The sequence below is a fragment of the Lycorma delicatula genome, chromosome 2 (assembly GCF_047948215.1).
Source record: "Lycorma delicatula isolate Av1 chromosome 2, ASM4794821v1, whole genome shotgun sequence".
NCBI lineage: Eukaryota > Metazoa > Arthropoda > Insecta > Hemiptera > Fulgoridae > Lycorma > Lycorma delicatula.
In genome coordinates, this window is record NC_134456.1 from 121770849 (window position 1) to 121831796 (window position 60948).

The 60948-nt window shown below is 32.9% G+C and overlaps 1 protein-coding gene across 1 annotated transcript; it reads right to left on the reverse strand.

Moving 5' to 3' along the window:
- Positions 1-51685: 51685 nt before the first annotated feature.
- On the reverse strand, positions 51686-55909 carry LOC142319190 (uncharacterized). The gene is made up of 3 exons (XM_075356182.1): positions 55712-55909; positions 54466-54718; positions 51686-52192 (listed from the first exon to the last, which is right to left on the reverse strand). Exons 2-3 carry the CDS (start codon positions 54710-54712, stop codon positions 51969-51971), a joined length of 471 nt encoding a protein of 156 aa, XP_075212297.1. The 5' UTR covers positions 54713-54718; positions 55712-55909; the 3' UTR covers positions 51686-51968.
- Positions 55910-60948: the final 5039 nt, after the last annotated feature.

Sequence of the window (60948 nt, forward strand, 5' to 3'; positions counted from 1 at the left end):
TGTCTTTCAGCATTTATTCTTATTTTAAGTAACCCATAATCTCATTCTTTCTATTTCTATCTCTCTCTCTCTCTCTCTCTCTCTCTCTATATATATATATATATATATATATATGTATGTAATATTTGTACTTTACCTTTTGAAATTATTACCTGATCATCTGCGTATATTATCTCTTCTTCCCCTGATATCTCAGTAAATGATGAACGGAAACAAAAGAAAATATTCTACTGTTAATATCTCTATTCAGATATTGAAAATTAGGTAAGGCGATAAAATATTAGAAAAGAGGTCTTAAAACAATGTAAGGTGTATGATCTGTAGTAAGTCTTATAAAGAGATGGATTAGGTTATTATGTTATATAGTAAGACAAATAGGAAAAAAAAAAAAAATTGAAGGAAGATACACATTGGAATCTTTGAAACTGTTTAACTTGTACGGTGAAGTTATTATTATGTTAAAGTTAAAAAATTTACACAGAATACAAATGAATGAAGAATAGCATTAAACCAATAAAAAAAAAAAAAAAAAGGTAGCATTTATACTGCCATAAGTCACTCATTTTATCAGTACATGAATGCAAGATGCAGTTCTCTTAGATAGTTTATTTTTAGGTAAAATCTGCATTCTTACATTTGGAACAGCTCGATGTAATTGTTGCTTATAATTTTAGTAATTAAGGAAAATGTTTTTGGAGAAATTGTAATTCTCTTTTTTTATATGATTAATAAATAAATTTGTGTATTTTTACTCATGATTATTATTTGTACTAATTGATTATAATACTACATTGAGATTGGGGTGCAGATCTGTTCTTTTCATTAAACCATTAAAAAAAATTATTAAATGTATTATAAAAAATATATCTTAACACCATTCGTTTTTTCTTTTGTTACAGGTACGACACCGGTCATTTACTACATAGGTTAAAAAGTGTGGATCACTTGAACAGTGTTAACGTGACTTAAATAATTATTACTCTAGTAATGTAGTGATAATGATTGGAAGAAAAAGTACTTACTTTGTAACTCCTTTTTTTAGTGTATGTATTTTTTTACAGGTACATCAGCAGTTTTATTTACTTAGTTTTGTTAATATGTGCATGTTAGTTTTAAGAAAAATATCGCGTTCCTCCCAGTAGGCCCCTTTGTAGGTTTTGTTATGTCTAGTTGTATGTGTTTTTTAGGTTTTACATGTATTTTTTTTATTAGATTAAGTGTTAGTTTTAAGTCGCGATCGTGTCCACCCTCTTCACAGGGTACAAACATGATGTGTGATTTTTTCTGATTTGGGTACAAATTTTTTTTTAGTAGAATTAATTTAGTTTTAATGAATTTAAGTTGCGTTAACCTGTGGGGAAATTTATTGGGTATTTTTTTGTATGTATTTATATTTCAGGTTTAATTGATTCCATATTAATTATTTTATATTAATTTTGCTTCAGAATATTTTAAGTTTCAGATGTACAACTATGATATTTTAAATAATTGTCATGAGACAATTAAAAAAAGTATAGATAATAAATTAATAAATAAAATAATAAAGAAAAATGGAAAACTGGTTTCAAACGGAACAAAATTATAGAAATATTACCTATAAAACATGAAATGTTGAAGAAAACTTAATGATTTCAAGTAAGTATATAATTTAATTGTAACTTAATATTGATTATTCTGACATACCTCTTTCACAAAAGAAAAAAGGTTTTTTAAAAAAATAAGCATTAATTTTTATTTCTTATTGTTGAGAAGTTTTAACAACACAATAGTTTTGATTTGTAAAGTATTTTAGAAAATCAGTTATATTACTACCAAAATATCTATGCAACAGTATGTTTTTATTTTAAATTTAATTTTCACTCAATTTACTAGCATTTACGTACTGAGCTTTAGATTCATTCAAGGTATATGAAAAGGAATTTTATAAGAGACTATGTTTGTCTTTATACCTGCAGTTTATTTTTTTCAAATACTGTTAAAGAGGTGTTTTACCAAACTTGTAACATATGTTAGTGACTGACCAAATAAACTCTCTTTTTGTTGGCGTCACGACAACTTTAGTCCTCTTAAGAGTAAAATAAATAATGTGTTTCATGTATTAATGTGTTAATGAGTAAATAAATAATGTGTTTCATGAATAAAATCATGAAAAAGGAATGTTTTGGAGTAAATAAATTTCTAATGGTCAATGAACTGGTCCCTATAGATCATCCAGGTTAAAAATGTTGGATGCAATTCCCTTTATGCAGTGTCAATAATAGCATATGACATGATTTATAAATTGCACTACTTTATAGTCATAATTCTTTTTATATACTATTTTGTTCCACAGTCATTTGACAGGTAATGTGTGGGTATATTGTTGTATCTTTTGTAAGTCTTTTGAACACTATCAAATTTCTAAGGAAAGTGACTGGGAACTTTTCCTTTTTTTATTTTATTACTTTTTTAATATTTATTTTTTTTTAAATTAAAAATAAAATATAATTTTTTTTAATGATTTTTATATTTTTATTTTATATTAGTGGACCCGGCAATGTTTTGCTATTGCTGGAATCTATACCACAGTTCAAACCTCACCATCACTACTATATAAATCATAAGAAAAAATGTATAAATAAATAAAATAAAGTTTCTCTTACCAAATATCATTGTATATCATAAGTCTTATAAATAAATTGTGACTAAATAAATTTTGAGTTATTAAAGCACACATAAAACGAAGATTATATTTTATTTATATAGATGCAGTATTATTTTCCTTTTTGTTTTGTCTCTCTTTCACCCTCTGCCACTCTTTTCTTTTTTTTATCTGTTTCTCAAACTGACAGTTTACAATTAAACTCTAATATCTTCATTTTCTAGTATTTTTATTCCCCACTGGAAGTTTGTTAAATTTTTCTCTTTTGTATGATTTTTCAATAGTGTTTTTTACAATACTCACCTATCTTTTCTGTTATCTAACTAGATAATAATTTGTTTTCAATAACACAACAAATACTTCAGTTTGCAAAAATGTGATTATACTTTTATTAAGAAAAATGAATACAAAGGGATTAAGAAATTACACTTCCAATTGTGTTTTTAATTAATTATTAAACATAATTAATTATCTCCCCCCCGTAACATATTTAAAAGTGATATTATTGTTGATAAATTTTTAAATTACACTTATTAAAGAATTAAAGAAAAAACCCTGAATTTTCTTTATTCAACTTCGTAAATAAGGATGTACTCCAATAATTATTCATTAATGTCTTTGAATTGTCATTTATTTTGTATTGAGTTTTATGTTTAATATCTTCATTATTTTACCAGATGATCCATCCAGGTAAATGTTGGGAGAGTACTTTTATTCACCCATGAAGTAAAACATGTCCATCCATTCCTGATGTGATCTATATCATATATTATGCATGTATCAGAATGAAAAATTTATTTACTTAATTTATGTACTTGCCACAGTTGACCCAATTTCAGCAATCATTCTGCACTCATATAGATTTTTATTGTAAAATCTTGATATTTTAGTTGTTTTTTCAGTTTTATTTGTGACTAGTAATCAACATGACAAGTTACAAACGTGGTCTCTTTTATATGTTACTGTTTCTTTAAGCATAATTGCGTTATGCTTAAAGACACAATTCACCTGTTAGAAACATAACACAACAGTTAGAAATTATTGTTTGTTTGTTTGTTTTTTTTACAGAATCTTATTAATAATTTGTCTCACAATTCATGATCATCTACAGGATCATAATTTACTGGATGTGTGATACTTGCCTACTATAAAGAAGAGCTAAGATCACAGAAATAATTAAGAATAAAAGTAAGTTAAGAAACAAAGGATTTAGAATTTCCAATTCTTAATATTATAATAATTTATAATATCATGTCTCAGTTCATAATATTACATGAGAAATTATAAGAGCTGTTAATAATGGGGGAGTCTACTCAGAGAGGATAAATCCAACTAAAGAACTAATAAAATAATTTTGTTAAAGTTTGGTTTCTCTTTGGATGTACCTCATGCGTGGTGAAGACCAGAAGAGTAATTACGACTGATATTTATGTGATTTGAGGGAAAGGCTTTGCCCATTAATCCTATCCAGGGACTTTATTTTACTATTGTAAAATAAATTAATCAAAGTATTCTTTGATTAAATAAAGAGCTCTACCAGGTACTGATGAGCTCATCCAAATAAACCCATGTTTCCCATTCCTTCTGTACATACACTCCAAAAAATACTGAGCTTATATCACTAAATGAATATGGATATAGGTAACAGTTGAACTTAACTGAATTACATTACACTCTGTGCATCTTGAAAGCTTTCACATTATCATTATCTATCTGTAGGAAAACTGGTATTAATAGAGACTGGAGTTTACTAATTAGAAGGATATGTAGTTAAGAAAGGGAGGTTACTTAACATAACCTCTTCTTATGTTAAATAACCTCTTTCAATAGCCAAACTTTAGCTTATTTTTAAGTAAAAATATAACAATATTAATTTGGTCAGTCGATTAAGTGGTTAATACCATTTATTTAAATACTTAAAAAACTTTTAAAATGTTAACTAATGAAAAGTAACTATTTTTTTTTTGGCATGACTAATCCTTGGGATACAGTATCGCCATTTTTTAAACAAGTTGAAAAAAAAATTAAATAACTTCAGTTTGGTAAGGGTTGTCATAAAATGAAGTAAGGGTGCTTGAGAGGTGTGTTAGTCATTCTGAAAAAAATAGGTTATTTGAGAAAGGGGATTCGCTATTTTTTTTGTCTCTCTATTGGGCAGTTGTTTAACAGGTACTGTAGATCTGAAACTACATGTGAAAAAAATTAAATTTATAACATTTTGGTTACAGGTGTTAAACACAATTTGTTTTTTTTTTTATATAAAAAGAATGTTATTTCAATGCTCTTTAAAATGATTATAACCAATGTTACTCATTCCATTTAAAATTTTTGCAGGAGCACAGCTAGAAAATATGAATATTTTGAGTACCATTATATTATAAAAAAGGAGTAGTTATGAGAAAGCAAAACCGATGGAAAATCAAGAATTAACATTTTTCATCAACATGACTCAATGTCTAGCAGTGGTTGTGAAAGAACATTTTTCTAGTGCTCTATGTTGTGTGTGTGTACCTTACAACCAGTTCCAGTGTCATCACCAACATTCCGTTAGGACGCCCAGTCCAGCCAGCAACAGCATTTTATCTTTAGTTTGACTTTCCAGTTAAACCGGATAAGTTTTAGCATAGTTTACATTTATTCTATTTTAAAGAAGTTATTACTAGTGTTATAAACTTTTATTAAAAAACTATTCTTTAACATTCAAATAAGTATAAATAGGGTTATAAATTTTTATCTAAATACTACTTTAATTACCTAAATTTATTTTAAATACGGTTCTCTTTTTACCAGTGTTTATCCATTAGTTAAGAATGTAAATGTTATTTTTAGTCTTACGAAAGTAATATTACTTTAGAACTATTTTATAGATTAAGTAGTGATTATTGGTTTGCTTGGAATTTATCCCACCACCACCCCATTCAGTTGCCCTAAAGCATAAGATTGAATATTTGTGCCATAAACGACTACTGAGCTTCGAAACAGTTTAGCGACCAGTGTCCTAACTAGCTCCTAGAGCTAACCAAAAAGCACAAGCGAAATAAGGGTGATACAGTACAACACTCGCTTTCGTGTCCCACCACCCACTTGTCATACATCACAAAATGGGCAGGCACACCCCGTCACCTAGTAAAACATATGATATCAATAATTAAATTTATCTCATCGAAGACAGCAATTCGCTGCCACGCCTAGGCTGCTGAGTGACAGCAAGTATCTGTCCACCACTAAACCGCTTGGAGCCTTAACCTAGCTGGTATGCATCCATATCGCTTGGTTACCTTTCTACAGCAGTGCAGTAGGAGTCTTTTCCCTTAGGTAAACTACTGATGTCAGTTGAACAAAGCAACCGCATAAAAGAACTCCCACACAGTCCGACAATGCGGCTCTCGCCACGTTGACTAGCCGCTTGTGAGTGGCCAACTTTCCCCTTGACCTCTAAGCTCCAGGGTAGACTGAGTTCTGGCCCCCAAGAGCTGGGCAGTCGAACATCATGTATTCGTTCGACAGGACCTTCCCGCAGACGCACAGGTCATCAGCTACCAAGCGGAACCTAAACAAATATTGGTTTAAATTTACATGGTTGGAGAGCACTCGCGTTCCCCTTGCCCTTAAAAACAAAGAAGAAGTATACAGTCCCCCAGATTCTGCATAAATCTATACAAGGACCTTCCCTTAGTCGTGGCATGCCATTCTTGCTGCCATGCTTTCATCGCGAGGCTGTAAAGCCTCCTCCACAGGTGGGAGATGGGCAACTATTTGAAATTTAGAACCGGTGCATTGAGATCAATTTGCTCCGGTACTGGCCCGGCTCGAAACTGCATCCCAAATACCATGGCCTCCCTGCCTCTTCGCAATTTCCAAATGGCCTCCCGAACTTTCAGCACTACGATTGGGAGAGCCTTTCCCAATACAGTGGTAGCCTCGTAGGAGGTCCTTTTAAAAACACCAGTGCTACAATTAAGGCTCTGCGCTGGGTTCTCCTTAAATTTTGAATAAGTGCTCGATTTCTTTCCAACTTACGCGCCCTAACAAACGCCGCGGGGTCATAGGTCCGAAGACACCTCGATACACCATTTACAAATGACGGCCCGACAGCTCGTAATCCTTTCGAACAATCCTCCTAAGCTTGTGCATCACAGAGACGGCATTCGCCGCTACTTTCCTAATTTGGTTGCTAAACAGCAATATCTCATCAAACAAAACACGTAGGTACTTATGAACTCGGCTGATTACACAGCCTTTATACTTAATACGGGCGTTACGATTGTATGATAATTTGTCTGCATCCTTGAGAATCATAAACTTCGTATTGGGCACAGAAATTTAAATTTTGAATGTCTATCCAGCTCTCTGCGGTTAACAAAACCGCTTGCGCTCGGTCTTCTAGCTGCGATCGTGAGTTGACACGAACTAACAGGTGAGAGTCATCGGCGAAAGCCTGGGACGTGACCCCTTTTGCGAATCTTAGTCCCAAAAATCTATGGAATACCAGGTTCCACAGCAAGAGACCGAGAACGGAGCCCTGCGGGCTTCCCCTGGTGACTTTTCCACAACTAGGTGCGCATCCTTAAACAGAGTCGTGCGATTGGACAAGTAGTCACGTACGTCTTCACGGCTGTGGAAACATTGCGCCGTTCCAACTCGAAGAAGACAAAACTCCAACACAAGGAAGGAATGTCAATAAAAATTGCCAAAATATTTTTACATATGGCGCTTTCCACCTTGGAAAGACCATTTAAGATACAATCCTTGGTGCCAACCCCTTTCAAGAACCCATACTGGCCTAAATTTAGAAGCGAGTTCATATCGATGTTTTTCCAGAGCCGTTCCACAACCAGCCATTCTAGCAACTTGCCAATTACCGGCAAGATACTGATGGGTCGATAACTGTTGACATCACTCGGAGCCTTTCCTGATTTTAAGAGCACCCTCACCAAAGCCACCTTCCAACAAGTCGGAAAGCAACCCCAGCTTAGGCACCCGAGAACAGGCTGCTAGGCAGCTCTCTTGAGGCAGGCAGCAGATGATAGAAATTATCTGGGTCAAGTTGGTCAATCCCTGGTGTCCCCCGATGTTTAATATAGTGTAAAAATGTTAATCGATACTATTTTTTCTGAATTGAATAACAAATTCATGAAATACTATTTTTTTGTTTGTTAAACAGCAGGTAATAGTTTATTAGTGATGTTGAGATGCATTGTTAGCCTTGACCAAAAAATTGTAAATAAATAAAATATTTTTCTTATTTAAAAATTTATGAATATGTTGATGATGGAACGGAGCAGAACGCAAGGATAGCGGGAGCTGTTTTCTCCCTACTAATTGCAGAACTTGGATAAATGTCCCTTGCTGCTATGTCTTTCCATTTTATCTGGTGGGTTATTATTTGTTTAGTTGCCGTTATGTATTTTATTTGTAGACGGATTAGGTATTTGCGTTCCGATCCTTTATACCAATGAGAAATAATTGACAGGCTGATACGGGGAGACTAAACGTGTATGTGTTTGTATCCTAGCAATATTCCCCTTCAGGAATTTGTCTTCCGCGGGAGCCTTAGTGTTTAGAGGAAGCTTCCAGACACACGTGTGTCCGGGAATGGTATGGGAGGATCGCGTGGCCACTGTCATTGTGCTGGTTCACCTGAAACAGATATAAAAAGAATGTATATTCTATATATCAAGAAATATATATAAGATCACGTTAAGGACAAGACAAACCCGTCATGTTTCACCAGTCTTTAACAATTATGTATGTAAATTTAATTTTTAGGCTTACAACAAAGTAATTCTATTACTTTACAACTATTTAATAGATTAAGTAGTGATTAGTATTAATTATATAATTTTTACTTAAATTTTATTTAGTCATTCACTAATAAACTTTTGCAGGTTTAACCACCGCCTTTTATTAGTAATTTACCTTTTATTAGTAATCGTCAATTAATTTTTTTATCATTATTAAGTTAATTTATTCCTTTTGTGAATATAAACTTGAGCTAGTGTTAAAATAAAGACTTCATTTTTTAAAATTTAGGCTAATAGCGACTAATTGCCCAATCAGCCAGCTCCTTCACACTCCCGTAAATTTCCTGTAGAGGAGAGTTTCAAATCTTGGGAGCCCAGAAGAATGCCAAGCGCGAGGCGTTAGTAATCATGGACATCGAGTCCATGGAGCCAACCACAACCGAGGTCGGCTTCCTCACAACTTCCGGTCGAAAACCGGGGAAAATCCCGCTCATAATGATGAACTGCCCTAGGGAGTGGCCCACGTTGGCGAGAGCCATATCCGCCTTAGTCCGCGGGCGCCTGGCCGCAAAGAGCACTGGACTCTTAGTAAGTCTGCAGTTAGGCACCGAAGACGATTTCTGGCAAGTTCAGAACGTTCTGCACTTGAAGGTTATCGCCTTCCACACTTACCAGCTCACTAAGGGGTGGGAACTTAAATCCTTGTGGCACTTAAAAGAACGCCAGCCACCAGGGGGTATCTATAACCTGGACTACAAGTTTACTGTCGCAAAGAGCACTGGACTCTCAGTAAGTCTGCAGTTAGGCAGCGAAGACGATTTCTGGCAAGTTCAGAACGTTCTGCACTTGAAGGTTATCGCCTTCCACACTTACCAGCTCACTAATGGGTGGGGACTTAAATCCTTGTGGCACTTAAAACAACGCCAGCCACCAGGGGTATCTATAACCTGGACTACAAGTTTACTGTCGCAAAGAGCACTGGACTCTCGGTAAGTCTGCAGTTAGGCAGCGAAGACGATTTCTGGCAAGTTCAGAACGTTCTGCACTTGAAGGTTATCGCCTTCCACACTTACCAGCTCACTAAGGGGTGGGAACTTAAATCCTTGTGGCACTTAAAAGAACGCCAGCCACCAGGGGTATCTATAACCTGGACTACAAGTTTACTGTCGCAAAGAGCACTGGATCTCAGTAAGTCTGCAGTTAGGCAGCGAAGACGATTTCTGGCAAGTTCAGAACGTTCTGCACTTAAAGGTTATCGCCATCCACACTTACCAGCTCACTAAGGGGTGGGAACTTAAATCCTTGTGGCACTTAAAAGAACGCCAGCCACCAGGGGTATCTATAACCTGGACTACAAGTTTACTGTCGCAAAGAGCACTGGACTCTCAGTAGTCTGCAGTTAGGCAGCGAAGACGATTTCTGGCAAGTTCAGAACGTTCTGCACTTGAAGGTTATCGCCTTCCACACTTACCAGCTCACTAAGGGGTGGGAACTTAAATCCTTGTGGCACTTAAAAGAACGCCAGCCACCAGGGGTATCTATAACCTGGACTACAAGTTTACTGTCGCAAAGAGCACTGGACTCTCAGTAAGTCTGCAGTTAGGCAGCGAAGACGATTTCTGGCAAGTTCAGAACGTTCTGCACTTGAAGGTTATCGCCATCCACACTTACCAGCTCACTAAGGGGTGGGAACTTAAATCCTTGTGGCACTTAAAAGAACGCCAGCCACCAGGGGTATCTATAACCTGGACTACAAGTTTACTGTCGCAAAGAGCACTGGACTCTCAGTAGTCTGCAGTTAGGCAGCGAAGACGATTTCTGGCAAGTTCAGAACGTTCTGCACTTGAAGGTTATCGCCTTCCACACTTACCAGCTCACTAAGGGGTGGGAACTTAAATCCTTGTGGCACTTAAAAGAACGCCAGCCACCAGGGGTATCTATAACCTGGACTACAAGTTTACTGTCGCAAAGAGCACTGGACTCTCAGTAGTCTGCAGTTAGGCAGCGAAGACGATTTCTGGCAAGTTCAGAACGTTCTGCACTTGAAGGTTATCGCCTTCCACACTTACCAGCTCACTAAGGGGTGGGAACTTAAATCCTTGTGGCACTTAAAAGAACGCCAGCCACCAGGGATATATATAACCTGGATCACAAGTTTACTGTAAAATAAGTGGCTTTTAGCTACTGTAAAATAATGTAACTTACTGTAAGAAGCGGCGTCTTGTCGAGCGACTTTCTTTCGAGGATGGCAATAAAGGATGTCCTGCCCGAGATTTTGGCTGTATTACCCCGCCTGTTACAGGCGAAATCTATTAGGAATCTACTCCAGTCCTTGATTCAATTCCTCATGACCTTACTCACCCGATATGGCTAGGCAAACTTTGCGACTGTTGCAGTGGAACGCGCCTTCTGTAGCAGGCAGGACGGCAGAGTATTCTTCTGGTCGTTGCCGTCTGGCCGATGACCTACAAATTGATGTGATACTGTTAGCAGAATGTCATAAGTGGGATGTTAGATGACTGAGATGCTTGAACGAGAGTAACGACTGCGGTGTCAGCCATAATTCAAAACAACGCAGCAGTGGAGAGGGGCAGGCAGGCTCAGGTCAACTGCAGTTGATCTGAGGCTGAGCAACCGATGCCAGACGGCTGTGAGCGGCCAGCCTTATGGTCGTTCGTCGATGACCCTCCTGGGGACGTCACTCTGGCTATTCTATTCGGTGACAAGAGCGCCCGTGTGATTGTGCAGGAGCTGTGTACATATCATGTGGATTAGGTGTGTCCCCTGCGTGGCTAGAGGCGGAGGTATTTTAGCGGGTGAGAGCCCCACACTTGCCGTCAGAGCGGGCCTGGTGGCGGCTGGCAGAGCTTTTTCCTCCCCTACGGATAAAAAAGCCTTCCATAAAGTTTGGCACGACGGCCTACTAAGTAAATTTGCTCATAGGACGGTTCCTGGCCACCATGTCAAACTAATACGTTCTTACCTTCTGGGAACAGTTTGCAATATGGGTTAGGGCATCCTTATCAACCACCAGGGTGATAATCGCTGGGGTACCCCAGGGGGCAGTCCTTTCGCCGATTTTGTACACTGCTTATACAAACGATATGCCGTTGTGGGAAGGCGTCAACACCGCTTTATACGCCGATGATACGACATATTACTACACATCCCGAAATATGGATTACGCGGTCGAGAGACTCCAACGGCAACTGAATTTCGTGGAGCCGTGGCTTCATATATGGAGAATCAGGGTCAACGAGGAATGGTCCGTCGTCGTGCTATTCACACGCTTCGGCAAGACAGCTGCAAATCTCAGGGGAAAAACATAACCTTAAAACAAAAGTTAAGTTCTGGGAACTCAAGAAAAGTTAACATTCAACTTTTCTTGAAAACATCTGAATCTATAAGCCCATACCATCCTAATTAATATTTTTCAACATTATAAGGTTTTGATTTTTTTTGGCACGCGCGCGCGCGCGTACGGAAGGGTTAAGAGCGATTTTGCCGCGCTTCATAAAAATTAAATTTTATGATAATTTAATGTGTAGGTTGAAACATGATAGGTTTGTCATATTGTCTTTAACGAGGTCTGTTATATCTTTCTTGCAATATAGAACATGCCTTCTTTTTATACCTGTTTCAGGTGAACCAGCACTATGTGGAACCAGGCCACGCAATCCCCCCAAACCATACCCGAACACACGTGTGTCTAGTCCTCCAAACATTAGGGCCCCCAAGGAAGGCAAATTCCTGTTAGACCGAAAGGCTCTAGCAAAGGACTGAAGAGGACGGACCGAAGGGAAATATTGCCAGGATAGAAAGCACACGCTTAGTCTCCCTGTATCAGCCCTAATCAATTATTTCTCATTGGTGAAAAGGAACGGAACGCAAATACCAAATCCGTCTATAAATAAAATATATAACCGCCACTAAACAAATAATAACCCGCCAGATAAAATAGAAGATAAAGCAGCATGAGACATTTATCCAAGTTCTGCAATTAGTAGGGAGAAAACAACTCCCGCAATCCTTGCGTTCCATTCCGTTCCGTCCATCATCAACATATTTATAGATTTTTAAATAAGAAAGATATTTTATTTATTTACAGTGTTTAGGTCAAGGCTAACAATACATCTCAACTTAACATCACTAATAAACTATTACCTGCTGTTTAATAAACAAAAAAAAAAATAAAATAGCATCTCATGAATTCGTTATTCAATTCATAAACAATGCTAATGATCAGCATTTTTACAATACATTAAACACGGGGGGGGGGGGCACCAGGGATTGACCAACTTGACCCAGATATTTTCTATCATCTGCTGTCTGTCATAAGAGAGCCGCTTGGCAGACTGTTCTCGGGTGTCTAAGCTGGGATGCTTTTTGACTTATTGGAAGGTGGCTTTGGTGAGGGTGCTCTTAAAATCAGGAAAGGATCCGAGTGATGTCAGCAGTTTTCGACTCGTCAGCCTCTTGCCGGTAATTGTCAAGTTGCTAGAAAGGCTGGTTGTGTAACGGCTCTGGGAAAACATCGATATGAACTCGTTTTCAAAATCGAGGCCAGCATGGGTTCTTGAAAGGGGTTAGGCACCGAGGATTGCATCTTAAACGCTCTTACCGGGGTGGAAAGCGCCGACTGTAAATATGTTTTGGCAATTTTTATTGACATAGAGGCAGCATTTCCTTCGTTGTGTTGGAGTTTTGTCTTCTATGAATGGAGCAGCGCAATGTTCCCGTAGCCCTGAAGGTCATAGTATGTGACTATTTGTCTGATCGCACGGCTCTGTTTAAGCATGCGCACCTAGTTGTGGAAAAATCCGTCACCAGGGGAAGCCCGCACAGCTCCGTTCTTGGTCCCTTACTGTGGAACCTGGTACTCGACGGATTTTTGGGACTGACATTTGCAAAAGGAGTCACGTCCCAGGCCTTACTGTTTACTGCAAAAGGAGCCACTGTCTTCTCTTAGTTCACGGTAACACACGACCGCAGCTAGAAGACCGAGCGAAGCGTCTTTTTCAACCGCAGAAAGTTGGATGGACGTTCAAAATTTTAACATTTCTGTGCGCTACACGAAATTTTTGATTATCAAGGATGCAGTCAAATTACCATACAGTCGTAACCCCCGTATTAAGTACAAAGGATGAGTAATCACCCCAACTTCGTATGGGGAAGACACCTAAAATGTAATGTTACTGGTCGTCACACCACCCCCCTCCGTTCGAAGCCCTGAGGGGCTTTACCGGAGGTCGTCTTTGACCCTCTAACTATCCGACTGAGCCAGGCCTCGGTCGGGATTCCACGGATGTAAATGCCTCGGCAGACATTTGCATCAGTAAAATATATCTCAAATTTCGCCTTCACGTAGGATTCATTCGGACATCTTCACATGCAACATAACTTGATTCCCTCAAACTAACTGACCGAAATCGCGGAAGCGCGAACCCCTCGCCTAGTCCAGATTTGACAACACTTTCGTGACTGTGAATGCCTCAGAAAACAAACGAGTTAAAGTGAAATCAGTGCTACCCTCATACCAATCAAAATTATGTCTTATGCATAAATTGTCTGAATTTAGAAATTCAGACCTACACCCAAATAAGTCGGCCAATTTAGGGCACCTAACAAGGGGAACACAACCTCATTCCGGTCCGTGCAGGAGCCGGGTACAAACTCCGCTCCGCCTCCCGGTCAAAGCATGGTATTACCAAATCATGATGAGAACCGCCACCGTCGGAGGGACGCCACACCCCGGTCGCACGAGTTAACATACCCCGGCGGCGCGGCCACCACCAACCCTACCAGCGGGAGCCACAAATCGAATCACAAACAATACCAATATAACCGTGGCACGATGCCAATGCGCCTACTTCCAACAAATCCAATGCCTAAGCCGGAACACTAGCCACCCGGGATCCTACCACGATCGAGTACCTCGATTAAAGTCCATCTGAAGACCTACATACCGCTAGGGCGCGAAGAAAACCAGCCACTACAGACCACTCCTCGCGAATCATCCAGTTAATATGGAGTTCCAGAAAGGAATGTATTCTCTCAAGTTCCGTAACAAATCATGAACATTCGACTTCGTATCGGAGACAGTCGTAGAGGACGTCGTCCACTGTATCATCAGTCCCACAATCCGGGCATTGACTCGAAGCCACCAAACAAAACATAGTCAAACTCGCCCAAAAGGCACCATGCCCGGAGAGAAACTATGTGTGATATACCGATTGGGGGAGACCCATTCAATGGCACCTAAATCAGACACTATAGGAAATATACCATGCGAGTAGAGCGACCTGTGGGGAATTCGTCCCACCTGACCTGCCAAGATGCAAGGCCTCGGTGTTCAATCTCCTGCTTTCATTCTGACGTCAGTAGGTTATTTATATTGGAAATGAAGCGTTCCTTATGCTCATTAGCCAAGTTATCTATTGGTTTGACTCCCGCTGTAACCCAGACTGTCTCCCGCGAGATTGTTCTATAACCACCGCTTATAACAGCCAGCAAGAGGAGCCACTGGTCCCGCAGGTAAATGTGTGCGCAATACCTAAAGGTCATGCGGTGAGCCCAGACAGGCGCAGCATACAGCATAATAGCTTCGCTGACACCTTTGCAATACTTTGATACGCATGGTACGATAATTCAACCACCAATTGGGATGAATGACTACGAATTCCATAAAAGGCATCAGCGGCTTTCTTGCTACATACTGTAGATATTCCTTGAATCGAAAATTCTCATCAAAGATGAGACCCAGGTATTTTTGGGTCGTAATGTACCAAATGGGGAGACCAGCCATCTGAACCCGGATTCGTTAGGAAGTAGCCAATCGGCTCTTAAGCAACATCATTGTGGTTTTCTCTGGACTGAAAATCATCTTATGTTGGTAACTTCAAAGTAGGAGTGTCTCACAAGCACGAGCAGCTCGGGAACTCGACTTCGTAACACAAATCCCCTTCAATCAGTAGCAGCGCGTCGTCAGCATAAGCGACGGCACGACAACCACATAGCAACCTTAAACGCAACATCGAATCAAATTCTATGAACCAAAGAAATGGACTCAGAACACTGCCTTCAGGACATTCTTTAGTTAAGGTCTTACGAACCTCTGAGCCGCCATCACGCAGGGAGACTGTCCGATGTCTGAAATAACTTTAGAGCACTTCTAATTCATTTCGTGTTCACTTATGCTTCTGCATTTGAAACAGGGCAGAGGGCCATCATAAGTTGTTAATGCTTCGTATATGTTCAGAAAAATCCCTAATACATATTTACATGGACTAGAGGAAGCTATATCCATCACCTTTAGTATGGCATCTTCAGTGCTCTTGCCCAGTATATTAGTTGTCCATTAGCAAATCATCAGTGGCCAATCTAACATTAATACGCAAATATAGGGCCTTCTCAAAAGTCACAAGCGGTGAGTCAATGTGGCGAGAGCCGCATTGTTGGACCGTGTGGGAGTTCTTTGATGCGGTATCTTTGTTCAACTGACATCAGTAGTTTACGTAAGGGAAAAGACTCCTACCCCACTACTGTAGGAAGCTAACCGAGAGACATGGCTGGCTACTGGCCAGATTAAGGCTCCAAGCGCTTTAATGGTGGACAGGTACTTACTGGCATTCAGCAGCCAAGGCGTGGCAGCGAATTGATGTCGTTACAAGATAAATTTAATTATTGATAGTCATATATGTTTTAGTAGTTGATGGGGTGCGCCTACCCATTTTTGTGATATATGACAAGTGGGCGGTGAGACACACGAGTATTATATGGTACCATACTTTTAGGTTAGCTCTAGGAGCTAGTTAGGACACTGGTCGCTAAACTGTTAAAAGGCTCAGTAAATGTTTATGGTACAGACATTCGATTTTATGCTTTAGTGTGACCGAATGAGGTGGTGGTGGGTGTAATGCCAAGCAAACGAAATATATTAAACATGTTGCTTAATAATAATAATAGTAATTGTAGTCATAATAAAGGTAAGAAAATAAGAAAAAGAAAGAAATTTGCTCAGTGTAATTTCAACAACCTAATTACATTATCATGTATAACATTGTTCTTAAACTCAAAGTATAAATATCTGAAATCTATATAATTCTGGTAATTTGGGTCATTTTAAATGATAAATGTATTGTTTAAAGTTCAATTTATCAAGTAATCTATGTCAAGTCTTGATTTCAATGTATCTAGTGTACTTCAATATATCACATAAAAAAATAATGTTTAATGTTATCAGAAAAAATTAAATTGCTTATTTTTTTTGTTGTAGGATCATTATCATTAAATAAACACTAAAATATAAACATAAGAACAGGATTAAAATGTAGGAAAAAAACATACTTTACCACAAGCAAAAGAATTATAAACATCAGGATAGATTTAAAGTTCAAGCCTACAAGATTAGTGTGGAATTTACAAGACCTCTTCAACAGAAGATGAAAATATACATTAAAAAACGAAGGATTAAAAAAATTATATATAAAATTAAATAACAAGGGACTGGAAATTGTAGCATTAAAAGAACAAAAAGGGAAAGTAATTAGAGAATATGGTCAAACTCAAAAATAAAAAGAGAGCTAGGTTAACAAAATGTTATGCAACAAATAAACTAGCAACCCAAAACTCCTTATTTAAAGATCATAAAAGAATATGATATAAAAAATATGACAGAAGATGATAGGAAAATATAGAAAAAGAAAGATTATTTTTGATTTTTATGAGTATCCAGTAGTTGTAATAAAGTAAAGAAAGTTAAGAAGTAAAAAATCTAAAAAACAGAAAGTAGTAAGGGAATGGTGTACCTTGTCTCCTCTGTACTTTTAAATTAGTTGTGGAAGAAGCAATTAAAAAAAAAACCTAAAGAAAAATTGAGGGCATAAAAACTGTAAAATGTTTAAGATACACAGATGACATTATCTTAGCTGAAACTGGGAATCGATTAGATGAAATGACGAATTATGGACAGATTGCAGGACAGCAATTCAATTTTGAAATTAAACAGATTAAAAATGGTAACAAAAGTGAGGATTATACAATGAGGCAAGGGTACCCAGCATACCAGTTAAAAAATTTTGTTATTTAGGTAATAAATTTACAAATGATAGATTGATGAAGAAAGAACCTAAAACGTGGATTCAAGTATTAAAAAGACTTAAAATTATTTATACAGAGTGTAGAATAATATGACAGTCAATGAAGTATGATTATCAAAGCCATAAAAACAAAAGGTAGAGGTTTTGAGATTTGAGGTTACAAAAGAATGTTAAAAATTTAGTCTGTAGTATATGAAATGGAAAGGTTTTGAGGTAAATTGTTGAAGAGAGAGGTTTACGGAAAAATTTTGTAAAAAGTACTTAACTGATGGGACACGTATTAAGATATTCAAAATCAGATAAGTAGAAGCAAGGATTTTTAATTTATGAAAAACATAATTTCATGTTGTAGGAAGAAGAAAAAGAAGTGTTTGGGCTAATAGATAGACACAGAACAGAAACTAATGGAGAACTGCAGTAACCGATCTAAGGATTGGGAAGATTTCATTATCTGTAACATTTTTTTATGGAATAAGTTAGATAATATGACATCATTAATACCCATATGTGGATGTAGTAGAAGATGAAGAAAGATGGGCTCTAATTCAGATAAAAGTCTACTTTGTTCTCTATTACATTTCTACTTTTACATAAAACTGCCATATGAACTAATAAAAAAATTTAAAAATACATTGAAGGAGAAAAAATAAAAAAGTTAAGCATCATCGGTAATATTGTTCTTTTGTCAAAGACCAAAAGGGATTCAAAAGAAGTAGTAAAGGGCATGGATTAACTGCTTGGATGGAAATTCATTTTGAAAATAAAAAGAAAAAACCGAGTAGTATAATAAAGAATTAAATATTCATGAGTGGAACACAACATATCACAAATTTTTGTTGTTTAAGTCATAAATTTATAATGGATAGACAAAATAAGGTAGATGACTGTACAGATGAGGAGAGTTTTCATGCAGAAAAATTAATCTTGTTATATCAACTGTGGATCTAATAATTTTTGAAAGTATTTATGGTGATAGTAACGATTAATGACAGCAATACAACAATAATAAAAAAAGCGTAGAAAAGAATAAAGGCTTTAGAAACATGGTACTGCAGAGAAATAGATCCTGGAAATTTGTGTCAGCCTCTTTTAGAAAAACTAACTAGGTTGGTGGGTCATATAGTAAGACATTATCTAGTTTTAGTTAATTTGATAATGTAGAGAAGTGTATAAAGTAAAAACTGCAGATGAAGGTAAAGAATTATATAAAACAGAAATCTGAGGACGTAGGATATAGTAAATAAATCAAGATAAAAAGATTCGCACAGAACAGAAAGGAATTGAGAATTGCATTAAACCAGCCAAGAAATGGACAAATACTCATACATCGTACTGCAATAATACTTTATGTAAGTATAGACAATCATACAGAATTATAAGTATTTATTCTTAAAATAACAAAATACATTTAAGTTGTAAAAGTATGTATTTCAGGGCAATGATTAACTATGCGTTTCCATGAGAGAGGTTATTAGATTGATGTCTTGCTGAAATAGTTGCGTTTTAATATTGCTCATTCTCAATCTTGTCTCTTGATTATTATTTGATGTAGATTTCTATTTCTTCATGATTAATCCAGGTAATAACACAGCTAATATGGACTTCCTTTACTCAAATGTGGAAGAATAAATTATTGTCATTGCCTCAAAGATTTGCCGCTTCTGCTTACTTTGCTAACCATCTATTTTTTTACCTATTGCAATGTTTTTGTCATTTGTTTATATTTCCATGTGAAAGTGACATACTTAGTGTATTTACTAAATATCAAGGTACAGTCATTGTTTTACTTAATTTCTGTAAAATCTTGTTGAAGTTTGTTCAAAGACATTACATTTATCATCCTATAGATTACTTATAATTTTCCTATCTCTTTTTCAGATCAAAAATATCCTTCTGGATGGCATCGCAAGTAATGAAGTGAGTTGCCTGTTACAACACAAATTGATTTGCTATTCTTTCTTACCTTAGCTGAAGATTTTTTACCTTAAAAGCCATTCATCTATGTTTTATTCTAATTTGCAGACAAGTTCAGATTGAAAACATTATTCTTTTCTTTTTTAGTGTGAAAACAATTCATTCATTATTTTCATTCTTCTGAAGTGTAACGTAGATGATTTCACAAAATTCTAATTATCGCTCAATCTAGTAATTAAACCTGAATATTCTTTTGACCTTCAGAAAACACCATTCAATGGCTAGCCGACATCAAAGCTTTCAAAGCTTACTGAAAAAAAATTTTCATAAAGATATGTCAGTCATTCTTATACTTTGAGAATTGAAATTTATATATTAGACATATCAACTGTTATTGTTTGTATTTGTGATAAGCTGTTCCTTTTATCTCATATGTCAGGTTTTTATAGACTTCAGTATAACATGTTAATAAGGGCAAACATTGTTTTTTTTAATTTTTAGTCGTGAATAAGATGGAAAACCACCAAATATAACCTGATGGTCAAACAACATTTAAAATGTCTCAGAGAATACCAACGAGAAATTGAAGGGTTTGAAGTAAGGCCAAATTTAAATACCATTAGCCGTATAAAATAAACTGGTTCCAATAGTTCATCAGTGTTAACATTTATTTAAAAAAAATCATCTAATCTGCTTAATACAACTGATTTAAAAATATTACAGAACTATTAATTTGAATTTTTAAATAGTATGAAATTGTATCATGAAATTTTATTTGTCCAATTCATTTGAATTGGACAAAAACATGTCTAAAATCTACTTCTGTAATATGCAACACAGTAATGATTTTCACATTTCATTGTGATGGGAGAAACTGATAATTTTTTTTTGGGAGAAACCGATAATTTTTTTTTTTATTGGGAAAAGGAGAACAACTATTTAAATCATTAAAAGCAATATTCTTCTGATATTTTTGGGCTAGTATGTTCAGTGTGGGTTTAAGGCCGATGAAATTATTTTCATATGACATGCATTTTATTCTTTTCAATATTTACCATAATAATTTCCAATGATTGGTTTTCACAGCATCCACATCTTCAATTCGTATTAAATTCTATATCTCTTACATTAAAACATATTTTAATAATTTGAAAGGTGATAACTAAAAATCTGAGGGTGATGAGAAAAATCAAAAATTTGTTTTTAAGATTCAAAAAATACATTCTAATTGACCTACTTTTTCTCAAATTTTTTTTTTGTTCTGTCATGTTAAATGAATTATAAATTATTAAGTTATTCTGTTTTATTTTGAAAATTGATAAATAATAATTTTTTTATGATAAGGGGGAAATATGAAAATTTATTTTGTCTAAATAGTAAAGAAACTTATTTAAAACTAATTATACATCAGAAACAAGTTGAACATAAATCTATCACAAACACACTGACAAAATATTAAAAGGAAAAGTTAAAACAGAACCACTTATTTAAAAAACATTACGTTTAACATTATGATCAAACTTTGTAAATCACCTATTTTAAAAAACATTACGTTTAACATTATGATCAAACTTTGTAAATCACCTATTACAGGTTCAAAACTAATGAACAGATATTAATCAAAACAGGATACTGAACATATAGCGGGTTATTGTTAATTGCAAATATGATGGAACAGATTGGAAATTAAAAATGCACTAAATCTGACAAATACAACATATTATACAAACTGACATAACGCACTAAATAAACTATTTTATTACATATTAAGGGGTTTCCAGACCACTTTTAAGATAGGTAACATCATAACAGTGGTGACTTTTATTTAACTTTATAGACTTTTATTTTTATTATTTAAATTCATTTTATCACCTTCTATGATTTATTTCTATGAAAATTATTCTATGATTTAATTTTTGTTTAAAGTTCACTAAGCTCAAAAAAGGAACTAAGTAATGTCAACATGCAAATTCTGTATTTATTATCAACAGAATTATTAATTATTATTTACTTCACATTCCCAGTTGTAAATTTTCAGCTCTTTATTTTCCACAAAAATAAGTTTTTTTAAGTGTAGATACAACACATATAATGTTTTTAAACAAGTGGTTCTGTTTTAACTTTTCCTTTTAATATTTTGTCAGTGTGTTTGTGATAGATTTATGTTCAACATGTTTCTGAAATGGAATTTGTTTGATTTGTACTGTCCCTTAATAAATTACAAGTAGAGTTACAAAACTGAGTTACTCTTTTGATAATTACTCTTAATCATCCAGTTTTGTATTTATCAATGCAAGAGAGTTCCAAATTGAATGAGATTATTTTATGTCAGTAAAGTGATATTAATTTTTGATTAAGATAAATGTTCTTTTTTTTTAAATTAGATTTTTGTTTTTTCTTTTGTGATCCCTAGTTCTAATCTTGCCAAGACCTAGCATCCTTTTATCTATCATTTATTGTTGAGTTTGTGTGCAGTATGTCAGGGTATCACATAGTACAGTATTTTATTAAAAGTTTTATCTTAAATTTTTTTTTTTTTTTTTTTTTACAGGATTTGAAGGGTTTACGATATTGAAGATGTAACAATTAAAATTCAGCAAATTTTATTTTTTAAAAGCTAATAAAATATAAATAATATACAGTGAATGTATCGCCAGTAAATTTCTTTTACTATGTATATGCCTTTAATACTGCAGCATAATACAGACATCAAATATTGTAAGCTGTTCTGACCAAGGTTTTACCACGGTTTCCCTTGGTCCAATAGGGTAAATGCCAGAACAGTTAGTTTTACTTTCCGTGGCTTAAGTAAACTTTATTTGAAACAATAAAATATTAGATACTTAACCAATTATTTTTTGTGTATTTGATTGCCTTTATCCTCATCTGTTGTTAATGTATTACTGTTCTATATATATATATATATATATGGCTGTTGTTTTTATAGAAAAATTAACTTAAATTATTGTCAGACTGATATAAAATCTTTATAATAAACTATGATGCTGCTCTGATAAAATATTTACCTTGGTTTCCCCTTGAACTATCCAGCTAAATGATGGCAGAATTCCTTTTTTATCAATGTAGTAATATATTAGAATGGTGCTGGAAAATATATAGCTATATAATATGTATAATTAAATATAAATTTTGTGATGTTGCTGTTATTATTATTTTATATTACTCTTATTATTGTTTATTATTATTATATTTTTGTTAATTTTTATAATCAAGGTTTTACCATGGTTTCCTTGATCTATCCAGCCAAATGCTGGCACAGTTCCTTTTTTAACCATGAAGTAGTACATCTACGCACTTTGAATGTGATGTGTATAATGTATTATTAAATACAAATTAGAAGAAAAGGTTTATTAATCTATATTTATTGGAACAAATACTAGAATACAAATGTCTACTTATCATTTTCACAACTACCGTCTGATGAGTCCACTTGTATCCTGTTTATGCCACATTCAAATTTATTGGAGTATTCTGTTATTTTATTTATAGAGTTAATACTTTGTTCCAATTTGTGAGTTTAGAATATAATTTACCTTCTAATAAAACTTATTTTCTAATAAAATTTGTTTTGACATGATCATAAAAAAAAAAATGCTCTTTACTTTCATTTTAAATGTCCCTAATGAGCTAATGAGTTATTGCCTATTTAAACAAATTAAATCATTTAAATCAGTGATTCTCTACTTTTTTATCTCCACAATACTCAATGAAACCTGACATGCATTTATATACTGATGGGTATGAACATGCATTTATATACTGTATAGACATGAGCAAATTACAGGTTGCAACTTTACGTATACATGCTGCTTGTAATTTGGTCGGCTTGCATAATATTCACTGTGAGAGCATCATCATCTTTGAACATGCATATGATACACTTGAACACACTGTGCTCTCAGCAGTACAAAAGAGGTGTAAGGTATTGCAGAATGTCAGTTTAGTTTCAAATGCAAAGCGTGCATCTAAATTGATAAACAGAAGCACCAATTGCTTAAGGTTGCCCCAAAAATGACTAAAATCTGGTTTGCCATTTATTAAAAGTTTACATAGTCCTAAATCTTCAGCTAACAAGACCATGTATGTTCATATGAACAGCCTCTGCGTGTTCATATGAACCAGACCAGCACAACAATGTTACAGTTTTATAGTCAACTTTGTGTTTTAGAAGTTATATAAGAATTTGTAATTAACAGGATTAAAGTAAAAAAAAAACTATTAATTTAAAGTAAATTAAAGTTTTTTATTAAAAAAAAATTTACAAGTTACAAATTTGGAAGAATTTCACAACAAATTTTTATATCACAGATATATTACAATAAGTAAATATGTATTATGCTTTTGTAGAGTCAAGGTTAAGCTCACCAGGCTGGTGTAATGGTTAACTCATGATTGCAAATCAACTGATGTTCTGATGTCACTTTGTTACTTTTATACAAATTTGAATGCTAGATCTTGGATACTGGTGGTGTTCTTTGGTTGTTGGATTTCAGTTAAGCACACATCTCAGGAACTGTCGACCTGAGACTGTACAGGACTACACTTCATTTACATTCATACATATCATCCTCTGAAGTAATACCTTACAGTGGTTCCGGAGGCGAAACAGAAAGAAAGAGAGTAAAGTGTAAGTTGAAATTAGAAACGAAAAAGAGGAATTAAGTATAAGCTCACTTGCATAAAACAAAACAGTGCATAGTATAACCAAGACATAGTTGTAATATAATGGTTTAAGGATTGTGATGATGTTCTAGTAAATTCAACAAAGAATTTCTACCATCACAGTATGGGCTACTATATTATCGTGTAAGGAAATCAGGTGCTGAAAGTTTTGGTAATTGATAAGAAAGTGCCCCTTTTGAAGAAGTTCCAGGTCAGTAAATTACTTTTTTGAGTAAGTTTGTGAGATTTAACGGCCTCACAACTAATATTGAGTTTATTTATCGCTGTATTATACTTTTATAGAGTCAAGGTTAAAATATGGGCTGATAATGTTGGGATGAGCTTACTACAGTGTTTTTGACTTCTACTTGTACTAAACCCTCTTGACTTCTACGTGTGGGGCCATTTGAAACATATTGTTTATTCAACTCCAGTACTCCTAAAATGGATTTCAAGAAATTACGAATTATCCCGGAATTTTTGAACAGTTAAGACCACCTCTCGGACGCCTGGGAGGCATTGGGTGGGGGAAACACCTGACATACATTGGGTGGGGGAATGCCTTAGAGGGATTGGGTGGGGAAAACGCCTAAGTGGTGTTGGGTGGGGGAAGCAGCTAGTCCAAGTTCCCTTAATGTGCAGTATGGGAGGGGGGAACGCCGCAGATAGGTCACCATTCTCAATCTTCGAGCAATCTCAAAATTCCAAGTACGTAAGAATTATTTGCAATGTATATATTATATCTAGACTTACCTATCATTATTTTTATTACTGAATATATCTTCAAATTTCATCTGCTAAAAAGGTTTTTATCTAATATGTTGGTACAACTTTAAACCTGGTAAGACCACACTGATGCACCAATTTTACCAAAATCACTTTAGTTTTTTCAGGTACTAATGTTATTCTTACATGTGCGAATATGGAAATGATGGAAAAAGCCTAAAAAAATGCTGGCAGTTTTAATTTTTTTTTATCGATGAATTACATAAATAGGTTTATTATTAAAAACAAAATAAACAGTATTACTTTATGATGTAGTATAATATGTGAACGTATAGTTATGTTTGTTAAAAAATAAATACAATAAATTCATTAGTAGTTTGATTATAAAGCTACACAACTCTATTGTTTCATGAAAAATAACAAGAAACCCGGAAAACGTCAGATGGTTTTATGATATGTTAATTATTCATAAAACACGTCATATGTTTTTTTTTTTTTTATATTTACATTACTTAAAAGTAATTCGTAAATACTCTCTAATATACGGCAGGTTGATAGTAAAAAATATACATTTATTAAAAACAGATATCACACATTTAGCTGTATTTTATTAAGTTAAAATATTACGTCATTGATTTTAACCATTTTATTTGTACGTTTCTGTTATACGATTTGTAAATTTGTTACTTCACGGTGTATTTTTTTTTTTCAGTGTTTAATAGAATTTTTTTCATGAAATTCTCTTCCTTTATCTTAATTTAATACAAGATTTGGTACTTACGTATTACCGCCACCGCCGCTACAGCTTTATTTAAAAACGAAGTAGTCAATCGGATTTTAGCGGAAAATGGGCTGAAACAGATTCAAAACAGAATATAAATGGTTATTTATATTTATTTATTTTATAAATATAATTTAACCAAACTTAACCTACGCTTGTTTCGCTCGATAACCTTGACTAATTAACACCGTAATTTTTTGAGTATTTATTTAATAAATTCGATAATTATTGCAACTTTATTATTTAAATAATAATTAATTGTATTTACTGAATTTATTAAATAAATACTCAAAAAAATTACTTGTTAATTAGTCAAGGTTAGCGAGCGTTAAGTTTGGTTAAATTATATTTATAAAATAAATATTTATTTATTTATGTTAAACTCTATATCGGCCCATTTTCCACCGAAATCCGATTGACTACTTTGTTTTTAAATAAATCTGTAGCTGCGGTGGCGTTAATACGTAAGTACCCAAGATTTTATGATTTACTTCAGCTAGTAATAATAATACGTATAATTAATTAAATTTATAATTTAACCATCTAAACAATTTTATTAGTAATTCATGGTAGTGGTTTTATTTTTCAAAACTATTTACTGGGAGGTTGTTTTATAATTGTATTAAAATAACGATTTAACTGCAACTTTATTATCATTCTGGATTTTTTTTGGAGCGTTAGAACGAGTAAATCTTTATCAATGATTTTTTTTTACTCAAATTAATGTTATCAAGAACAAAATTTGAAAACAATATTGATCTTCTAACAGCTGTTATTCAGTAGTCTAGTCAAAAAATTTTTTTTTGCAAATAGCACTAACAATGATCGTTCGATGTGATCGAGTATAAAAATAATCAGAACAAGACTTCTTCCAACATTGATTAACTCGTACTTTTAACTTTTCTTAAAAATACCATACGAGGTATGTTACGGACATAATTTAAAAAAATCACTACCTCCTATGTAATAAACAAATGGTCCTCCATTTGTTTATCCAGGAGGAAAAAGATTCCTTCCTCCTCTAAAATCTGCCATTTGGTATACCTAGTTTACGTATACTCCTAGTTTACGAATGGAAGATCGATTGCAGACTGCGATTCACCCCGTATAAAAGTTGCTCCTTGTTGATTAATACACTCCAATCTTAGTGCTTGAACTATTTCACTTAAATGTGTTCCTCTATGTTACGCATGTTACCTGCAAATTTAGGAGACTTTGCATTAAAGTTCCCAGCCACTAACACGCTCGTGCCTCTTCTTCTTTGGATCTCCTCTCCAAGTTCGTCTAGGAAACGGGTGAAATCCTCTATTTCTTGATTGGGTGACTGATAATAAGAAAACACCACAATGTTTCCAATATCGGCCCAGACGAAACCACTGCCTCTACCCCTTCTTACCATCGGAAACCCAGGACATGGGAAACCAATCGCTGCCACCGAGGTTTCATCAAGTATCCAGTTATCTTTCATAATTGACACTTTGTTGGGCTCCAAAGATAAGATGATATCAATATTATTCTTCCTCACTGTTTCCCATGTGACGTCCATTGATCGTCTAATAGAATTATTATTGATCTGCTCACTTTCATTATGAATCCCTACAATTCACAGCTCGGTGACCCTCCTTACCCCATAAACAACATGCTATCCGGTCCTCACACTGGGTATGCCAATAGTGCGACTTGCCACAATTGAAACATACCTTGGTTCTGTCCACACCCTTGCAGCCCGCAGACACATGCCCTTGACTCCAACATCTATAACATCTCTCGATGGGTTCTGTTATCAACGCACGACAATGGACCTCCTACTCGCAATATTTGGTCAGTTAGCTTCTACGCCGCCCTGTAGATTGTTATAATAGTGACATTTTTAGTATCGCCAGACGCCTATCGAACTGATGCAATCTTAAAATCCTCTTCGCCTCCTATGACATCCGACACTTCCTGTTCCGTCGTATCAATGACTACATCCTTCAGTTGGACCACCATCCTCCGGTTGTTCTTCGACATCAAATCAATTTGAAGGTCTGCCATTTTATTTCGGAGGACCGTTCTGAACTCCTCCGCTTTTTCTGCGCCCTTGACTCTTATTCGTAGCTCATCGTTATTACCTTTGCGCAAAGACAACATTTCTCCAACTTCTTCTCTATTTACTGTTTGCTTCAGTGTTGTCTTAAAAGAATCAGCGTGTCACATACGCGTAATAATCTACACTTAATGTTACATATTTCCAAAAATTTTAAATGTAACGACGAATATAATGCATAAAATATAACGACCCAAAATCTCGGTCGAGTTCGTTAATAGGCAAAATCGGACCATCGGGGTGGAAATGGGGGCTTCAAAAAAAAAACAAAGTCGCTAAACCTTCTTATTAAATAAACTGTCGAATTGTTTTAAGTTACTACTATTCTTTGGATAATTACCTAAGACTTATCTAAGTAAAGTGTTTTGATATCACCAATTATTGGCTCAGGGGATGGAAAAAATGGGGTTTCGAAGACAAAAAAATCATACCTCCCTTAATAGGCATATCGAATCGGCTTAAAGTGGTCGTTAGTCCTCTAAACATTACCTAAAACATTTGTCTGAAACAACTTTAGATATGACCAACCCTTACGGAAAGGGATGACCAAAATGTTGCTGGAATTATAAGAAGATGGGGCTTGACGTATGCTAAACATGTGAATTTTTTTTCACTTACAACCATTATCGTATTGAGTAAATTTTTAATTTTTCTTAATTTTAAGATGGAAATGTTTTTTATTCCCTACTTAGCACCGGTGAAATCTACCTGCGCCTTCCGCAGAAGGCGAAAGGGATTTTTTTTTTCTTTTCTTTAATTTAACCTCCGGGACCATCATTAGGTATTGCTTCAGAGGATGAGATGAATGACAAGTAACGTGTGAAAATGTCATGCCTGACCGGGTTTCGAACCCGGGACCTCCGGATAAAAGGCCCAAGACGCTTGTAAATGAGTTTGGAATAAGTAAATATTACTCATATTCATTTCTATCTGAATAAAATTTTTAATTATTAATGTTTTTTTTCGGACGTATATTGACAACTTAAAATACTTATCATGAAATAACTATAAATAAAAGTTTCAGTTTGCAGTTAAACGTAAAATTATCATTAACCATTCATATTCATATTTGGTATCAAATACATACGGTATTTGTAGTTCTTTATACCCGCAATGACAACACGATGTTAATATTAAAGCCCTCCACCAGATATGTGTAATTATGAAAATAATATCCTCACGAATCATTCTGCCTATCCCATGGGAACGGTAAGTTAATTCACCTTCACCCATCATTACGTGTGACTCCTGATTGAAGGTTGGTTTGCATTAAAGGCGGTTAACCAATCAATTTTACTTAGAATTACTCAGCTCTTCAAGACGTCACTTTGATATGCCAGTGAACGTGGTCTATTATTTGAGTCATCTGTGCAACTATTCTGTAGAAAAACAATCCGTGTTCTTTAAAAAAAAAAATGTATGCTTAAATACAACAATTGTAACGCTTTTAATATTCTATAACATTATCGTAGCCGCTGTTTTTTTGTTTTTTTTTTACAATGAAAAAAAAAATTAAAAATATTTTAAAAAGAAGTGCATTTGCACTAATGACTACTTTGGTAATTAGTGCTAATTGATAAACAATTTTACATGATTTGTTTTAAAGTTGAATCTATTTGTGTTTGTTATGGTTGTTTGCAAAATATATTTTATGATTTTACAGCTGTTGTGTAAAGTAAAGGTAGGCCTACTCGATATCTTAATCCTTTGTTCATTGAAGCAAGTATAATTTTTAAGATAAAAAACTAACCTTCGTAGGAAAAAAATTATTTTCGCTTTTTTTGTATAAACGTGTATCTGTTAAGAGAAGTGATTCAAATTGTTTTGATACAAAATAGATAAAAATTTAGAAGTTATGAAAGAAAATTAAATATAAAAATTATCTTTTTTTCATATTAATTTATCTTAAAGCGATAGAATTTCGATAAAGGTTTTGAAAATATCTTTCCCTTTTGTAAAAGCAGAAAAGAAATCTAGATTTAAAAAACAAATTACGTGTTTTCACCTTTTTATGAAAATAATCAGTCGTTAATTAAATACAAACTTGTTACTAAGTCTTATACTGGAAATAATCGATCGTTTAAATGCAGTTGAATGGTAGGTAGCAATTATTTAAATATTATATGGCATTATTGTTCTTATCAGCCGGTTAACAATGATTATGCAGTGATCAAATCTAGGTTAATGATTACTTTTAGCTTCTGTTATAAACACTTTTATTATTTTAATTACTATAATTTACCTTTCTCCTATTTTATCAGCCGTTAACACAGGAACTTGAGCTGCGAGTAATGAACAAAATCACTTGAAGAAGAAAACTAATATTGTTGAAATATTAATTTAATAAAAAATATTAATTTGAAAAAATTAAACAAAAACAACAAAAAAACAGTTTGAACTCTAGCTTCCTTTAGAATTACGAGTTAAATAATAGCTCACAATATTTGTCTACTATCACGACGCTGTAATAAAGGAGTGATAGTTTAACAAAATAAAAAAAAAACAAAAAAAAACTGATTGTAGGATTTTCTCGTCACGCGGCTGAAGCCGCGATCCGGGATATTCCTTCAATTGTGGATTGTTTCTGATGCACAGTTTACACACATACAGCTTAATTTAAAATATTTTATCATTTTATTTAAATATATTTTTCCGTTTATTTAATTCAATGGTTCTAACTAAAGCGCGCCCGCGAATACGGTATTTAATTCGCGCGAGTGTGGTGTTACTAGCGGCGACGGTCGGCAGACTTGTGTAGCCGCGAGGCTTAACGCACCAGGTACCAAGTCAATCGAGTGATCGAGTTAAAAACCCAGCCACATCGAGTTGTTTTTTTACACTTTAATTATTATTCATTTATTTAATTCTACCGCTCATCTGTAACGTTACAACATAACAGACGAGTACAACAGCATTTTTTGGAGTGGGGTGCAAAACAAAATTTTGAAAAACGTTTTTGCAAATATTGTTATTTTTTAATTGTTAAAAAATGTGCCTAAGAAAAATATGACCTTAATTAGGCGAAATCTCGAGATACTGAGGGTGACCTTGCTGTACAGCCTCCCTCTCTTGAGCTTTTAAGTTGAAAATTTATTGGCATCAATGCCCCTTGTATACAAGTAATCTGACCAAGTTTGGTCAAAATAGGTTCAGTAGTTCTGGAGATATAAGGTGATTTAGAGGCCAACACCTGTATCACAACATTCTGTAGAGGATAACACATTTGAAGATGAAACGTAAGTAAACAACAACAAATGAATTTCCTTCTTACCTGTGACAAATAAAATCCTTTGAAATAGAACTGAATTAATATAGACTTAACAACTGGGAGAATATGAAGAAGGATTTAGAAAAGTAAGATCATGTGCAGAGCAAATCTTGAACCTTTAAACAATAAGGGAAAAATTACAAGGCATGAAAACTAAGTAATTGTCTTTGTAGATTCAAAAAGGTATACAACTCAATCTACAGAACTTCCTTATTCAAAGTTCCTAGAAGAATTTTTTTTATATATATATATATATAAATAGTTTGTTTGTTAACGCATCATGCAAGAACCAAATGACCGATTATTTTCGAATTTGCAGGATAAACTCGTGTTATCCCAGAGAAGGTTTTAATCCTTCAACCGAGTCTGTAGCGCCCAGGGTGGGTGAAGTTGTGGATTAAAGATATTCATTAAGGAAAATATAGATTAATCCTTTTACTTCATTACTATATTTCTGTTGCCATTGCAAAGAAATAAGTTATGAATTTTTTGTCGTCAAAGGTATATGTACTTTAGTTACCAGTTTTTATTATTCTCTATTTTGTAATTTAATTTCTTTTTCAGGTTTCTGTAAAGCAAGAATAATATAATTATTATTTATCAGTATTATTCTCACAACCATGAGGATAACATACAATGCAAGGGGGTCTAGGAGGTGGAGCCCTCTGGGTGGATGGCAACCTAAGCAAACTTTGCGGTGTGCAGGGTGCCAGTCCAGGAAAATTGGGAATGGCTAGCAAAGCAACATCTGCAGCCATCTGCAGGCTAAGAATCATCTGGACTTATCTGAGCCCTGAAGGGTACAGATTCTGGTTAGACAGCTTAGTATTTTATACGAGACCTAACATGTGCTTAATCCCTATTTGGGCAACTAAGTTAGAGGATCATGGGTTTTTTATACAGAAATTAAAAAACCTTTAAATGAACATTTTTGAACATACATTTTTTATAAAGTTATAATGCTATACAAATATAAAACCCTCTACACTACCGTATTTTTAAAATTGCACTAACGATAACTGAAGGTGAACGTTCACAATAAAAAAGTGAAAGCAGACAAAATCACCCAGAAATTAAATTACAAGGTAGCAGATGATAACTTGACTGCAGCAGAATTACAGGAAGAATCATGAAAAAAAACAAGAGAAAACTGAAGAACTTGCTAGAAGAGATATAGAAAACTGAACAAAATCTCACAAGACTGGAAAAATGCATTAATACGTAAACTACACAAATAAGAAGATGAAACGTAAGTAAACAACAACAAATGAATTTCCTTCTTACCTGTGACAAATAAAATCCTTTGAAATAGAACTGAATTAATATAGACTTAACAACTGGGAGAATATGAAGAAGGATTTAGAAAAGTAAGATCATGTGCAGAGCAAATCTTGAACCTTTAAACAATAAGGGAAAAATTACAAGGCATGAAAACTAAGTAATTGTCTTTGTAGATTCAAAAAGGTATACAACTCAATCTACAGAACTTCCTTATTCAAAGTTCCTAGAAGAATTTGGTGTGGATCCCAACACAATTAACATTACTGAACAGACTCTTCCAATTACAAAATCAGAACTAAAATTTATAACAGAAGTGTCTTCATAAGGGAAGAATTAGAAATTAAAACAGAAATAAGACGAGGGAGTGGTTTAGCATCGATTCTCTTTATCTATGACCTACAGAAAGTAGTAAAAGAATGGGAAAATAAGATGAAAAAAGTTGGAACACACCACTAAATAAAATTGAGTCTGAAACTGAAAGGAATTGTAATAACTGCTTAGCCTTTGCTGAAAATATTACAATTTTCTTACAGAACCTTAAAAAGGCAGCAGAACAAGTAAACAACCTAAAATAATTTTCAGGGGAAATAAGGTTAAAAATTTCTTTTAAAAATGCAGAATTCATGACCAACCAAGATTCTCCCGAGTCCCTAAAAACGAAATATGGAAAATCAATAAAGTCAACAAATTTAAATATACGGGAGAAATAATCCAAATTAATGATTTGGATAAAAAAGCCAATCAAACAAGAAAGAGAAAAATAAAATTAGCCTACCAACAAAGGATATTTTCAACAAAAACATCTCAGTAGGTACCAAAATCAGACACTAAAATACAGTAATCAAACCGGAGGACCTGTTTGCATCATCAGATGCATCTTCAGTTTGAAATCAGATAAAATAAATCAGTGGACCTTGGCTCACTGATTCTTTGATTTGTGGTAACGTATGTGATTTTTATTCTTTAAATATATTTTTTAAGAATTTTTTTCTGCCACTGCTAAGTTTTCTATTTCTTTTCATTTAGCTCCAGATTCAGTTTGTGTGTTTTGTTTTTTATTAAACTAAATTTCTGTTTAATTTTAATAAATGTTATTTACATTCATTTTGTCAGAAGTAAATTCTCTACAAACTAGAAATTTGTAAATGTTTATTGGTAAATTAACAAAGTTTATATTCAAAACCTAAAAAAGTTATTTTATTCCTAACCTAATTCTAGTATTTTCCAGCACAACGTTTAATGTTTTGATTTATTTTAAAATGATTTATAGTAATAATGCTGATTTTGGCAAAGATTCTCATGAAAACTCTCAATACAGATCAGAATTTGACAAACCAATTGTAAATGACAAGACAAAAAATTAGAGGTTTGTAGAGCGATTCGGAGGAGAGTTATGATAGAATTATGAATGTCTGATTCTGTCAGTAATTCGTCTGGCGTAAGTAGCAGCAGCGATATTCAGATTTCTTTTATTCCAGGTCAAACTGAGAATATCTGAGAGTGTACACTGTTTGAACCTCCAATGCTCCAATGTTTACAACAATGCATTATACAGTGATAACAATGAAGGAGATAATGAATCTAATCTAACTTAATCTAATAACTTTGATATGCGTGATATTTTATTCCAATGCCTTTGCACTATTAGTTAATGATTAAAAATAACAGCAAAGGTACAGATGCCAATCCCCAAGAAGTGTATTATGCATTTTTCATCAATCATGCATTTTCAATTTCTTAAGGTAATGAGACAAATCATTATGGAAAACAAAAGATTGAATTTCAAAGGAGAAAAAGAACAATCCATAATTATAATAAAGCTCTAGATTGAAAAAATGGAATACACCTGATATAAATGAAACAGAAAGATTTGTGGAAAATTTTGTGGATGGGTCTTGGTAAAATGCCAAGTATATAGCAAATCTGTTGTTAGCTAACTTACTAAGATTCTAAGCTAACATATTTGAGATTCTTCTGAGAATGTTCCACGCTTCAAATAATGGAAATGCACCATACAATGAAGAAACTGTACAAAGTTCAACAACTCATCGACTAGCTTCTCCCAAAGTTTCAAAATGCAATCAATCCTCCAGGAAGAGATGTGAATCGATGAAAAATAATTCTTTTCAGGGGACAGGTTGTCTTTCATCAATACTCTCCCAAAAAAAGAAGACATCAGCACACAGGAAATGTTCAAATTATGCTTTGTCTGTGGCTACATGTGGAATCTCATGATATATGCTGGAAAAGAACCAATTTCCGCCAAAGGGGTTCCAGAAAACTATGTGTTGGAGCTTGCTGGACCATTACTTGAAGCTGGATGAACACTATTGTGAAAATTGGTATACAAGTGTATTGTTGGCTTCTCAGTTAGTTGATTTTTATACAGATCTTTTTGGTACATTAATGGATAATCAAAAAGGAAATACAACATAATTAACAGAAACCAAACTGAAAAAAGGTGAAGTAGTTACAGCCCAATATTCAGGTAAAAAAAAAATATATATATATTGAAATAGAAGAATAACGGAAATGTGTTGATGATTTCAATAAAACACAGAGACAAAATGGTAACAAAACAGAAGAGAGGGAAGGACATCATGAAACCCAAGGTGGTACACCTTGACTACTTGCAGAGACTACAACTCTGCAAAAGAATTTATTGATTTATCTGACCAAATGAGCATATATTCCACCAGCCATCGACATTCAATCAAGTGGTATCAAAAAATAATTTTTGAAATACTGTTTGGAACTTCAATTGTCAATGGTTTTCATACAACCTTGTTATCAAACAACAAAAACTTCCAATGAAAATCCTAATATTTAGGGAAGAATTGATTTTACCTTTTTTTACAGACGTTTGACAATAATGCATAAACTGAAGTCAGTCAAGATGAATTTACAAAAGAGACTGCAACAGTACATAGACTGATCAACATTGAAGGTAAGAAGTCAACAGCAAGACAGAGGTGCAGTGGTTGCTACGAAATGGAGAAGCTGACAGAAGACAGAGAAACCTCAGAAAAAACTACCAAAAGGGTGACAACAAAATGATGTGTGTGATGCCTTCTTTTGTCTCGATTGCTTCAGCTGTTGACTGATTTTGTTATCTTATAAAACCTTCAATAGAAACTTTGTTGTTCATGATTTTGTGTAAAAATGTTCTGTATTTAATTATTAGAACAAAATTGGTAATGAAATAACAGAAATGATGAACAGAATTGACAATGTTAAATGTAAATGATGTAATGTGTTTTCTGTAAATAGTTTTTTATAGCACAGTATGACGTAAGTAATAACAACAGCAGTTAAGATATGTAAATAGGTAGTTTCTTCAAGAGTTGTAAATATAACTTTTTTTTATACAAGAATACTTTGTAAATAATATTAAAATTAATCATGTGGCCCCTCTAAGGCTTACACGGATCTCGCATCAAAAACTGAATAACATTAGGAGGCTCGTGTGAGCTGCATGTGGCTCAAACCAGTATAAATGTGCAACAGAACATCTCATTGCCCTGATGTCAGTTTCATGCATATGCCCGACGCTTAACAGAGTACAACTAATAACTTCTGCCGTCAATGTTACATAGAATTTTAATAATTAAAAATAAAACAGAAGAATTATGCAGAAGCAACTTAGATGCGGTATAACTAATGTTATAAACGATTTAATCATATAAATTAAGATAAAAACCTTATAACAGAATACAATAAAATATTAGCAGACAGGTCAGTTTCAACTGATTACAATTATGTTAAAAAAATGAGTGTGATTTTAGAATAAATGTATTTTTTACCAAGCCTACACTAATAAAGGTTCAAAATCTTTTACCAAAAATGGGTAAATACTACATTATAATTAATCAGATTTAACAGAATTCAAAAAATGAACAAAACAAGTTTGTTTAGATATATGAGTATCAATAAACACATTTATGGAACCTTTATTTATAGTATTATTATCATGTTTGTGAAACAGATTCATAATATCGGTGTGTACACCTTTGTTTATTCATATCTTAGTTCGACATTATGTTATACCTTGCTTACCATAATGTCATACATTTTAAACTGTGTATACATAATTTTATAAAAAAAATAAATTTAATAAATAAATAATTAAACTTTAATTAAGGCCACGTGACCCTTAAGTCTGCTAGCATTCATCAGGAAATGATAGCACTCACTTTACCGATAACATATTTATTCAATTCATCTTCATTTCTAACAAAAAATTTTACGTTACATATTAAAAGTTAATAACTATGAAGAACTAATTATAAAGGGGTATTAATTTGATGCTACTTAATTACAGAGGCTTTTTAATAGAATTGATAGTTTGCGATGTTATTAAGTAGAGATACTTATTTAGTTAGTTATAAAGACGTTTTTATTCTGTCTTTGTGTTTATTTATTCCTTTGTTGAGTGTCAAAACAAACAGTTTTTTGTAACCGATGACAGTTTACTTTAGAGAGTTTTACAAGACATAGTAGGCGAGCGGGCAAAACAGACATGTGGGTTTTTCCTTTATATTGTGAATATGAGTACACGGTTATCAAGCGAAGCTGTGTTTTGTTTTTTTTTTTCTACTTCTAATAGGCAATCTATGGAATATTTACTGATATCAAAAAACTGGTGAATGGAACATAGCAAATGGAGAGGCCAAGAAAAGAATTATTCTTTCTCTAGACAGAAATTTTTTTTGCACAAATAGTTACATCACTGCCCACAAAATACGGTTGAAATTTTTGACATTCCTCTTGCAAAGTACAATGAACTTCAAATGAAATGACATTCTTTGGCAAAACAATATATCATAATGACATGTGCAGGGCTTTTACAAATATAACCTCAAGAATTTCTCCCCATTTACATCACATGGCATGACTTGCCATAAAGACATGGTCTAAAATTGCAGGAACGACTTTTAAACTATGAATTGAGGTTAAAATAAACGATACATCTTTAACTCAAGGTCGATTCTCAACCCAAAAAGTGTGCTTCTAGATCTAATTCTACAAAGGAGAGTCATACTAATGCTAATCACAACGGTAAGAAATGTTTTTCTTGTGGAAAATTAGGCCATCTCTAAAAGCCGTTAAGTGGGACTTATCTGTTGTAAATGCCAGTTAAAGGGCCATAAATCAAGTGAATGGCCATCTAATAGCACTGTGATACAGTTGTATCAGGCTTGGAAAAATTAATCTAAGTGTTAACATTCTATGACAGTATCTTATACTCCACAACAATCTGGAGTAGCTGAAAGAGAAAACAGAATCATTTGTGATTCCCCCGCTCCCTTCCTCTTACCGAGCACTGGTTATGATAGATGGAATGGTCACTGCTGTTGTGTGCTGGAGCGCATGCTCCAGCACCACAATAGTATAGGAAGGGGGTGGGCTCTCTGCGAGCTAGTATGGCTTTTGCAGGAGAACGTCTGCCCTCAACACCATTGTGCTAGAGGTGGCTAGGAGAATTATGAGAGGCAGTTGGCTGAGTATTTCTGCTCTTATTACCCTAGACATGAGAAATGCATTTAGCTGCATTTCTCACGTTGCCGTAATGCATGCACTGGAAGAACATGTGGTACCCACACACCTCGATCTGCATCAATCGATCTTATCTTGTGGCATGCAGGATTGAGTGCAGAGTGCAGGGAGGATTAGTTGAACAGAGCCTGCACATGTGTGTGTCCCAGAGGTTGGTCCTTGGGCTGACCCTTTGGAACCTGATGTATGATGGAGTATTCAGAGTCACCCTTTCACAGGGAGGATGGATTCAAGACCAGCAATAAAACGTTTAGGAGTATGGATTGATTCCAGAATGAAATTCAGCATTCATGCCAAAGAAACCGCCAACAAATCAGAAAGAACGATGAGATTAATTGCTGCCCTCCTACCAAAAACTGGAAAACTGGCTTAGTATCAGAGGAGGTTAATGACCTGAGTTACATATTCCACCGTGCTTTACAGGGTCGAGCTATGGACCGATGTGACAAAATAGAAAAAAATAGAAGCTAGAGATGGTACACAAAAAATGCTGCTTGAGAATTATAGCGGCATACTGTACCATCTCGAAGGAGGGAGTCAAGGTCCTGGCAGTGATCATGCCAATAGATCTAGTCATACAATGAAGGAGGAGACTCTGGGATCAGCGACCTTTGCTGCAAGGGAGCATAAAACGACTATCATTGCAAACTGAAGAGAAGCTACTTGAAGTCTGGTAGGTGCGCTGGGACCAACCCATCGGTCTAGTGGTGAAGGCGTCTTCCCAGATCAGCTGATTTGGAAGTAGAGAGTTCCAGCGTTCAAGTCCTAGTAAAGCAAGTTATGTTTACATGGATTTGAATACTAGATCGTGGATACCGGTGTTCTTTGGTGGTTGGGTTTCAATTAACCACACATCTCGGGTACGGTCGAACTGAGAACGCACAAAACTACACTTCATTTACATTCATACATATCATCCTTATTCATCTTCTGACGTATTATCTTTATCCGGTAACGGTAGTTACCGGAAACTAAACACGAAAAAGAAAAAATAAAGGTGCACCAGAGGACAAATGGATGCTGGACCCATTGCCTTATTGATGACATTAGAAGTTGTACAGGAGAGCACATGGCTCGTTGGGATACAGTTTAACACAGTTCCTGGTGGAAGTTATGGGCCAAAACTTCAGAGATTTGGCCTAGATTATGTGGACCTATGTTCTAATTGTAACAAGGAAAAGACTCCATGTCACATCCATTTCTGCTGTCAACAGTTTGGAGGCGAGCATGAGGAGATGCTGTACGCTTTGGGCCTGTAAGACATATTCCATCCCGAGGATACACAGGGAATCACGTTAAAGGGAGCCAGTGAACGGAGGGCAGTAGAAAACTTTATCAAGAAGGTACTAGACAAGTTACCAGTCAGTATATGCAGATAATTCTAAAAAAAAAAAAAAAAATGGGTTTAGCGACTGTAAATCTTAATCTTTCCAACTGAACTTGGTTGGAACCTGGAAACTCTCCTCTAATCTCCAACGGTGAACAAATGATTGGAAGCTTAAATTATTTAGCTTCAGGCAAAACAACAGTCTTAAGCTTTGCCTTGAATATTGCATCTGAAGCAAAGATTCAACCGATAAAGGCCCATTTTAATTTGGTAAAAAGAAATTTCAGATATTTCTAATCTATTCCTGAAAATGGCATTACATATAGTAAAAAAAGCCAGTGGGCAAATTGAGGTGTACAGTGATGCCGATTATATTGGTGATAGTCATTTGAAGGAAGACTAGCGAAAGTCCAACGGTAGATCAGTTGTGTGGAAAAGTAAATTGCAGAAATTTATATCATTCTCAAATGATATATCAGGCAACCAAATAGTTGGTTTGGCTTGGCATCTAAAAGAAGGTTGTTACACTTAATGTCAATCCAAAACAAACTCTCTTAATAGATAATCAAATTGCCATTAAACTTAGAAATAAAGCGATGTTCTACAATAAACAAAACTAGATGCCATTGTGTGAGGAAGATGGAGAAAGAAGGAAGCATTCAATCTGAAAAATAGGCAACCGATATATTTACAAAAGGACTCATCTGCTTAAAGGAATGAAAACACTCATGCATATGAAAATTCAATGTTAATTATCGATTTCGGAGAGCTTAAAGTTAAGGGGTATTAATATTTTTGTACAATAATGGTGTTTTATTTGTTTCATAAATTACTTATAATACATAATTACTTTTATTTTTGTGAGATGTTAATTTTTGAGACTCAGTTTAAACTTCAAACCAAGCAATTCTGAATTTTCTTTGATCAGATGTAATTCTCGAAGCAAATCATTTAGTTCAGACTGTGAATAAAACTCTGGTGCATAGCTATGTCCAGGTTCATACTCCTTGACATTATCTTCATTTAAATCGCTTGAGGAACCATCCATTTCAGTTAAATTTTCTATGGAATTGGCACTGGTATGTCTGTACCTTGAGGAACCAGACATAAAGCGTATGGCGTATTTGGATAAACGATTCTTTTTTTATTCTTCAAATTGAAACCGTGTATACCAGTTCGAACAAAAGTAACAATCATCGGTGTAATTTTGTGACTCCATTAAAACTCCAAGTCTGTACGCTTCTTGTTCCCTTTGACCACCGTCTAAGTCCTTCAACACATGTGCAGCAAACTTATTGGAATGCCCAAGTTTTGTCTTGATCTCCTATTTTCACCTGAAATATGAGAGGTACACTTGTCAAACGAAACTTGTTATATTTTTTTTTTTTTGCCTTTTCACCATTAAAAGAATCTGCAGCCTCTTGAAGCCATTTAGAAAATGGAAAGTTTGCTTTATGGCCTGGAAACATATTTTCCACTGACAAAACACGTTTGATCACAGAGAGCAGAAAAAACCTCGATTTATGCACGCTGATGGTTGAAACAGCACTGATAGTAGTTGCACAGTGGCGGATAGCTGCCGATAAAGTATTACATCCTAAGTCTTATCACAACCTGTTGACCAAGCTCTTCCACTGTCTTGTCATTTTCAAACCCCCCCACCCCCAACTATTTTCAGACCACTCATCTGCTTAGCTATAAGAATGCATTGTAAAGGCCAAAAAAGTGAATATGTTTTTTTATTTTTTAATAAAAAAATAATTTTTTGTGTCTATTTTATAGTATCACATTTTCAACTTTTTACAAATTTTGAAATTTGCGATTTGATTCTGACGTGATAGAAAAAATGAAGATTATTTTTGGATTCAGCGTTTAAAAATACTTAGGAATTAATTGTCAATAGTTAAAAAAACATTCCTCCACATCCCAAATTTTGCAGTCCTGGTGTTATATATCCAAATTTCATACAATTTATTTATAAAAAAAGCAATAATTAAACTAAACACAATAATAAAATTTTAAAAAACCAGTAAGTAGTGAAAATCAAATGGCCCCTGTTAATACAGATATATTTAATACTTTGCAGTACAATGTTAAGTTTTTAACAGGTTTTCTTTTACGATTGATGTTTCTGTATTGTTGTTTTTTTTATTACATTGTTGTCTGACAAGACTGTGCATGTTTGTAAGTAAGATTTCTTCTTGTGATTTTATTTTTTAGATTTTTATAATCTGTACAATCTAATGTATTAATTTTATAATACAATCTAACCAAAATAATAAATGAAAAAAGCAGTTTGATTTTTTGTAAAACGGTTGGTTGTAGATTTGTCATATTATGTATATGGATAAGTAGATATGAGTTATAAGCTGAAATACTTGGTTGCTATTTACTTTATAATTAAAAATTGTTTTTTTAGGTCTCTCTGATTATATGTTTAGGGATAGGTACATTAATGTTATTTATGCTATTAATGTTATTTTGTGATAGAATAATAGTGAAATTAAAATTTCTGGAAAATGATTAAATGTTCAGTAATGACACCAGTTTATATAACATCAATGAAATATTAGCAGTTTATAATCTGTACAGTCTAAAACTTCAAAACAATAAATAAAAAGTTGGGGATAGATTATTTTCTTTTTAAAAATGGATGTTTAACCTCCTTTCAGCCAAAATTGTTGTCAAAGATCTCTCTCATATTATATATATATAGACAGATAAGAGTTCAGTAATACACAGAAATACATTTGGTCGCTATTTATTTTATAAAGTACTAGCTGGCCTGTCTAGCCAGAAGCTGGACCCTCGGGACTCAGGTAAGCCCAGGCGAATGCAGAGCCAACTCTGGGGCTCTTCTTTCAGTTGGTTCTCACGTGATGCAATAACAAACGAACAAACTTTAGATATATATATACATTTCTGAATAATCATGCCGATTTGTTACGATTGACAGTGTACCTGATGCATGTAAAAAGTTAGCCTTCAACATACTAACAAATTCCATGATTGAATTTTGAAAATCTGATGACTTTCCAGAGATATTAGAGGACCATCCTATTTCACTTACCAAAATAGAATACTGTTTGTTACCAGTTGATGGTGATGATTCGTTTAGCCTCCCACAAGGTGCTTGTATAGCTCACCACTTTAGCCTCACAGCCAGTACCCATGGGAAGCCTGTTATTGTTAAACAGAAATTTTTTTAATTTATTTAATATTACGAGGGTAAACCAAATGTAAATGGGATTTTATTTTTTTTTTAATTTATTTATTGAAAAATAAAAGACAAATATAATTTATTTTCTGCATAGTTTCCTGCTTTAGAAATACATTTTTTCCAGCAAGAAGGAAGGTTTTTTATCATAGCATCGTAGAATGAAGCTGATTGTGTTAGGAGCCAATTGGGCACAAATCCCTCCAAGCCCTTGTCATCTTCAAGTCGCCCTTGTAGAGCTTCTTGTAGAGCCCAAACAAATAAAATTTGCAGGATGATAAGTCCAGTCTGTAGGGAAGCTCAAAATGAGTCCAGTCCATTTTTTGTTGTTTTGAGACTGTTAGAGCTGCAGTATGGAGCTTGATGTTATTGTGGAGGAGGATGACCTCTCCAATCATTTAGTCTTCTCTTTTGCAGCGAAAAACTGTTGAAAGAACCTTGCTAGCATACAGTCGAGTCTTGGCATTTTGTGGGGCTACCTCCCTTTCCTTCTCCACTCCATACTGGCTTGTTTCGACTGGGGAGTGTAATGGTGGACCCACGTTTCGTTGCAGGTGACGATCTGACTCAAAAAGCGCATCACCTTTCTTTCACAAACCTTTGCTGTAAGCCTCTGACAGACCTCCAAGCGTCTTAACTTCTGATCTATGGTCAAAAGGCGAGGAACCCATCTGACACACACTTTACATAACTGAATGTTGTTTGTGATGATCGCTTGACAGCTCCTGTAACTTATCGCACAAGTGTTTTCGTCTGTAATGCTGGTCTGAGGACGGTGATTGTGTTCCTGATTTTCCACTTGTTCTCGTTCTTCCTTGAATTCTTTATGCCAGGCAAACACACAAGTCATTGACAATGTTTGGTCCCCGAACTGTGTATTCAATCTATGAAAAATTTCAATCGCTTGAACTTCATGACCAAGAAATTTTATAATTATACATTGCATGATGGAAGGGTGCACCTATTGCTGCTACATTGTGAGCGTTACTGACGAATTGGTTGGAAGTGTGGAATGGCTGGCTCTCCCCACTTGTAATGACCCCACCCAAGCATGCTAGAAGCATGGGTCCAGTCCTACTAACCGTATATGCTCTGGAACAAAAATCCCGTTTATATTTGATTTACCCTCTTATTTTATTTAACGTAAATTTAATTCTATTATGTTTGTAATATTATTCCTTTGATTGATTCGAATAATTCAGTTCAGTTCCAGGTCATAAAGTGATAGAGACTGGCAGTTCGCAATTCATTAATTCAGTTCATTGAAGTTTATGCTTCAACCGGCTAATCTCCACTTTTACATATATATTAGAGTTTTTTCAGAAAATATATTAGAGAAAGCAATAAAAGAAAACAAATAACACAAAGAAATAATAAAACTAACATCAACTCAACTTAAGGAACATTGAAAACAAGTGCACGGTATCAACTGTTACGAAGGATAGAATAGAGAATCAATATGCTACTAGTGCTTGACTGATAAATTAGAATAAATATGGAACTAGACTCACACATTGCAGTAACTCATCAAGAATAAAACAAATCAGTTCATAATAACAAATTACTTTGTCAGAGGCACTTTTAAGCAAAAAAGTGGATGATGAGTTATTTCTTTAAGGGCATTTTTATTAAGGTAGTTAATGACAGGTTATCTCTTCAAAAACTGGTAAGGGGTTAATGATTATTAATCATGAAAATAATGTTTTTATTGATTTGGGTGACTTAATACCGGAAGCAAATTTGGCACAATATCCGAAGAGGGCGTAGAAAAATTTGGGTCTGATTAGGTTCCCCCGCTTAACACGCCATTAGTCGGGTGTAGAGAATTTTTCTCATATTTGACATTAAAAAAAAAAAATGATTTATTTTGTCCCAGATATGTTTAGTTCTTGCAAGATATAATTGCAAATAAGATATTAGACAAATGAAACATCGCTGGTAAAAAAAAATTGGTCTATGTAAAAATAGTATGATAGAAGTTACATGTAATCAATATTTACTTATTGTTGTTTGCATATTAGAAACATAAAACAATTTGCTTTACTTTAAATTAAAAAAAAATGAACATAATTACTTATAAATTGTTTTTATTTACTCACTGTCTTTGTTGACACATTCAATGCAGACAAAGACTGCCCTAGATACTGGCTCCTTATAAATAGGGGCTCTGCACTTGTTAGTGTACCTGTTCTTTCTTTTAGGGCAGTACTTTCACTGTGGAGGCCTTTGATCATTAGGTTCCTGCTGAACCTAATGATCAAAGGCTTAATATTCAACATTGTAGGCAAGGTCTTCAGCAGTTTTTAATTTTTTGTTTTGCGGGAATAGTCAGTGTTTTGCAGCTGTTGATTTTTCAGTAACTCTTTTCCAAGGTCCATCAAAATCATTTTTCTTCTTATATTCACATGTATGTTTTGAAAATAATAAGAGCATTGATAGCAGCAACATTTAGCATATCATTAAAAATGGTAGACTGCCATTTCAACCGACTGATTCATGATACACAATATTCAGTTTTTAGACGATCAGTGATCCACCTTTAGTAACATTATAATAAGTTATAATTTCGGGTTTCAGAGCATGTCCACTACTTTCATACCATGGAGAGTAGGAAGTACCAGAACAAGTTTCTTTTCTTTCTCATCCAGAATGCAAGAAACTATGGAACAATAATTTGGGGGATTTGATAAAGCAAACATAGATAAACACCTGGAATTTTTTTAAACATTGAGAAGCTCTCCTGGAATTTCGCGTTATCTTTGCAGAGAATCCCAATATCGTAAATTCATGATTGGCATAGAGATCGTTTACTAAAGGTATGGAGGTGAAAAAATTATCCATAGTCGCATTTCTTCCTGTACTATCTATTTCACTGACAGAGTTTGACTACATCTGAAACGGAAAAAGGAGCGCTGTCTTTAAGTTGTTGACCTGTATATCTCCATGTATTTGTCTAGTTGGTTCTTCAGTCTACGGTAGCATAGATTTTATTCTGTATTGACACAGTTTACTCTTCATATACACTATATTTACAGCGCCCTCTGAAGACCTGCATCATCATGTCAACCGTGACATTTTTTCCTACACTGTATCGTTCACTACATGTTTTTACAAATCCATCAAAAATATTACCAATAGGGGCTAAATTTTCAATCTTTTTTCATTCAGCATGTGTAGAGTAATCATTAAATCTCAGTGCTTGCGGTAGCAAACGAAATCTTCACTGGAACATAGCGGCAGTAAATATTTCAGTTGCTGTTACATCTACAGCTCAAAGATCATTTAATTCAATGCAATTCTTTTTTTAACTCCAATGATATACATTAACCCTAAAGATACGGCTAATTCTGTTTCGTTAGTTAATTAACAGTCCTGTACACCTCTTGAATATTTTATATTCATTTTAGTCCAATTTATGATTCCATGCATCATTGAATCCAGACAAAAATGTTTCCAGCACTCCATACTTATTTTGTTGTCTTTTGCTACTACTCTTGCCCCTGGTAGTTTAGTAACAGTGTTTTGAGAATGAGCCTTTGTTGTCCTGGAGTATGATGAATGTTTCTCACCGCATTTTATTTTTTGCCAATAAAACATAATGAAGGGGGAATTGGTTGACCTTCAGGAGCACATGCACGAACAGAAGTACGATCTGCCCAACCATGACCCTGCACAGTGCAACAACCACAAATACCTGTTCGATGAACAGTAGTGTGTTCACGTTCAGTAGTGGCAATCAGTTGACCACAGACAATTTAAAGCATCATTTACAAATTTTGTATTGTCAACAGATGAAGGGCCTATACTCACACTAACATCAGGAAGTTGGTAATTCATTGACCTCTTTGTTGGACAGCTACCTCATGTGACATTTTTAAAAACAGCCACAGCTTAAAAAAGATGAAGTCTGAGAAATTTTTTATAACTTCTTTTTTTTTAATTTACATTAATACAGTTAGATTTTCGATCATGAAATTAAAAGAAAAATTGATATTTTAAGTATGGATTTCATTAAGCCCTGTTGATTTTTGGTCTTAAAATTGTATTTATCAAAGTAATTATTTATTTTGATAAGTTACCCGATTTGGTAAAGTATTTATTATTGAACAAAGGTAAAAAATGAAAGTTTTCTAAAAAAAAAGTATAATCAAATCATCTATAAACTGTTAATATAAGTAAGTTGGTCTGAGATATATTCAAGTAAACAAAAATTAAATTTATTAAACTAACAAAGAGAAGTCAAAGTATTAATTAAGGAGCTCTGTAATATTATTAAAAGTTTTCAATCGTGTGAAAATGAGACATTAAATAAAGACTTGGAAAATATCATAAGTTATTACAGCATTAAAAATAGTGCTAACACTGTTTGCAATAAAAGAATGAGTTCTTTGTAATTTAATGATGGTAAAAAAAGTTATATTTTCTATTTAAAAATAAAAGCCGCAGCCTGCCCTGATCCAGGCTCCTTAGGTTATAAACCTTTGATCACTAACCTGGCTGGCCTTGGGCCAGACAGTCGAACTACTTGTATACCGAAGCAGACCGCTTAAGTATCTTAAAAAGAAATGAACACAAATAGTACGAAATGTGCACGACTTGAAAAAGTACTCTAGGAAAATAAAATATATACATAAATACGTACTGCCAGTGGTAGATGTATCTTTTGCCAGCATATGCTTATACTGGTTTTTTTTTAATTTAATCTAATCAGTCTTATTTAAACCTTTACGCCAACAATATTTTTATTTTATTAAATGTGTTGAAGGTTCATCTAATAAATAAATAAATGCGAATGTTCGTGAATCTGTCTGTTTGCAACAGCATTATACGAGAACCAACCGACCGATCACTTTAGTTCAGTCTGGAATATAAAATTGAAATATCTATTACTTAAAAAACAACTGAAAAGGTAGATGCTGATTAATTTTAAAAGGGTCGGTGTGCCACACTTAATCTAAAGGCTTGGCAGATATCAAGAAAACCGGTAGAGCAAACGTTTTTGGTCAATAGCTATCTGAATATTAGCAAAGTCTTTATGAATCTGTTCGATGATACTATGATCTGTTAGAAAGCCAAACCGGTAGTCAGATAGTTTGTTTTGTTGTAAAAAGGTTCTTCTATATCTGAAAAAGACAGCATCGACATTAGGCCAATTCATTAAACATAGTTATTTTTTATAAATCATGAATAAAATAAATAAAATTGTCTTTAAATTCAAATTTCTATTATCAGAACAATACGAGATCGACTTTAGACGAATTCATTAAACATAATTGTTTATAAATCATCAGTAAAACTAAATATTTTTCTTTCAATCTTATTATTTTAACGTAATTAAATTTAACTTCATTTTTTCACATAGGGGATAAATGTATCCTGCAAATTTGAAAGTAATCTGTCGGTTGGTTCTTGCATGATGTGATAATAAACAAACATACAAACTTTTATATATATATATATATATATTTCTGAATAACCGTGATCTGTTAGATCGAGAGTGTACCGGATGCATGCAAAAGCTAGCCTTCAACTTTCTAAATAATACCCTGTTTGAATTTTGAAAATCGGATGATTGTAGAGATATTATAAGAGCACCCATTGTACCTTCCAAAAAAGCGCTACAGTAGCAACCCGTTTTACCTGTTGATGGTGATGATTGGTCTAGCTTCCCACGAGGAGCTTGCGTACCTCACCACTAGCCTCACACACAGTCCCAACGGGAATCCCGTTATTGTTAAAAAGAAATTTATTTAATGTGGAAATAATTCTATTATTTTTTTAATATTATTCATTTGATTGATTCGAAGCATTCAGTTCAAACCCGGTCCACACAGTGATAGAAACTCACAGTTAATTAATTCAGTTCATTAAAGTGCGTGCTTCGCTCAGCTAATCTCCACTACTATACATGTAATTTTTTTTCGAGATGAAATATATCTAAAAAACTTCTTGGTTATGCCAAGAAACATGGATAAAAAAATTTGGTCGTAACTGATTGAGTATCCCGAACAAAAAAAAAACCTCTTCATCTTTTTTATAATAGTTTAGATAAAGTACAGTATCTTGCATTTCTTACAGTATTTTAAATACAATTAAAAAATCTTTTGAAGAAGCAATGTTACTTTGTCGATGCCTTTTTAAATAATACAAATTAAAAAAATTTAACGTTCTGCATCCTTCACAGTGTGTATATAAATGTCCTCAATTACTTTTTGTTAATGCCTTCTGATTTGAAGCTCATTACTTTTTCTTTTTAGCTTTCGGAACCACCATTAATTATTACATCAGAGGATGATATATATGAATGTTAAAGGAAGTGTAGTCTTGTACAGTCTCAGGTCGACCGTTCCTGAGGTGTGTGGTTAACTGAAATCCGACCACCAAAGAACACCGGTATCCACAATCTAGTATTCAAATCTGTCTAACAGTAACTCCCTTTACTAGGATTTGAACCTTAGAACTCTTGACTTCAAAATTAGCTGATTTGCGATGTCGAGTTCGAAAAAGAATTTGCTACTAGTAACTTCTTTTTTGAACTTTTTTTCAATGTCACTACTAGTGACTTCTTTTGATTTGTGATGACAAGTTCACGGGTTGGTCTAGTGATGACCTCGTCATTACTCTGCTACACCATACGTCCAACAATCGACATGTTTCAAAGCAGCAGCTTACTGAGCAGTTCGTAAACTCCAACAATTCATTTGCTGCATTTTAATAAAATTCCTTAGCTTTCTTAACAACGGTTGAAAGAAACAATCAACAAATTTTTTCATTCTTTGTCTTGCACAACAAATAAGAGACAAACGAGATCACATTGGCGGCTGCTGCAACTGCACAAATTGTATAATTTTCATTGCGAGGACTACTGTATTTGATAAAGAGACTTTGGATTGGCTTCAACGTTTAACACGTACGCAGTGAGACAAAGCATAAAATGGCAAACATTGAAGTTAATGTTTGAAACAAATTTGAGATCAATGTTGGACACATTGTATGGCAGTGTCTTGATCAGGACATGAATTCTAAATATCAGGGCTGTATACAATCACATTTTGTAAAGGGGGACCTTATAAAAGTATACTAATGTATCTTCCCTTTAAAATAAGAATCACATCCTTCTGTTGAAGCCTCGAAGTAGTAGTCTATAAAAAAAAATAATTCTGTTTTAACAAAGATTAAATGCACTTAATCATCTATAACCTTGCTTTGGAACATAAATACAAGTTATGATTGCAAATTTTTAAGACTGGGCTTTTAATTTCAAAATGGTAGTACTTACAGGCAATTGAGATGGATCTCCTTCAAAGTAGTTCCCTTTCGATTGAACACATGTACTACAATGGTGTTTCCACTTTTGGAAGAATTTCTGGAAGTTTTTTTTTCTAAAGGATGTTAAGAATCGTCTCCGTATTTTCCTGAATGCTTTGACACTTATCAGGATGCCAATCTTTATTGAACAAACACATCATGGTGATCTTTCTAACGTTTCAAGGACAAAACAAGCTTCCTCTTCCACCTGCAGATAAACCTAGCCCTTCCTGTTGAGCAGTGGGACATCTGTCTTAAAGCTTTCCAATCACTTGTATAAAATTGTTAACACTATTTCCATGATTAATAAATTACAATTATAAATAAAAACCAATATTTTTCATTTGAGTTTTTGCAGTCTCATAATTTAAAGATGAGAGAATAGATTACAATATAATAAGAAATTATTTTAAAAAAATTAATTAGAATACTAGATAATATTAAGAAAAATAATTTCTCAGTACCTTATTTTTATTTAAAAGTGAATTTTATTAAAATGTTAATTATAAAATAGTAATAATATATTTATTGTTAATTAAAAGAGAATTATAAATAAGATAATGTTAAATTACTAATACAGTAGTAACATTTTTAATTTACTATAAAAATAATAGTCTTAAGTGTAGTGATATAAATTCCAAAAAAAGTCAAAACAAAGTTGAAATACTTTTTTGGCATTGGTTATTTATTCTTATATAATGAAAAAATAATGATATATATGAAAATAAACTTAAAAAGTTTAAAAAAATATTATTTTTAAACTTTGATTGCCCACCCCCAGTACTGACCCCAAAGTACTTTTTTTGGTTCACTTGCACTATTACTATGCCTTGGAAGACATAAAAAAAACTGGTTAAAAATATATAAAAATAATAAAAAAGATAGCTTTTTAATTTTTGGGAAGGGGGAATTTTGAGGAGAATTAAAAAAAAAATGGTAAGATAATTATGCACATCTATACTGAGCTTAATAAAATGCGGGGTTATATTTGTAAAATTTTGATCAAAAAACCATCTACCTCACTCCCAGGAGATATTGATCCCAGAAGTTTACCCATAAGTTGCCTCATATACATGATCTCTGTACAAAATTTCACCAAACTCGGTTTATTCAGTCAAAAGTTATTAATCTTCAAACATGTCACATGCAAACACACATATGAACATTACCTACCCCTGCCTTTTTTTTTTGTTTTTTGGGGTCCCTGGTCATGAAACATTCAGAAATGTAAAAAAAATCCAAACCCTATTTTTTGATCAGTCATAAAATACTTTCCTTATATAATACTTTCCTTCTTGCAATATTGCTCATGAGCTATGATAGCAGAAAAGTAAAATGGAATTATATTATGAAACATTAAGTAATTTTCCACAATGTTTCAATTGTTTTAAACATGAGAGATAACTTTGTAACTACCATAAATAAGTTCTAGTCTATATCTCTAAACCCACCGGGTTGGTCTAATGGTGAACTCATCATCGCAAACCAACTGATTTCAAAGTTAAGAGTTCTAAGGTTCAAATCCTAGTAATGGCAGTTATTTTTATATGAATTTGAATACTAGACTGTGAATACAGGTGTTATTTGTTGGGTTTCAATTAACCACAGGTCTCAGGAACGGTCATCCTGAGACTGTACAAGACTACATGCACTTCATTTACATTCATACATATCATCCTCACTCATCCTCTGAAGTAATAAGGTTCAAATCCTAGTAAAGGCTTTTACTTTTATATGAATTTGAATACTAGATTGTGGATACCGGTGTTCTTTGGTGGTGTGGTTTCAATTAACCACGTATCTCAGGAATGCTTGACCCACACTTCACTTTTTTGGTGAAGATTACACTTTATTTACATTCATTTCATTCATCCTCTGAAGTAATACCTTACAGTGGCTCTGGAGGCTAAACAGATAAAAGAAAAAAGGAAAAATCTTGTTAATAATTATATACCTTTTAGAGCAGCTGCAAATAATTGTTGCTAATCTCAGGGAGTCAGAAGTTTCAATGTATTGTTGTTACTTTATATATAGTAAATATTAGAAATAAATTAATTTTATATTTAAATAAAATGTTTATTTAACAAAACATAAAATACAAATATTAAACTTTTTTAAATAAGCATATTGATTACATATGATTGAAATATAGTTTCCATTTACATAAAATACAGATTTATTTAACAAAACATAAAATATATATATTAATTGTTTTTTTTTTTAAGCATATTGATTACATGGTTGAAATATGGTTTCCATTTACATAAAATACATATTTATTTAACAAAACATAAGACACATATTAAACTTTTTTTAAAAATGCATACTGATTACACGGTTAATTATTCTTTTTGTTACATTTATCCCTGTTACCACATTCAGAACTGGATGATTCATTTTCAGATTGGCTACAATTTCCATCAGAAGACCTACAATCACTGCAACTACAATCATTTAAAGAGTCTGAGCAAGAAGAAGAAGAAGTAGCTGGAGTATATTCACTGAGGGAATCTGAATAATTTGAAGAATCAGTATCACTGGTAGAAGTTTCTGAAGTATTTTCTGAAAAAAAGTTTTTAATGCTTTCTAGTATTATTTCAGAAATAAAAAACATAATTTTGATAGAGAATGACTTTATATGATATTTTATAGTTTCACCAATAAACCTAAAAAAAGTTATAAAAAGAGATGAAATAAACATTAAAATGTAGTGAAATAATTACAAAGATTTTATGCATTATTTTTGTATGACATTAATCTCTTACCAATGAATTGTATTTTTATCATTTTTGCAAAACCAAAATTTTTAAAATTTGATCATGGCACAAATTTTAGTTGGAAGCAATTACACAGCTGCTTCTTGAATGGAATTATTACTTGCCAAAGTTGAGAAAGTGTAAACACATAAATGCCCAATATTTCACCGGATGCTTAAAGTATTGTCGACGCTGCTGATACAGTAAATAGGATAGTGTGCCATGACAAAAAACTGTAAGTAGCAAAAACTGTTACCAGTCCAGCAATCCACCTCCATTCTGTGCATTAACTTTTTAAATTCTGACAGTAATACCATTATTACCACTCTTGGTAATGGTGCTCAGATTAAAAATGTTATGAAACCCCTTCAGTGTGCGATTGAATAATATGTTAAATCTGTTATTTTAAAATGTTGTGTTTTGAAAATTTTATGTGTTTATAAATTCAGGATTGTTTGTGTCTTGAGATCTTGGTTTTTACATGATTTGTAAAAAAAATCTGCACTTCATGATTAATCTCTTTATATTTATATCTTGCATGAAGGAGACGATTTGAAAAATTTGATTCTGTTTGGTATAATGTTCATGATTATTCTTTGTATTTGTGGGTGAATGTACAACCAATTTGTTTTTTTTGTGTTTAGTGCAATCATTCCAGATTAATTTTTATGCTACCTAGGTTGCTCTTAAGTGTTTTGCTTCTGTACCTTATTTATTCCATCGCTGTATTTAAAATTAAACATTTTCTGTAAGTTATGTTATTTGAATTTGTGAATTCCAAACCTTAAGACAGAATCTATGTTAACAACATCACCACAAAAAAGAAATGTATAATTAGCTATGAGTGGTCTTCTGGAAGAACTATTTTTTAAAACTCTGCATCTTTTTAATGATGTAAAACAGAATTTTGTAAGCTTCTAATTTTAAAAGTTCTTATTATGCTGGTAATAGGAAATCAGCCTTTTAAGTTGAGATGTTTGACTCCTACTAAGACATACCACAAATTGTTCAACAGCAATTGGACGTAAAAGCCACGCGGTAATTTCTTTTGTGTGATTAATTGGAAATAATTTTCCAAAACTTGTCAGTTTTGGATAATTTTTGTTTGTATTTTTTCTATAAGAAGATTTGGAAAGGCTGATCCTGTTTGCATTTTTTATATTAATGGGTAAAATGTGCTCAAGTATATTGAAATAGTAGTTAGTGGAATCATACTTTAACTTTGTAGTTCCTGCTTTTTGTGTTTGACAGTCTATGTTTTGTTATTTTGCTAAACTTATTTAAGTTTGAGGGTATTTATTTGTTACCTGTAAGGATATTTGTTTACAAGTTACCTTCAAGTGTAGTTGGGTAACTAATAACCTTGCTAAGTACTTTATGTATTAAATTATTCAATATATATTAGTTTAACAAAAAAAAAATCTGTATTATGCAATATAACAAGTTGAAAATATAATCACGCTATGTGGAGTTAATAATTGTGTTGTGAGTAGGAGGTATTGGTTGTGGAATAATTTGTATATATTTAAAATTGTGCATACTGATTATTTTTTTCTATTCTGTGACATTAAAGAAATTAATACACAGTGTTTTTTTATATTCCGGACTTAATTATAATTTTGGTTATAATTTAATGTGAAATGTGAATAGTTTATAACACTGCCTTTTGCAATCTCTTGCTGAATATATGATATCATCATACCTATCTTGTTTGCATGTTTCTCCCTTTTTTTAATATTTATGATTTTTAAACATTTTTGGTTATCCATTCAGGACAACCATTTAGTTGTATTTAATAGTTACATTTTACTTTTACTTTATCTTACCTACTTGGATTATAATTAGGATTAAATTCTAATCAATTTCTAATGCAAGTTCCAAAACTTGTGTTACAGTTGCATACTTGCTAATTGAGTTCATTTAATTGTTATTTATATTGATTTATTTATTGTATTTTATATAATTAATTTAATTTAAATTTATTTAAATAATTACTATATTTGGTTTTTCTTGATGATTTCTCAATAAATAAAATGCAACTATATAATAATAAAAGGAAATATTAATGATAATGATTACCATCCGTAGACGATGATGATGATGATGGTACTTCACAATGATTTCTGTAAGCCCAAATCATCGTCTTTCGAGAGGGATTTTTGATTACTAGTTTTTTCTGTGGTACCTTTACTTCTGAAGTTTCCTTACTTTTTTTATTAGATGGCCCTTTAGACAGATTCTTAGCATTTTTGTTATTATGATTGCTCACATTCTTATTTTTTTGATATGGTTCCTTTCGCGGTGTGGTAACTTTTATTCGAGGCATAGCCTTCTGTAACAAAATTAAATATAAGAACCTCATTAACATTTTTTTAGCTTTTAATTTTTTTCTAAACTTCAGTAATAAAACAAAATAAACAATATTCTGCCTGTTGTACTTTTGCTTCTGTTTTTTTTTTTTTTTTAATAATTAAGTGGTAATTCAGTACTTATGTAAATCTGGAATCTTCACAGGAGTTGAACTTGGGACCATTGTTTCATCAATTAAAAAACAGCTGAGTAACAAGGAGTTAACGTCAGTAATAAAATAAGGAAATAATATTTGTCTAATACTTTCTTCAGAAGGAAACTACCAAAAATTTGTTAATATAATGCAACAGAATTAAGGTGCTTAATGTTAAAGATTATAATTATGTTACACCTAATTTTCGTAATATGAGTTTATTGAATTTATTTTATCTTTTCCAAAAAAAGTATGCCTGTAACAAGTGTATTACAAGTAGTAAATAGTTTTTTATTAATCCAAAGTCAACTGAGAAAAAAAAATAGCTTACATTTTTTATTATTTTTTTTTATTTTTTATTCTAACAAATTTTTATCACACAAATATTTCTGTAGAAGTAACAATATCAAATAAAAGTTTATAAAAAAGTAGAATTAGCTTGTCATTACTAAAACAAAACAAAACCAAATTGTTTTCTCTTATGTTAAATGGGATTCATATATATATATATATATATATATATATATATATATTATTTATTTTTATAAAATACATTTTATCCTGTAACTATTCTGTTCATATTATTATTGATGTGAAATCTCATAACATTACATTTTAAAATCCTCTTCTTAAAGTTTTTTAACACTTAATTGATGAGTCAAACATTTTTGGTTTTTTTTACCTTTGGCTAAATTTCAACTAATTGAACAAAAAAAACCTTAATGAATTTGTCATATTCAATTGGATTTCCCTGTTATCTACGTGTAACATTTTATTAAAAAAGAACAATTAAATTACTTGTATAAAAAAATATTTACTTACTGTTTATTTCTCTAAGTAAAGATTTCTCTGATGTAAGTCAACCAGCTCATGAAAGTTTTTCAGTTCATCTGATTCTGTTATACCTTGATTATGAAGAACATTATTGTGTTCTGCATGTGCAATATCCTGCATGAAAAGAATTAAGTAATAACTTATCAAACTCAAATAATATTTATTTTGTAATTGTTTTCTATTATCTACCATTCTAACATGAGTAATTTATGTAATCAGAATAAATACTTATTCATATAATTTAATTAAATCTTATTTACTGATTTTAATTTTCAGTAATGATAAGATTCTCTGATTAAAATTGTAGAAATGTCTGATTTTTCTTGCAAAAATCAGTTAATAGTAATTTACTATACAATTTTTTGAAAAGAACATTTTATTAAGTATATAAAAATACTCTAATATTCTTATTTAATTTTTTAAAAAAATTAAAATTATATAGGTCAGAAAAAAATCAATTTATATTTCCAATTTAAATTTTAATACTTTTGTTCAAATAAAGATTAAAAAATAAAAATTACTTTTTAAAAATCAAATTATTTGATCAGTACTAAAATTTGAATAAAAAGAAACATGTATATTAATGAAACAAATTTATTTGAAAAATATATATTACACTGAAATTTTCTTAACATTAATTTGTATATTTTATTTAATAAAAAACTATTTGTAATATAAACACATCATTTTATAATTAAAATTAAATAAAAACTAATATTTTTTATAACTCAAAAGTAAATATGTTAAATGGGATTAAATTTTATTCTGTCTAAAATCTTTCCTCCTATTCTAGTTAAAACTTCAGTAATTTATTTTGGTTCATTTTTTCACATTGGTTGATATTAATAAAATGAAATTACTGTTTTTCTCCTACAGTTATAAATTTAATAATACTCAACTAGCTACATAAGTGGTTTACTGTACATAATTTTGGTTTTTAAAACACTAAATAACAATTTCATCAAAACAATTCTGGAAAAGCTTAACAACAAAATTACACACACACAGAGAGTGAGAGAGAGAGAAAGAGAGAGAGAATAACAAGAATTTTAATTTTTGTAAAAAAAAATTTACTTATTCTTCAGTATTGATATTACCTACATAGATATGATGCACTCAAAACATTTGTGGAAAGCATTTTTTTATTATTTCAACTATCATTGTCCTTTTAATTCTCTCTTAATTAATGGGAGCAAGAAAAGGTCTCAGAGTGTGACTTCAAGAGAATGTCTGGAGAATACAGAGATTGCCACTTCACAATTCTGTCACTTTTGGCTAAATAATCAAGAAATAAGTGTGTAGTGTAACCTGGAGCGTTATCGTAGCTGCAAAATCCAAGAATTGTTTTCCCACATTTGTTATCATTTTCTTCATATTACCTCATGTAAATGGTGTAAACTGTTAAATAATACTGAGTCATCGGTCAGCTAACAATTCTTGAACTGTTTGTGCCATTCATTAAACCCTTGTATCGATAACATCCAACATCCTTCCCAAAAGCCTTTTTTAATATCTTCACCTCTTCACTGAATTTTATTCCATTTTTAAAGGAAAATTTTGTACAAATCCTTTTTTTCATCATTTTTAAACTAAGTAAATAATAAGTAAATTATATACAATAAGTAAATTTCCACTTATAGTAAAATACATCATATTCGGCTACCAAATTTAAACTACGAATGTAATATGGCTTAAAATATTGATGTATGATATAACATATATCAGTACTTAGGCGATATCAGTATTTTGTACAATGTAAATACGAAAAAGACCAACTAATTTTAAAAGACAGCACCCACAATTAAAAATTATTTTTATTCTTTTATGACTCATTGTATTTATACAGAATAATTCCAAATTGTTTGGAAATCTGTCGGGAGATGATTCTATAGCCAAAAGTAAGAAAAAAAATTCATATAAAGGTCGGTTAGAAAACAGATCCGGCGAGTTCGGTGTCATGAAACATTTAATCGTGCTTCCTGGACCCTCTTTAAAATTAAACCGCACTAAATTTTCGGGTAAAGTTGGTGCTTCCTTATGGTTTTTGATCTAAGAAATTGAATAAAAGGAGTCCCAGACCTCTTTAAGAAAAACGGCGTAAAAAACAAAAAGATTTTGTCGAGAAATATACTTTTTACTTGTACTAATTTTACTTTTTACATGAAATATACTTTTTTCCTTGTACTTCGTACAAGGAAGTATTCGATTGTAATCTTAAAAAATTTTGGTTTTCAGATTTCAACAGAAATATCCATTTGGATCATTCCCAAATCCATTTTGATTAGCTTCAGCGTGATGTCTGTACTTATGTACAGTTTTTGATCTCGTAACTCAAAAACGATTAACCGTAGAATGTTGAAATTTTGGATTTAGGACTGTTATAACTCTAGTTGTGCACCTCCCATTTTGATTGTAATCGACTTGAGAAAAAATATTCAAAAAAGCCCAAAATCCAAAAAAATTGGATTTTGGATCCATTTTGGAAAATTGGATTGGACGTTTTCTTAACTCCAATAATTAGCCCTCATTGAGAAGTTTTCAACGATAAATCATAAATGGTACTTATTTTCAATGGTTCCAGAGTTAAGAGCCAAATAGAATTTTAATTAATGAAATATTTGGATCTTACAAGGGGAAGGTACATCGATTCGAATCTGATTTTATTTCCTTTTTTTAATTTAAATATATTGATTTATTAATCTCTGATTGTAAAAAGGTTTTTACAGTAAATAATAATTCAATAATAACAATAAAAATAAAAAAATGAAAAATCGTAAGTTATTGTTGAAATAAAATTTTATGTACTTTTCATTAAAAAAAAAATGTGTATATGTAATTTAATAGGCATACTAGCAAGTCATATAGTGCCCACATCAGATTTTTTTAGGTTTGCAATTAAATAAGTCTCTAGTACTTTGTAAAACAATTTAACTGATATAAATAACGTCTATTAAAATTAAACACAATTTTGTGAAGTTCATCTTTAATTAGAAACAAAACACACAAATTGAATCGGATATGTGATAAGATTTTAAACAGAACAATTTATATACAATGCTAAGAATTATAAAAGTAAATTCAAAGACATCCTTCTAAAATATATTAAACATTTTTATTTTTTCATAGATTGGCAATAACAGCTAATCAATAATTAAGTTTAGGGTCTAAGATTCAGTGGCGCGTTATAACTAGCTGGGGCCTTGGGCAAAGTACAATTTCGGGGCCCCTAACTCCATCTAAAATAACTTTCACGTTGGAAAAATAAAACAATTGTAAAAAATCTACATATTTATTATTGCACCAAAGTAAAATAAATTCTCCTTCATCCATGAAAACCTTTTACATAAAAATACTAAATATTTGGTAAACAATTAAACATATCCTACCCTACTAAATGGCATTTGTATGTGTGTGTGTGTTGTGTTCACGCGCGCGTCCCCCTCAGCTTAGCACCGCAATATACCGATCACTAGCGGAAAATCCCGATTAGTTAGTACATGTATCGTGGTAATGAGGAGTATACTTATTATATTATTATATATCAATAAATTGATACGCGAAATATATATATCAAAATCTTGGAAAAATTTAGTACTTTTTGACCATAATTCTTGTATGAACACTTTAAATGGAACGATTGCAGGAGACCCAAGGGATCGAACAATGAAGAAATAATTGACAAAAAGGAACGTTTGGTGTAAGAAGTGTTATTATTCTCTGGTTTGATTTGATAAATGGAATCATCACCTCAAGGATTCCAATATAATCCAAGTGTCTTGATATTTTCATCAAGAAATCTGAAGAAATCAAGAATCTGAAGAGATCTCCAAAATGACTAATTGAGAGGGAAGCTGTTCGTTACTTACAAAAAGTGATATTGGGTGTGAATTATTTTTCCAGTTACAAGGCTTAGTAGGGATTTGACCAGAAACTATGATACCAAGACGAGTTTCTTGAAGTATGGTATAATTAGAATTAAGAGTTAATTGAACATGCTTAAGTAGAGAAAGATAGTATTGAGCGCCTAAGAGAATATTGATTTGCCCAGGAATATTAAAATAAGGATCGGCGAGAAAAAGGTGAGAAGGAATTTCCCAGTCAGTTACGTTTACAAAATCATTAGGTAACAGACCTGTAGTAGATGCCAGTACATGACATTTCAAATTAAAATTTAAGTTTTCGTACCTAGAATTAATATTTAAATCTAAACTTAGCTTAGATTTAGTAACAACATTACTAATACCTGTGATCGGCATTAAAAGGTTTGGTTTGAAGCCCAAGTTTAGCAGCAAACCTATCAGTACAAAATGAAATCATCAAAGCTGAATCAAGTAAGAACCTGGCTTGGATGAAATTACCTTTTTTATCTTTTACATTAACTACAGCTGTTGCAAGTAAAACAAACTTGTTAGGTTCTGATTTTAAAGTACAATATGAACTACTAGCGGAAGTAGCTTGATTTGGCTTAGAAGATTTAATTGCTGGCTCTTGCAGCGTTTTATCTAAATGAATTAGTGTATAATGCTTCCGTGAGAATTTTTTACATTTATGATTGCTTGGACAATCTTTCACAACATGTTGTTTACTTAAACAAAGACATAATTTTTCTTGAAACACAAAAATTTCACTTTCATTAAAATTATAACTTAAAAATTTATCACATTGATACAATTTATGGTTGCTAGTTTTACATAATGTGCAAATTAAATCATTAGAATTATTTACATAAAATACATTTTTATTAGAACTAGGTTTTTGAAAATTAAAAAATAACATTCTACGAGTTTGAGTGTGGAATGTTAGAAGTTTAAAAAAGGTTGGAAGGCTAGAAAATTTAAAGAGGGAAATGGATAGATTAAATGTAGATGTAGTAGGAATTGGCGAGGTTCAGTAGGAAGAGGAAAACAACTTTTGGTCAGGTGATTTTAAAATAATTAACAAAGTTTCAAATAAAGGGCAAGCAGTAGTAGGTTTTGTAATGAAAAAGAAAATAGGGAAGAGAGTAGAGCATTTCAAAATGCATAGTGGTAGAATCATTGTAATAAGGATAAAATCAAAACCTAAACCGACAATGATTGTTAACATCTATATGCCTACAAGCGCCCATGATGATGATGAGGTAGAGTATGTATGCAAAGAAATTGACGAAGCAATTAAACACATAAAAGGAGATGAAAATTTAATAATAGTTGGAGATTGGAATGCAAGCATTGGAAAAGACAAGG

Coding starts and splice junctions, on each gene's coding strand:
- LOC142319190 (XM_075356182.1), bottom strand. CDS start 54,712: ATGCCTCGAATAAAAGTTACCACACCGCGAAAGGAACCATATCAAAAA. Junction 52,193..54,465: donor ATCATCATCGTCTACGGATG/GTAATCATTATC, acceptor ACTTTTTTTCAG/AAAATACTTCAGAAACTTCT.